Below are 69169 nucleotides of genomic sequence, written 5' to 3'. Positions count from 1 at the left end.
GAGGATCCTGTGATGATGCGAGTGCTGCGGGAGATAGAGAATATGCTGGCGCAGGGCCGATTGGATTTGCCTCTGACTCTATGTTTTGCAGTCACCAGAGGTGATGATCTGCTACTGCATCAGCTCTTGAGACGCGGCTTGGATCCCAATGAATCGGACAGCAATGGACAGACTGCACTGGTGCGGAACTCTTGTGATCTGGCTCTTAATAATCCCTGTTCATTTTCACCTGAAGTTATTAACGCTTGCTCTGACTCCTCTTTATGCTTTCCCCGTCTTGTCAAGTAGCATATAGCAGCATCCAAGGGAAACGAGAACTGTGTTCACCTCTTGCTAGATTATGGGGCGGATCCCAACAGTCAAGGTATGTGTTCGCAAAAGATGAACGCTGTGACTCTCCATACTCGAAGGAAACCGGTTTTGAAGCACAGCAATTTACATGTAGATTCCGAAGGAAGTGTTCCTTTGTGGGAGGCCATGGCGGGGAAGCATGGGAATGTTGTCAAACTGCTGATAGAAAACGGGGCGAATCTCTCATCCGGTGACATGGGCTTATTCGCCTCCACGGCTGCGGAGCAGAACAGCTTAGAGCTGCTCGAGGACATCATCCGTTGCGGGGGCGACGTGACGGTGCCCGAGAGAGACGGGAGTACGGCACTTCATCTTGCCGTCTGCCAAGGGAACGCCGAGGTCGTCAACTTCTTACTCGAACAAGGAGCTGACATGGACAAACCGGATTGCCATGGTTGGACTCCCAGGAATCTCGCCGATCAGAAGGGTCATGCAATGATCAAAGCTCTGTTTGAAGCGAAGAGAGCCCAGAATATCACTTGTATGTCTGTGTCCGATTTGGTTGGCAGATGCAGCGGTGATCCTGCAGTTCCACTTCCACAACTCACTGTGGGGAATTCGACTCGGGAGGGAAGCGATCCGACGCGGAAGACAAACTTCCACAACTCACTGTTCGGAGTCATATCAGCTGCCCGTGCCAACAGGAAAAGCGACAGTGGGTTTCTCTCGTCCGTTGCCTTGCCAAGGTCCGCTGCTGTGCTCGGTGGTTCCAATGGTCACAATGGCCTACTACGAGTAACAATTAGCTGTCCGGAGAAAGCGAACTCTGCTCGTAAACTCATACCATTGCCAGGTTCATTGGCGGAGCTCCTCGATCTTGGTCGCAACAAGTTTGGCTTCTTGCCTACTAAAGTGCTCACTGAAGAAGGAGCGGAGATTGATGACGTGAAGGTAATTAGAGACGGAGATCATCTTGTTCTAGTCAGTGATGCTTGGACCGGAGAAGGAAGCAGCAAACAAGATGGAGCATGAAGCCAACATATTAGCAACTGCTGGTGGGCTCCTCTGCACTTGTATCGTCATGCAATGACATGAATAAGCTTCCAGCTTCCACTCGACATAGATGGTCTGTATGGGGCCTCGATTTCGGCAATGTAGGATTAGATACGCAATGATACGATGCTTTTTTACATGAAATGAATGAAATAAGCTCCTCTGCAGCTTCCACACATGCGCGGTTCACCAGCCTGCGTTGTGCTCCTCGGCCTCCAGCTCCCGAGACCACACCTGCGCGGTTCACCCGCCTGCGTCGTGCTCCTCGGCTTCCTTGCTCACCAAAACCGCGCCTCCGCGACCATCCTGCTCAGAAGCTGAAGCCATGCCTCGGACTCCCGTTACAACGACCGAAGCATAGCTTCTTTCCGAGGGAGAATATGATGAGGGTAATAATGGCGACAAGACTTGAGTGACATCAGCTGCCCTAAATAACGCACCACACCCCAAGGTCAACGCGGATCGGGGCACCAACCAAGGCACATTAACGCCCCGCCTGAACTCAGTCCTTCACGCCGACGCCATCAGCTCTCAGCCAACAACCTCAGCATTGGACTCCGTACACCCGACCGAGGCAAAGGAGCACGTCGGTCGAGGCGTGCCTATACTCTGCGGTAGCCCGGTCGTCCACGCAACCCCAGTGGCCATGTCAGACGCCACGCGAGGTACTATCCTGCTCCTGCAAACAGCCACATTAGGTAACATCAAACTCATCTATAAATACCCAAGTTCTAAATGAACAAAGGGAGGGTGACTCCTTCGACTTCTTTGACTTCTTCACTATGAAAGCTCTCTTCCACATCATCTAACTTGATCGTCGGAGGGGTCGGGCCGAGCTTCCGACCTGACCTTTGTGCAGGTGCAAAGACGACAACTCCCGCCAGGTTCCCGGAGGGATCCGACAACACCGTACGCGCCCACCCAGACGGAGCCAAGCTCGCCTTGGAGAGATCCCCTCGCCAACCAAGCCTGAACCAAGCCGCGTCGACCTCGAGACCACGGCTAAAAAAGTTACTTACCGTAACAGATATTATATTAAAAAATATTATTTAAAATTTATAAAAATCTAGGAAATAACCCCAAAAAAATTTAAATAATTCGCTCATAAATATTTATGAATACCAACAAATACCAGTATTGGAAATGAATCCATGGAATGTAAATAACAAAGTCAGATCCCATCTACTGTTTTGCAATATTTCGATTACATTTCAATAGATATTTCGTTCGGCTCAAGTTAGCCTTTATGCAGACGAAGACGTGAAATAGAGGGTGGGTTCGGAGAGTGCGAGGCGAAAGGTAAAGCGGGATGGGTCCCGCCATTTAAGCTGGCATGGGGCCTCCTGCGCCGGTCCACCTTGACGCGGCTGACACCAATGAACGGTTTTGGCCTTCTCCTCTTTTTCTTTGCCCGCTCGGACGGCATCCTTTGGCGGAAACGAAAGTGAAAGAATAATACAGGAAAAAGCTGATAAGAAAGGACGAAACAGAGAGGACAGTGACGAGCGGCCAGCCTGTGCCACTACTCTCTTGCTCTTCTTTCGCGTCTCCATAATTTTTAGGTGGGATAGCAAGACAAAAAAACCCTCTCACAGAGGAGATTGGTCCGTCGGGCTCCATCCCAAGCCACCATCTCCTGCTGCACGGGTCCCGAACCGCTGTTGCCGTGATACCTGCTGTAAGGCTTCGAGCTTACCGGAGCCGAATTCCTCACGACTAATATTACGATTCCATGTACTGCTTCGAGAGGAACATAAAATACGCCTAGAAAAGCTGCATGTAATTTTGCCTCTCAACGTCGATTGCCACGAGAAACAAGCAGCTTCGATGTATTTGCTATCTACCGGTGAAGCTTGTGCTTATGTAGCGTTTTCTGGGCCAAAGAATGAGCGGAACAGATTCCAATCAGCATGTGAAGGCGGTAGATAGATCAAATGTAAATAATCTGATCCACTTTGATTCCAATCAACATGTGAACGCGGTACCACATGATTAATGTTAATTTGATTTGATTTTAGATTACTATTTGTAAGAGTCCTAAGGTGATCGAGATAATAACTCGGACATCGACATCGTCCCTAGTGTTAACCTACACAAAGATCAAAATCAAATAGGAATCCAATCAGATCAATTCTTAAGATAGAAAGTGATCTCAGAAATGAACAATGATAAATTTTATAATAGTCAATTACGAGTTAAGCCCAAGAAAATATTATATTAGATAGGTGAAATATTCATATTTTGGTCCATCACTGTTGTAATGCCTATGTGGCTGAGGCTACCACACTCTCATGCTGACTGGCTTGACACATGACGAATTAAGTATGATTAATGTGTTGCAATATCAAATAAATATGATCGGGCCAGATGTTGCATCATCCGGACCACATAATTAATGTGCTCTCGTAATAAATTATGTATAAGGCTGTTGTCGATGAGATCTCTGTTACTTTTAATTTGATTTGATTTCAAACTGTGTGTGTGTGTAAGAGTCGTAAGGTGGTCGAGATGGTAACTCCGATGTCCATAATAATATCAGATTAAATCCCTCCAACATCAAATTAAAACTGAGATAGAAAATAGACTCAATAGAAGTGAAATATTCATATTTCGGTCCATCAATTATCCCAGAAAGAAATTATCCTAAAACAAATATAAAAGCACATAGAATAAGAATTATGTCAAACATGAACATCACTTATGACAATTAAACTAATGCGATGGGAACAAAATTAAGAGACTCAGAGAGTGTAAAAGAATTGGAATGATGAACAGTTGACAATGCCATTCATTACAGTTGTTTAGACAAATCCAATTGATTCCCAAGAGAGGCAGGGAATCCACTCCATCAACATCAACATCCACACAAACAGCCCCCAGAACAAATTAATTCTGCGGAAGAAGAGAGGAAAAAACGAAGAAAAGAAAACGAGGACTTGGGGAACGACATAAAAAGAGAGGAAGAAAAGAATACACGATAGCTTTTGTCTATGTGGATCTGTTCCATCGATCCGTCGTCCCAAGAGGCGCGAGCAGCAGTCTTCTATGGCGTGGTGGTTGGGGGCGGGGAGGGCCCACCCGAACCAACAACCCGCCTACCCTCGTCGTTGCTCTCTGTCCGGTTGACGATCTCCTCCATCATGCGAACGACATCCGGGAGGTCGGGTCGTGTGTCCGGCACGATAGCGACGCAGGCCATGGCGACCTGGAGGAGCTGCACCATCTCCTCCTCGATGTTGGGATAGCGCATGAGCTCCACGTCGAACACCTCGGCCGTCCACTCCTCGCGAACCACCGACTGCACCCATCGCGGCAGGTCGATGCCGTCCTCGCCCAGCGACGCCTGGTTCGGCGCCTTCCCTGTCAGCAGCTCCAAGAGGAGCACGCCAAAGCTGTAGACGTCCGACTTGAAGGTGGGCCGCCGTGTCTCGAGCACCTCCGGGGCGCGGTAGCCGGCCACGCGGTTGGGTGGGGCCGTGGTGCCAAAGAGAGTGTGCAGGCCGAAGTCTGAGAGGGCGGCAGAGTCGAGGTCCGTGCGGAGGAGCACGTTGGAAGCTTTGACGTTGCCGTGGACTACTTGCGGCGCCGTGTGCAAGTGGGACAGGCCGCGGCCGGCAGCGAGGGCGATGCGCATCCGGCTGTCCCAATCTAGCGGCGTCCGACCCGATCCCCGACTCCCTGGTATCAGTAACAAGGTAGACAGTTTCAATCAATAATTAACTTCTTGTACACCGGGAATACGACAGACTGAGACACTTAATATTTTCCATGCATTCCAATTAAAAAGGACATGCAGTTCAAGAGTAGCTAAGATTCTGTCCAATAATTCTTAAAATATACTTGCTTAAAGTGAGAGGCTAAATTAGAACGGTGACTTGACTCTTGTGTGAGGACGAGAGAACATTGTTGGTTAGTGCTGGGTCGAATCCAAACACAAAACAAGAATCACCGCCCATGGGAGCGACTGATTGATTGCGACACTGAAGCAACAGTTGAGGAAGAGGTTGTCGACTCGGTTGGGTTTCTTGTGTCAGCGCCGAGCGACCAAACACCGGACATCCTTTCTTGTGGAGACAGGGCACTGTGGTGACCAACGAGAGCGTACCACGTGTTGGTCGACAGGACTGGCAACAGGCTGGATGTAGCATCCGATTCCCAAACACACCCCCCTCTTCCTGTAATGAGCTCCTTAGACCCTTTTTTTTCTTTTAAGCAAATCCCATTCCACCAACAGCGAGGTGAAACAAGGTGCAGAACAGCGCCACGTCAGCGATCCCGATCGATAACCTCATCTCGCGGCATCACGAGTGCCGCGACTTTCTGTATCCACAGAGTAAGCACATGATGGTTCGACCTCTACACATCTGATAAGGAGGAATAGGATCAACATTCCCCGGCCAAACGGCCTGTATCGTCATCATCATCCCCGCCCACCCCCAGCGGCTTTCTACCTATCCATCCCGAAAACCATAGATTGGAACCGAGCGACCAGGAAACCTCATTGGCAACTACCACTACTTTGTTAGTACACCAACCAAAACAAAGGCTGCCACCACTCTCATTACTCTCTTTATTCGAGACAGGAGGGGAATAATAACATTGGTCGGTGCCGGAAAAGAGAAAGGGCTTCATTTCATATATTATAAATCGGAGTTTTCTATATACCAGCGTTTTTGTTGTAATTAATGTGAATTCTTTGGTGTCATTCTCTCAAAAAACGTGCCCTAATTATAATTTGCATAAGAAAACAGCTGAATAGAGAACCAAAAAATGGGGGCGGGGGCGGGCAAGGAGTGGATACTGACCGTGGAGGAGGGAGGAAAGGCTGCCGGCGGGGAGGTAGTCGAAGACGAGGAGCTTCTCGTCCTTTGAGTAGTAGTAGGCGCGCAGCGGCAACAGGTTGTCGTGCTCCACCTTGCCCAGCGACTCTATGTGCACCTCGAACTCCCGCTTTGAGACCGCCACGTCTTTGAGCCGCTTCACCACCACGGTGGTACCCTCCTCCAGCACTGCCTTGTACGACGTCCCCACACTCCCCTTGCCCAGCACCTCCGCCGACGCCCGCAGCAGATCCTCCAGATCGAAGCTGTACCCACCACCTTTCCCAACGAAAACCAGCCGGTTCCGCTCCGCCGCTGCCACCGCCGACGCCGTTCCGCTGCCGCCCACGCCGCCGCTGAGGTCGTCCTTCGACGATGACGTCATCCCCGTCTCACCCGACCTAGCCGCCGCCGCCGTCCCCTTCGCCGCCCTGTTCCTGGCCCTCTGCCGCCTCCGTCGGTAAGCCAAGCAGACTAGGAGTAGCAGCAGGATCAACAGCAGCACCACTCCCGCCGCCACCGCAATCGCAATTTTCGCCGCTTTCGACAACTTCTTCTTCGACGATCCGTTCACCGGGTTCGCCGCAGGCGATGGGGCTGGAGAGGGAAAGAACGGGTTGCAGGGCGGCAGGGGTCCGCCGCACAGATCTAGGTTTCCGACGAAGGATGAAGCGGAGAAGTGCTCCAAGATCTTGGGGATGGATCCATTGAGCCGGTTGTAGGAAACATTGAAGGCGACGAGGGAGCCGATGTTGATGGGGGGGAGATTGCCGGAGAGGCGGTTGTTCTGGAGGAAAAGGCCTGTAAGGTTGGTTAGGTTGTTGATGGCGAAGGGGATCGCACCGGTGAGGTTGTTGCCGGAGAGGTCGAGGCGGACGAGACGAGTCAGCTGGGTCAGCCCGGAGGGGATCGAGCCGGACAGAAGGTTGTTCTGGAGGTAGAGGTTACGGAGGAGTGCTAGGCCCCTGAAATCAGCGGGGATGGGGCCGGAGAGGCGGTTGGAGCGAAGGGAGAGCACGCGGAGGGCGGAGAGGTTGCCGAGGGTGCCGGACCGGATAGTGCCAACGAGGCCAACGCCGGGGAGCCGGAGGACCACCACGGCGGTGCGGTTGGCGTCGCAGGTGACGCCAACCCAGTCGCAGGCGGAGGAGTTGACGTCCCACCGAAGGCGCCGCTCGTGCGGGGTAGCGTTGATGAAGGCCAGCAACGCCGTCCGATCCTGCGTTGGCTCCGCCCGCAGCAGGCGCAGCGTCGAGAGCTTCCCAGTATCCCCGATGACGACGACGAGAAGGACGAGAACGAGCAGTCGAACAGGAAGCGCCATAGAGGGTAAGAGAAGAGGGGAGGCAAGCGGCGGATCGACAGAAGAAGGGAGGAAGGAGGGCAACGACGGCTACCGGACGGATAAAATTGGAGATCTTTTACGGCGATCGGAGGTGGTTGCAAGGAGCGCGAGCGCCATTGAGATTGAGATGAAAGGGAGTGTACTATCGGATGGGGTACTCTGAGAGAGAGAGAGGTATCACGAGAGGACGAGTAGGGGGAAGGAGAGGTGTGAGTTCTTTTTCTGTGGGTGGGATAGCGAGGGGGGAATTGGATTTAACTTTTGGGTTACCGGGATTACTTTTTCTTGGCTGCTTCGGCCACGGTGGACGACGCGACCCCTCTCTGCTCCGCCGTCGGGTGTAATTTAAGCGATCGATTGCATTCGCTTAAGCAGCATTGACGACGGTCCAATAATTAAAGGGTCGAGCCACCTTGTTGGTTCGGATATACCAAGGAAGGTCGACTGGAAATGTTGCGTGTCTTTGCAGTGTGGGGTGGCACAACCTTTCGTTTGTATTTTGGTTACCAGATACGGGTTTTGGAGTCACTGATTCGGGAGACCACATCAACTACAGCTATCAGCGTGGTGTACGCCACTAACGATGGTTGCCGGCGTCCTCCTCGCACTCCTTTTATGGGAACAAAGTTTTATAGCTATGATTCACCGGCACATTTCGTGGGAGAGGTAGATTCTATTTTTCAAGAACATTTCTGTACACCTTGATTCTGATACACAATTAATGAGGGGATAGTTGATGACGTCTCTGATTTGATCTCTTTAATGTTTGCCCGATAATTGACCTATAAAAAGATTAGATTCTAATGAGAGAGCGTTCGATACGATCCATCCGATGTTCGAGGACCTAAGTGAAATGTATATTTACAAATAGACAGTAATTATCATTTGTTATAGTAAATAGATGATCCTTGGCAGAGAGTTAGGCCTGAGGGGTAGGATTACTGTTGTTGTTGATAGGCTTGGGTGATAGCCACATCATTTTGGTCTCTCTCTCTCTCTCTCTCTTCGTGTTAGGTTGATAGCCACATAACAAGCTACAATTGGGGGTGGGTTTTTCTTTATCATTTGTCTCCATCGAAGGTGCACCTCGAGGCCTTTCTCGAATGTTAAGGTGTGTCTCAGTTCCAACTTAGTATATGACGGATTCAAGATTTATTGAACAATCTCGATGTATTGGGCTTCAGGTTTTCCACCCTTTGGTTTTGCCTTCGAGTTTCACACAAGAGGGACATCTTCGACGCATTTCCACGCTTGGTCTGAGAGGAGAATCTCGAGTGCATTTTCATGCTTAACCTGAGAGGAGTCTTAGTTAAACTCTTTATTGTCAAACCCTTGTTAGTGAAAAAAATTTGTAGTGTTGTGTCGAACGAGAAGATTTCTAAATGCTACATTAAGTGGAAACTTGAGCAGGTGCCTTGTGAATCAAGTCAACACTCTAAAATGTTAAGTGATGATTGAGAGGGGCATAAGACGGCCAACGCTACTTGTGGTGGGACTCATTTTCTAATTGACAGACCTCCAAAGCACCCTTTCTCTTTTTACTCACCTTAGCCAACTGATGATCGAGGGGGGGTCAAAGTCCCGCTTCAGGTTAATCTAACGAGGGGAGAAAAAGACCGATCCCTCTCCTCATGTAAAATAGTTCTACTTGATCCGAAGGTCATTAGGGACCTTCATATCAAGAGAGGTTTTTACGACTAAAACTAGATTATGACTCTAGAGCCCCTAGAGTACTTGTACCTCAAGTTCTCCTTTTCGCCCAAGTATCAAATTAAGGTACCTTAAACCGAGCAACGATCATTCGACCTGATGTGTAAATACCTCTACATGTAAATTCTCTCTATATTTCTTCATCATGAAGTACCTTCGTTGGTTAAGAATCCCTCGATGACACCTAACTCAACATACTATCTAATCATCTTCCTCGAGGAGTGCCACTATACCAGCATACCTAAAAATGTTATCTTTGCAGTATGGGGAGGCATGACCTTTCATTTATATTTTAGTTAACAAATACATGGTTTGTAATCATTGATTCGGGAGATTGCATCAACTACAACTATTAACGTGGTGTACGCTCTGAGGAATTTGTATTGCATCTTTCAACGTGAAATCCAAATTTGCTGCGTGAAGGGAAAAACTATAATGTGGAGTGAGGATTAAGGAAAAGGAACACAAAACACTATCATCTGGAGTGAGCCCTCTCGAACAGAAAAAAAAAGAAAGATGCAGGGGAAGGGATTCGGCTGTCCCCTCCGCCATGTGCAGCGGTAGTAGTGCTCTTTGCCTTTCTCTTCCCCACAACAGATCAGTAAAGGCAGAAGATGATTGAGACGCTCCATGCCTGAGCCCACCCTTACCAATCCAATCCCTCGCAAATCCTTGTGAGTGCTACAGTGTATGGATCTCCAGCGAGGGATCTATTTCCAACTTTTCCAGTTTGTCCCAAGCTTTTAATACAATCATCGACATCAGATGAAAAGTGTCCAAAACATCTTCTCCATGGGAGAGGAGATTACCTGCTACACAAGTGGGTGTGTGCGTCTCAAAATCACCTACAAGGTGACAAAGGACCTGCGAGTAAACAGGGGAAGGCTATTCAGTAAAAGAACATACTTTGGTGCTCACCAACTCGGTGGCCATTCACGTATTTGAGAAAGGCGAAGGAAGCGAAGCGATGATGTCTATGCGAGCGAGAAACCGCGAGAACAGAGCTGCTACAAATGCAGCGCCAGCAAACGTTCCCCGGCTGTGCAAGACGATGCGTGTCGCCGACTGATTGAACCATCAAAAGTCGATATCGAATGAGGGAATCGAAGGTCGCCTTTTTTCTCCCTCCCTCTCTCTCTCTCTCTCTCTCTCTCTCTCTCCGCCTGCCACCGGCCATCATGTGTTCAGCAAACCAACATGTGGATGTATAATGCATACTCCAACTACTGCTTCATGATTGAATTTGTTATCGAATCATCTCAGGAGAGTACCAAAAGCAGGGGAGAATCCGACAACCGAATGACAATCGCATCGTTTAGATCTATCTATAACATATATATATATCCATTGGAAGTGCGTCAATAAGGTAATGAGAAAGCAATGTTAGTTCGGAGAGGATAACTAAGTGTATAGCTTTTACAGGGATGAGGATCAAATTAGGTAGAGATATTTGTCATCGGTATTGAAATTTTGATTGAATACCGTAACCAATATATAAAGATTTATATATAATTTATTTTTAAAGACTTATCATGTCATTCTAACCTTGGGTATGATGTCATGTCAAAATTTTAAGTCTAGATATTTTAAATTAAACTAACCCGTGTTAACTTATATGAAATTAGATACTAATATGATTTAATAATGTATAACTAAATTATGGACCATAGAAATGCTAATATAATTTATTGTCAAATCTAATATACACACTTTCAAACTTAATTGATGGGGAAAATATTTATTTCATTACAATCAACAAAAGAAAATTGGACCACGATATTCTACTCGTACTATAGAATATTTTCTCAAGTTAAAGATCATTATAAAAGGTCTACCCGAGTACAATAATTGAGTTTACTCGAAACTCCTATTTTTTATTTGAAGGTTAATTAGAGCAACAGAGAGACCATGTTAAGAAGCTTATATGAACTCGATCTTCATGTAGGTTGACTATCGAGCAAATGTCCGAACATCTCTTAGCATCACTTCAGATCTGAACTTAGTCGATAATCATCACCGACATGCACCATATCACTTAACTACCATATATTCCTCTTTTAATTTATCTGACTCAATGGAACCATGTAGTCAATTTAGGTAAATATATTTCGCAATTAATGTGAGAATCTAAAAGGTGAACAATTAAGCAACATATACCCAAGTTATCAAGTAATTCGAGTGTTTGTACGCCTTGGTATCGTTCCACGAGATAACTTTCATGACATATCTCAGAAGACGCGATGGGATTATTTGCACGCCTTGAAACAGTGCTTCAACTCGATCGTGGTCCGATGCTGCTTCAGCCCAATATAAACCGCAGTTTATATAGCAGTAGAGTACGTAGTAACATTAGCTCCCAACTCAAATCTACTGACACAATGGTTCGTTGCCCGACGTGTCTGCATGAGTTGCGGAACTAACCTAGTTTGGATCTTACCCAGTCGCAAGATCAATATAGGGATTGATAGTAGACTTCTCTTAGAGTTAGATCTCAAAAGCTTGAGTCAAGAAGAACGTAGGACGTCCAGCCATTGTACCTGATGCCCTTCTACACACGGTGTTAGTGACCATCGGCATTAAGTGGGGGTGTTATTTCGCAGGACTATTTCCAACGTTGCCCAAATGTGGTGGTAAGTCTGAATCATTGAACAACATTACATGGAGTCGATGTTTGGGGGGTTGCGATGTAAACTTGGGAGAAGGTTGGTCTGAGACACCATCCGAATCGAACGAATTCAATATTTCTCGACATCAAGTTGAGACAAATATAAATAGGACCTCAATTATCTATCAACTTGTTTACGTGGCAAACCATGTAGGCACGCATGAAGGGAGGAGTGCATGTAACACGTACGTACGAACGTCGATCCACCAACCGTGTGTGATGGAAAACCAGTGGCGGTGGCGGTGATCCGGGAACACCGAGAAGCTGGCCCCGGAAAGAGGTAACGAGGAGGAAGCTGTCGGGAGAAACAAGCAAGCACGTACGTTTACCTCGTGGGGGCCAAACCAGCAAATGGGCGGACTCCCCTTTCCAGTGAGATGGCAGGCACTTGGCAACAAGGAAACAAGAACCACCGTCTCCCACACCCGCAACCATCCCATCGGTCCGAAAGTTTGCGACGCATGATTGAATGACCGATTGGACCGTACGCTTGATAGAGCATGATGCGTGATTCCAGGACTCCCACCGCAGCGATCGCCGAGGTCATAAGAGATCGAACGCGACGGTATGCGTACTAATCGTGCAGAATTACTGAGCGCCAATGTTCCATCGTCGCAACATACAATTCCTCATCGATCTGTTAATTGTGATTAACAACAAATCCCTTCGTCTCCCCTCGAGTCCTCCGCCACCATGATGGACGCCAGCGCCTTGTCGAAGAGCTCGGCCTTGAGGCCCAAGTAATCCGCCCACGACACAGCCCTGTAGGCCAGGCATGGCGCAGGACTTGCCGGCTTCCCGACGGGCGACAGCTTGTGGTGCGGTGGCGGCCCACAGATGTAGGCCACGGACACGCGGTGGTGGTTCCGGTTCACGACGGCTCGGTGGGCGACGCTCTTGTATCGCCCGTTGGTTAGTATCTGGAACAAGTCTCCCGCGAGCACGATGAGCGCACCCGGCCGCGGCGGCACCGTCACCCAGCGCGCCGGGCCGTGCTGGTCCTGGCGCCGGAGGAGCTGGAGGCCGCTGGTGCCGCTCTGGAAGAGCAGGGTGACGAGGCTGGAGTCGGTGTGCGCTGCGAGCCCCATCGCTCGGTTCGGGTCCGGACACGGCGGGTACGAGTTCAACTGCAATACGGCGGACAACTGGTCCACCCTCGTCCCCTCCTCGGCCCGCTTCATCTCCTCCGGCGTGAGGCCCATCGAGAGGAGCATCAGCCGCACCACCCGTCCCGCGACCTGCTTCATCTCGTCGCTATATTCTTGCATCACATCACTGCATTCGGACGGAGAGATGTATACGTACGTCTGTAAGTACGGTTACATGTATGGAGTCGCACTCATCGTTGAATTACAACATGTATTGACGAATGAGTTGCGAATTAGTCGAGTAGAGGCAGAAAGAGAGATAAAACAAACTGGCCAGATTGTTGTATCATCATGCATCATTCCGACCAGATCAGGTGGCCAACACATGAGCCTCATGCAAGTTCGTACGTACGCACCAGAAGCGGGAGGGATCGGCATCCGGCCAGAGCTTGAGGGCGTGATCCAGAGGGGAGCCGGAGATGGTGAAGCCCTCGGACCACATGAGCTTGGAGAAGAAGCAGGAGATGCGAGCGAGACCATAGCCGGAGATGCCGTTGGACGGGCGGGCCGCCTTAAGCTTCTGGTCCATGGGGAGCGCGAAGAGGCGGCGCGTCTCGGACTCGAGCCGCTCCAGCAGGTCCGAGCGGATGCCATGGCCGGTGACCTGGAATGCTCCCCACGACTCGCAGACCCGGGCCAGGTGGGCGACGAAGGCGTCCGGACCCGCGAGGTCGACGACCGGGACCGGCTCGTACACCGTCGGGTGATCGTCGAGGGCGGGCCAAGCGTGGGAGTCCGGCACCTCTCGGACGGACTCCAACTCCAAGTGTTGCTGCGGCTCCGACGGCGAACAAGACATGAAGGTGGTCGTTGGATTGGGATTCATCAAGCAAGCATGGCTTTTAGTTCACAAGAAAAAGGCACCAGCCACAGCACGCACGAGAAAGGTGGAGGAGGAAAAGAAAAGAGGGGGGGAGAGAGCTTACGACACACAAAGGAACAGTTAGTAATACCACCATTCATGTGGGATGGGAGCAGCCATGGCTCCTTCTTGGGGTCCTCGATAGAACCCTTTCAGTTATAATTTGTCCTTCGTCGGGCGCCGACCTTCAACACGCACACGAAGCCTGGCTCTGTTCAAAGCGAATTGGATAACGAGTTGGCGTCCGCAAGCAAAGAACACACTATTCTCATCCCTATCATCTTCCGTGCAAATTAACAAACACGACGCTTCCTCCTTTTTCTTTTTCTTTTTTGTTTTTTTGTGAATTTTAGAGCAAAGGCTTTTTTTAGCCTTTTTCATGAAAAGTGCCCCATTTTTAGAATATTATAATATTATTTGTAGTCACCTATCTTATTTGTAACTAACTAACTACTTTTTATACTATATCATAGGATTTTTTTAGTAGTATAAAAATATTATAATGCAGTGTTGTAGTAATTGTTTTTTATATTATTAAAAATACTATAATATAATAAAGCATTTTTTGTATTACGAAAACATTATTATTTCTTTTTATTTGCTTCATTTATTTGTTTTTGTGTCCTCCGAGCGACACTAGCAGTGTTATCCGGATGTGGCATCTTTAGGGTGAGAAAAACAAGAGTGGGACTGTGCACACGTGAAACAGTGTCTGCGAGCACAACTCAAAGCTTTTTGGTGGTGGACTTTGCAGCGTGCAGCGTACCAGTACGGGACACCAGTCAATTTTTCTCCCTTATTTCTAATTGTGGAATCAAAGCCAGCAACAGTACATCCTCTCTTGTCTGCACGCACCACCTCCTTCGACAAAGGGGTAAGAAAACGCATCGCCGGCAGACGAAGAGTGTGTGTGTGTGTTGACTTAGCAGATCATGGTTTGCACATGTTGATCTCCCTGTATCGCAACGTGGACTCGAGGCCGACGTCATCCCGAGAGAACACAACACTATATCGGTCCTATGCCAATCATGGCCATGTCTGGTTTTCTCGGAGGACAAGTCATTTCCCAGCGCATCACATGAACAGCTTCTGCCGACACCAACGTATATGGAGATCAGCCTCACCTCCGCCATCTTCCTTCCCCCCAAGGATCATGAGACCACCACACGGTAATGTGTCGTCTTAAAGCCCTGAGGTCATTTCCAAAAGATGTTGAACTCGGAGGTCTCACCAGGGAGTACAGTCAAATAAAGTGAAAGAAACAAGGGATGGAAGTAACTTGTAAAAGACATCAATATATGTCTCTCGAGTGCCGGAGAAGAGACAACACACGTACTTCGATTGAGAGAGAGAGAGAGAGAGAGAGAGAGATGACACGATGAAAATTTGGAACTGGTGGTGTGGGCCTCGGAAGGAGCGGCGTCCCGAAGTGGGAGTAGTGTTGGGAGAGTGCCGGGAGAAGTGGACAACGAACGAAGTCCGAGGGTAGAAGAAAGGAGAGAACCCAACTGGTTTTCAGGGTGACGCTCTCCGGCTTTCACCAGCCACTTCTCTCTGCTACGTATGATGGGCAGTCTGGGCTGGATGAGTTGGGTGGGTCGAAGCCTGTAATGGTGTGAATCCAAGACAAACGAGGGTTCTGAGAGAGGAGCTCTGGCCACCGTGTTGCATGTAAAGGACACCGACTTCCGTCAGCGTTGCATGATTGCAAAAGGACATAATTAATTCTTGTCCTGCTCTTTGAACAACATGAGGTCTCCGTTTCTTTCCCTGCGTTGGGATTCAATGATTTCGATCCACAGTTCCTTTGGCTACTTCGTCTCGGTGCCGTAGGTCTACTCCATAGGTCACTGGAGACCCAAAAAAATGGGTCGCCGGCGGGTGAACAGAGAAAGCTAGTCGTGTAGCTCACATTGACAGCAGTAGCCGTACATTTGTTTTCTAATAGGTGATTGTGGGTATCTTTAGCTTCTTTTAGGCACTGCATTTCTCATCTTCTCTGAGGATAGGATCACGATCAAGTCCTTTCATAGCTACTGCAATCCTAAGTCAACCATGGTCCTGTAGTCAGCAAGTGCGCCGCCATCCGGAGAACCCACTGTCGGAAAGGAGAAAACGCTAGCTCATGGCGTCAAAAGAAGGGTGTAAGACATGACATGGTGGCTTATGATCCAAGGCAGCACCATCATCTCCGGCATCGGCAGAAGGTCCCATCGTTCCTGAACGAGAGGACCTGCATCTGTTGAATGGTAGCAAACAAGGAGTGGTTCCCAAAGGTCAGTTCAGATTTGGAGTACAGAGTCTGCTCTGATTAGTGCAAAGCCAACTGTGTGATGTATATGTTACAGTATTTTCTTGTTGCCAATACCCAATCACAACGAGGACAATAGATGTTTATTCCTGCTGCCATAGATACTGCTCGAATATAAACCCAAAACAAAGGACAAGACACTGCCCCTTTACATGATCATACTATCTGAAGTGCTTTGCCTCCGATTCACTACTTGTTGGAGCATTCTTGAGGCATTCTTGTAGCTGCAAATACCAATCTCAACCGGTCAATCAAAAGTTGATTCTGCATGCTCTACATCTTCATGCAGACGAATGTAATCCTCATTCTGATCTAAGAAAAAGAACTCTGAGAATGAGAGCAGAAAGTAAGCATTACCTAAATTGATTGCATCAGAGCTTTTCATCAATCGCAGTCGTTTGCATGAAGCAACAAACATCCTGCGGATTTCAAATGATAGAAAGAAATCAGTCATGAATTTTCAAATCAGAATGGATTTTTCTCAAGTAAACCAATGAATATATATCTCCACATCATGTCAAAACCATATGATCACAAAAAAGAATCTGCAAAACAGTACTGAAAGGCATTTTGGATTTTTGGTATTGATACAAGAACAACAAAAACTGACGGTTCAATGTGGGCTTAGACCAACATACAATTGATGTATGCAGTCTTACTCTTCCAAGCAAAGAAGATGGCACAGTGTCTCAAATCCTGGTCACAAAGGCCAGGGAAGAGCAATTTCACCATGGCACCAGAACTTATTACATAGTAGAATTGAGTCACATAACTCATCTAGAAAATTTAGAACCAAATCTCATACCAGATTTTGCTCTACTTTTACAGATCTTTTTGGTGCAAAACAAACATCACACATGCACCGAAAGTATAAACTACAGCTGAGACCTGAACATCACAAAATCATTTCAAGCGATCAGAAACCAACACTGATCCACGATCTTCTCTATATCATGTTTGTAACATTCCGGTTAGTTCCACATCGAAAGTACACAAGATTAAGATTGATTTATAAGGGTATGATGAGTTTACTATTATCAATTTTAACTTAAGCATTTTGACCAGTGATTTAAGTCAAACTAAGTTGATAGGCTTATCAAAACCAATAATTTTGACTAGTGATTTAGGTCTGATGAGTTACGACAATGTCACGACAAATTCAGACTAACGAGCATTCCATTGTTAACTTGAAGTATTTTATATCAATAGTTCCTGATGAATGAAACATTCACCTATAAATATTTATTGCATACATTCACCTATAAATATTTATTGCATTTTATAGACTTCTTAAGTTACGATGATGATTTCAGTATATTGATAATGCAAGAGGCATTTTAGCCTACATCTATACTATTTTTTTAATTGAAGTAAATATGTATATGATTTGGACTCCAAAATAAACCTCAACCAGTTATCTAATACTCCTTACCACCCAAATTGTCTCCAAATTTTTAATGCAATCATATATCAAAAAGACAAAGTTCATGAAAGCTACTTATCATAAATTCATTGATGGTCCAATTATATCATTTGTGTACAATGTTGAATATGGTTCAGTATCCAACATGCTACCATATCTATGATAGATTATTTGGTGTACTGCGCCATACATATTTAAACAGTCATAGATCTATAACGGAAACAATTGTCCCAGAAAATATTTATTCCTCACAATCAAATTAGCAAATAGTTTCTTGAATGATCTGCTTCTATTTTCTTGCTTTAAGCCCTTGCACAGCATGCTTTGCAACACATTGGTTATTTTGTATCTCATAAAACAAATCAATTAAATTTTGGCACCTTCTGCATAAAGTTCCCCTTTCTTAAGTCCTTGGAACAAAGAATCAAGATAATTTATAGATCATAACACAGTATAAGTTCTAAATCTCTGATATGAAGAGATGCAACTAATAAGCAACCATGGGGAAGGAATTGCGTGCTTTCTGTATGCAGGTAAGGCAGATGCTATAATACACTGAACATGTTAAATCGCACAGCAGCAACAGTAAGAAAGGAAGAAAGAAAGAAACTGACTTCCAAGGGACATCCCCGACGAGCATCCAGTCGCCGTCCTTGTCCTCGTAGGTAGGGACGTACTCCGTCCCGTTCACGGGATCCACCAGCCTCCTCTCGTCCGGATAGTGGCCTGCCACGGTAGGCCAACAAAACCAGACCATTATACGGTCGGAAGAAGCGGGGAAGCCGCTTGGATGAGTCGGGGGAGCAAGAATAAGGAGACGTACGGACGGTGAAGCAAGAGAACATCTCCTCCAGAGCTGCCAGCAGCTGCTCGTAGCCACCGTGCGCCTCCAGGTCGACCTTCCGGAGGTACGGCGCCCCGTCCACCGCCACCTTCACGTAGGTGCAGCTCCTCAGCGCGTTCCGCCGGAACGACCTCACCGGCGGCCACCCCACCACCTGCGCCCTGTTCCAAGGTGAAGAAAGTAAAAACACAGGTTCTTGATCTGTCTAACATGAGACGGTCAACACTGCTCGCCACAACGCGATGATGCAGGTGCTTGTTTCTGTTCCTATGCTCTTGACACCGCGGCGGCAGCGAACAGGATGAGGACTTGTCGGTTCGGTTTTGATGCTTACTTGGCAGCTGAAGGCTTGACGGCGCCGGAGACTGGCCCGTCGGAGGAGTCAGACGACCGGGCGCCACAATCCTCGCCGCGAGACGCGGCCTCGAGGTTGAGGCCGACGGCCTCCGCGAACCCACGCTTCTTGTCCGTCTCGGACAGCCTTGACCCCCCGGCCCCGGGCAGGCCGAGCGTGAGCTCCGTCTCGTCGTAACCCAGACCACCGGTCACCTCCGGCTCCGTCGAGCTACACCCGGTCTCCGTCGTCGACATATCCAATGCCTCAACCTAGCCCTTGTGATCTTTGATGCCTCTGCGCTAAGCTTCGTGTAACGGCTATGTGTCAGCGTTTCCCTCTCCTTTTACGCTTTGCCATTTCCTTCTGCTTCTTCTTATTGTTGCAGAAACTCTCTCTCTCTCTCTCTCTCTCTCTCTCTGTGTGTGTGGATGATTTTGATGGTATAAACAATTCCAAGTGAGCCGACAGGATGAGCGACGAAAGCAGCATCGGCGGGCTTCCGGGTGGCGAGGGCCCTTTCTCAGATTTGCACTGTTCGTATCTCACTCGGCTCGGCTCGGCTCGGCTCGGCCTGGCTCTAGAGGGGGCGAGAAAGGGAATGTGGTTGACACAGCCGATGGTAAGCGAGGCGGAGCCGAGTGAGCACGAACGAGTAGAGAGAGAGGGGGGGGGGGGGGGGGGGAGAGGGACGGAGAGAAAGCGACTGCGGGGCCAACTTTCCGTCAAAAGATTCACCCACCAAAAGAGCTGGGACCCCAGGACAGCGGGTCATTACGGTAAGCCGGCGCGCCCAAACGAGAGGTTGGTAGCTCGGGAAGGAAGACAGTCGTCCCCAGAAGCACAGGCATGTGGACCGAAGCCGGGCTCTGTCGGCGATCCGTCTTCCCCGGGCCTCTCCGTCACGGCCACCTGTCGGCTTCCTAGTGGGCTGCGGCTCCAGCTTTACGTTCTCCTCACCTTTCCCTGGCCTTTTGTCCTCGTCCTCCATCTCATACGTAAGGGCTTTTCTGGAACAACACTTGTTCTTCTATGTAACCTGAGGGCATTCCTGAAACTTCAGCAGCTTCGGACGAATGGGCATCCTCTCCTCAAAACGCGGAACGAAGGAAAAGGAAGCAGCGGATGCCATGATTTAAGCGTGGAGTTGGGTGCAGTGTAGGGTGAAAGCCCAGCTTGCCGTGGCGTTGGAACCAGTACTTCACCACTGCCGAGTGCCAAGAGTACATTGTGTAATGGCCACCAGTTGGTCAAAGCAAGATTTCCATGGCGGCATCCGGCTCGAGACCAGGGATGGATTTACGGGATCCTCTTTGGGGCTTGTTAAAGCCAACGCCATCTCTCCCGTCCGGCGGATCAGGAGTGATTCTTATGATGAGATTTGGGTGCAGTCTAACGCTTATTACATTTATCGATCACTGCAACTAAATGGCGACCAATCGGTCAAACATAGATTTCCACAGTTCCTTTCTGGAATTCGGTAAGTTAAAGCGCGAGAAGACGAACAGATGACGGAGTGATCCGTGCAAAGCTTTATTCCTCTCCCTCCGTCGCTCGTCTTCGTAATTAAGCCGGTCATCGCAGCGAACTATATCCGGTCTAGGCTGGTCGACTCGACTTTCTCGTTCGGAGCTCAAATCTGAACCGAACCGTTAAGGATTAAAGTGACTCGAAAAAATGGTTCGATTTCATTAAAAGTAAGATAGTTTTAATCGGTCTAAAGACGATTAATCTGATTATGTTAATCAACTTATAATTTTAAATAATTTAACAACTATATTTTTAATCAATCCAATCTAATTGAACTATAATGTTGTTCGATTGGATCAACATGATAACACTTATAAAATTAGACCTACTTCATCCATAAACCTCGATATTTAGATTGATTTTATTAATCGATCAATTAAAGATTTAAGATTATATCTAATATGCCTTAAAGGTAAAAATATCATACTCGAAGATGATTTGAGAGTGAGTTTTATCCTTTTTAAAACATTTAAGCTCAAAAAACACTTTTAAGAGCAAAGAAGAGGACTTACGAGCTCTTAGTTTCTGTTAGAGCTAGTCCTAGAAAATTTACCAAAGGATAATTTTGACAACCCGACAAAGATAATAAAGCGGAAAGAATAAAAGCGACAAGAACACCATATTTACGTGGTTCGGTCAATTAACCTTAACCTACATCCACGAACGAAAGAAAAGCAAATCACTACTATAAAAGTGACTATTACAAATGCCTTAGGAAAATGTTCCTAGGCCATAAAACACCCGAAAATACTAAACAAGAAAAACCTCAACTATAAGCCCAAACTATTTAACTGAGTATGAACTTAAACCCAAAGCAAACACTTAGGTTTTTCTTGTGGTGCCACTTGTGGTGCACCTGACTTCAAAGCTCAATCCCTTATTTATAGTTCCAATAGGAGATAATAAGTCTGATTATCCCGATATGGGACTATGGGACTTGTCAAACTAACAAATCTCCACCTTGGCATGTCCCAACAAAACTTGCTCCACCTTCTTCATAAAAGCCCCAATGGGCAATCACCAATAATAAACACCAACCAAGTTCAAGCACTGCTTGAACTTGTAAACCGGAAGAGGCTTCGTAAGCATATCAGTAGGATTGTCCTTCGTATGACTTTTCTGAACAAGGACCTTTCTCTCAGCAATAGTATCCCATTTGCATCCAACAATTTTCTTATAAGAAGGCGGCTTAACAAGATCCCAAGTTCTATTCCGATGGAGAGATTCAATTTCTTCATTCATCGCGATCAACTACTTAATGGAATTATCACAAGAAACTGCATCTGAGTAGAAAGTAGGCTCACCAACTTCACTTGTTTCTTCTGCAACAGACAAAGCATATGCAACCAAATTTGCATATCTTTGTGGTGGTCGAATATCTCTCCGTGGTCTATCATTGGCTATGGAATATTACTCTTCCTCTGTATCATCTACGTCAGTAGACTCGGGACCATTTACTAGCATTCTTTGAGTAGAAGAGTTTGACTGAAAAGAATCAAACCTACCAATCTCAAGCTCCACCTACTTCTGTGCACTATCATTTGTACAACTAGTAGATTCCTCTTTAGAAAATAACATAGATAATTTTATCAAAAGTAACATGTCTACTGATTACAAATTTTGGGGATTTGGGATCAGAACACCATAATCTGTATCCTTTCACCCCAGAAGCATACCCAAGGAAAATATTTTTTTTAGCTCGAGGCTCTAATTTTTCTTTATTTATATGCATGTATGCTGGACACCTGAAAATTTTTAAATCAGAGTAATCAGCAGGAGTACCTGACCAAACTTCCTCCAGAGTTTTAAAGTTAAGTGCTGCAGACGGAGCGTGGTTGATAACGTAACATGCCATATTAATTGCCTCTGCCCAAAAGTCCTTTATCAACCTTGCATTTGAGATCATACACCTTGCTCTCTCCAAGAGTGTTCTGTTCATACGTTCGGCCACACTATTTTACTGAGGCGTAATCCTAACAATACGATGCCGAACGATTCCTTCATTTTTGTAAAATTCATTAAAGTCACCTTCACAAAATTTCATGCCATTATCTGTTCGAAGCCGCTTAATCTGTTTACCTGTTTACTTCTCAATCAAAGCCTTCCATTGTTTAAAGGTTAGAAAAAATCATTTTTATGCTTCAAAAAATAAACCCAAACTTTCCTGGAATAATCATCAATGAAAGTTAATATATACCTGGCACCAACCTTAGACTGAACATGAGCTGGACCCTAAAGGTCTGAATGAATATAGTCAAGAGTACCTTTTGTTTTGTGAACTGTCGGAGAATTGAAGCTGACTCTTTTCTGCTTTCTAAAAATGCAGTGTTCACAAAAATCCAATGGCCCAATACTCTGTCCACAAAGTAGACCTCTTTTGCTCAATATGCTCAAACTTTTTTCACTCATATGACCCAAACGCATATGCCATAATTTGGTGATATCAGAATCAGACAATAATGATGATGAGATTGCAACCGAGCTTGTGACAGTAGTTCCCTGCATAATATATAAGTTACTAGACCTACAAGCTTTCGTAACAACAAGAGCATTTCTAAAAACTTTCATAACTCCACCTTCAGCTGTGTATTTACACCCAAGGGCCTCTAGGGTGTCTAAAGAGATAAGATTCTTTTTTAAATCAGGAACATGTCTAACATTAGTGAGCGTCCTCACAATACCATCATGTATTTTAATTCGGATTGTTCCTCTACCAACAACATCACATGCTGTATTATTGCCCATCAAAACAATTCCACCATTACAAGATTCATATGTGGAAAATAAATCTCTATTAGGACACATGTGATAAAAACAACTAGAATCTAAAATTCATTCATTTTTAGACCTCGTCCTGTCATCAATAGCAGAGAAATTATTTCCAACATTCTCATCAGTTGCTACATTAGCTTCAGCGGATTCAATAGTTTTCTCAACAAATTTTTCCTTTTGCTTTAATTTATTTTTCAATTTAAAGCAATTAGATTTAATGTGCTCTTTTTTTTGACAATATCTGCACTCTAAATTTCTATGTCTGGATTTAGATCTAGATTTAGATCTACTACTGTCAAATTCTCTTTTATCTATTCTCCCCCTAACAACTAGACCATCAGCCTGATTCTCTCTCTCTACTTTCTCCAGTGTCTATCTGCTACTTAGATTTTAGTGCAGATTTAATTTTCTGATACGAAATTGTTTCTTTTCCATAAATCATAGTATCACGGAAATGCTTAAAAGATTGGGAAAGAGAACACAAAAGTAACAGAGCCTTATCCTCATCATTAATTTTTACATCTATATTCTTCGAAGCATATACAAACTCTACTTTAAGTAGAGATGATTCTCTACTATCCTCTTCATATACAAGACTTTAAGCTTGTCCTACATGCTCTTAGTCGTAGTCTCCGTAGCTACCTCCCGTAAAACCTCGTCAGAGAGATTTAGAATAATGCTGGATCGGACCTTCTTATTTACACCAGCAAGATCTTCCTTTAACGTACCATCTGGAATGTTCTCAGCTCCTTGTAATGCCAAATCAACTCCGTCTTGAACTAGAATGATCTCCATCTTAAGTTGCCACATGCCAAAGTTGATATTTCTGTCGAATTTCTCGATAACAATCTTTGTTATTGTCATCGTTTCCAAAAAATCCGAAACTAGGCTCTGATACCAGTTTATTAGAGCTAGCCCCAAAAAATTTACCAAAGGGTAATTTTGACAACCCGACAAAGACAATAAAGCGGAAAGAATAAAAGTGACAAGAACATCAGATTTACGTGATTCGGTCAATTAACCTTGACCTACATCCACGGATGAAAGATGAGCAAATCACTATTATAAAAGAGACTATTACAAATGCCTTAAGAAGTTGTTCATATGCCATAAAACACCCGAAAATACTAAATAAGAAAAATCTCAACTATAAGCCCAAACTATTTAACTGAGTATAAACTTAAACCCAAAGCAAACACTTAGGTTTTTCTTGTGATGCCACTTGTGGTGCATCTGACTTCAAAGTTCAGGCCCTTATTTATAGTTCCAATAGGAGATAATAAGCCTGATTATCTCGACGTGGGATTATAGGACTTACCAAACTAAGGGTAAAAATGATCGAACTTATGAGTTCTTGGTTCCCATACTCTTCAATCAATGTTCTACTTTCTTTCTCCTATGATGAAGGCCACTCCTAACTTGACTATTACATCTGGATAGCATGCGGTCTTCCCTAAATCATCCCCCGGCCATTTTGGGGTCTCATTGAAAACTATGAACATTGTTATCACTGGCCTGACCACAAAAAATTGTAGTCAGACAATAAACTATGATTTATGTATAGCCTAAACGAAGAATTGTTATTGGGTATCGGAACTGAGTTGTCGGGAGGTGCTCTACTCTTTTAACATGGTAAGATCATACGAAATAAAGGTTGATCATCTTTTGCACTATTATAAGCACTGCTCCCCTGCTAGTTGCCTCTTAGGCACCACTTAGTTTGACTATGCCGAACTGGAACTAAGGAGTGGAAAGCATCCCCCATGAAAGCACAATCGATAGAGGTTCCTCTTCTATGAAGTCTCGTTTTCATAGGAGATCAACTGGACAGTGAGAGCACACATACAAAAAGGTCGATAGCATGTGAATCTCTATTTGACTCACTCATCAATAAGACTCATAGGATTTTAGTCTCCTTGATAATATCTTAAGCATTGAAGGTGAATCATCAAAAAAATATCAACATTTTATTTGCTTTGCATGATCAGATGCACTTGAGAACATAACTCTTCTTTGCGACATCGATAGAGTCGGTGAAACACATGTCTATCGATAAGTTTGAAAATTTTTTTTATAAGTTTTGATGGGAGATATCTATTTACAGATTGGTTAGTACATATGAAAAAATATTATTGACATTCGAGTTAGTCCGATATAATTTAAATTTATAAACACAAGATATCTCTAAGATAAAAATACTAAGCTCCTGAAAAGATCATCTAAGATGTTATATACACGATGATCAATATCGAAAAAAATTTTTCGAGTTGATCCCTCCAACACCTAAATTAATAATCCAAGGTTGATGAGTCCAATTACGATAAAAAATATCTCATTGATTAGGTTAAAAATAAGTTTTTATATCCAATAACAAAGGAATAATATATTTTATATAATATTATTTGAGGAGTAATCTTTAATTATTTTTAATAACTTTAATTTAATTTGAGATAAATGTTCACGTACACAAATCGATGTGGATAATTTTTATCTTTTTCATTCTATCTTAATATTATAACATAAGTCGAATAATGATTGTTCGATAATATTTTTTAATTTTTAAAAATATTATAATATTATATAAAATTTAGATTATTATGCACGTGTCGACGTTATGCGCTACGGTTTAACGAAAATCTCTGTCAATTCCTTTTTTAAAATCACTCGTGGATTTTGAGGCAACGGGCCCACCTCTCCATCACTTCACCCGTGCAGACTTCAGCTGGAATTAAAAAAGGAGCCGTGTGAATCACGCACCCATTATTTTACGAGTTCTCTCCCTGCCCTGACGCTGACCACTCCACCGACGCCACGTTGGTGACTGCGTTTCCTGCATTCATTGCCATGAATCCAAAATATGTATGTCCCATTTGCATTTATCCCACCCTTGTTTTTTACGCACGTGGCCGACAATAGCAGTGCATGATTCCCCTATCGCTTATTCTTCTTCCTCGTGAAACATCCTCCTGTTATTTTCACGATAAATTGATCACCGGTGAGTCTTCCTCCACAGCCACTGCATCAAAACTCACCTCAACCTGTGACAGAAGAAACCACAACAACTCTCACACGACTACCCTAAAATGTGGTAGGGAAAAGGCCAGCAGGACGTAATTTGTTCATATATGTTTCCTGCCATGCTCTTGACTCATATGGATATTATAAATTATCATTATCCGCCTCGTTTGGGAGATGGATACATCTGCTTCTATAAATAGCAACCCAAAGTGCTCTTCTTCTCCATCATCACTTGACGATCCATTTAGGGAAATAAAGAAGAGGATATGGCGACTCGCGTTCCTTTAGCGTTCCTCTGCTTCATGCTCTTTGCCTCTCCCTTGCTTGCTGCTAAAACCTTCGATTTCTACTACCTAGTCCTGATGGTATAGTGCATCTCTCCCACATTATTTTCCTGTACCTAAGTACAAATTTCAGCTTGATCGGATGGTCCACCTATGGCTCTAATCCATCTATCAATCTCTAGCTCCCATGAAAACTCTGTCCAAGATGGCTCAGGGAAGCTAATACATAAGCTATGGATGATAACTTGCTTTACCTAATCATAAAAAACCAATCTAGATGGCGATGATGCATCTATATCTACGCTAACGTTCTCCTGTTGCAATTTTCTATCTCACTGGATAATGTTGATTCATCTAACGTTTGCCATCGATTGCCCGATCGCAGTGGCCGGGAGCGTATTGCGTACAGTCTGCTTGCTGTCGTCCAACAACGGGCCTGCCCAAGAACGATTTCTTCGTTAGGGGACTGTGGCCTTTCGACAGCACCACCGGGAAGCCCGTCACCAAGTGCAACAGTGATCCCTTCGACATCGACCAGGTGTATATAACTAGTTAGCTTCTCTCTTCTCCTATGTCCCAATAAGCCAAACAACATCACCAGCAGTTAACTTCGTCTGATACATATATATATGAATTGCAGCTATCGAGCTTGAACGACGACCTGAACTCGTACTGGGCTAACCTGAAGTGTCCGAGCAACAACGGCGTGGTGTACTGGAAGAAGTCGTGGAAGACTTACGGTGTCTGCTCTCCCATGAACGAGACCGAGTACTTCCAAGCGGCACTGGACCTCAGAGCGAAGGTTGATGTGCTCTCGCTCTTAGACAAGAAAGGTAACCTTGAAACACCAGACACATAACAACGGAGAACGACCGACCCAACCTTTCTTTCTTTCTCCTTGCTGATGAAGCAGGTATTAAGCCGTCGTTGTTGTACATACACGGTGCTTCCGACATCGAGAAAGCCATCGCGGAGGGGATTGGAGCAACGCCTGTGATAAGGTGCAGCAAGGGACTGCTGGGACTGTTCCAACTGTACGAGATCTACATATGCGTGGACAAGGATGGGAAGACGATCATCGAGTGCCCGGTGAAGCCGCGGTTCACGTGTTCCGAGGAGATTCTTTTCACCCCTTTCGATACCAACAAACTCCACAACGTGCCGCCGGCGGAACTCCCCGTCTCTGATGAATGATTAGAGCAAACGAGAGGAAGTGTTTGGGCTGGCCGCACTCGGTTCCTCCGAATAAAGGATCTGGCCTTTCCTTTTGCTTATGAGTTATGACCAGTCTCCTTCTACCTGCTTATATTGCTTTGGACGCCATCTTTTCTTTCTCCTCCTTCTCTGCTATGGCAAAGAGAAACTCAAGCAGTATGCATGGTGCTAGTAATTTCCGCTATTAATAATTAGAATGAAAAGATCTTTCTCCCTGCTTAGCTTAATATTTCAGATAAATTGTGATGGTGGTTGTTGGGGAACGAATGTGTCGTGGCTGATGAGTCAGCACGGCTTGGTCCACGAGTCGATGTCGAGAGCCTCCTGTCGGTAGAGCTGGTTGTCCGAGCCGACTAGAACCTCGAGTCAGGGGGTGGGTTGGTTGATGGCTCGCCACGGGACGCCGGTCCACGACTCCCGATGTTGGGTTTCCTTCCTGCAAAAATGGTCTTCGTCGGGTGATCCCCGACTTTGGCACCTCCGATGAGCAAGTCAGTTGTCTCCATTTTTTTCTCCCCTTTTTGGAGACCGTGATAGAGGTCTTTATATTATTGTGAGAAGGTCGGTCATACGTGGATTGACATGGTGGACATAGCACGACATTAGTACGGATTCTGGCTTGGTGTGCGGGCATTGTCGTATCGGGATTACCGGGACCAGGTGTGTCGAATAGTGTCTTGGGGGTACGAGTTCTGACGCAGCATGTGACATCAGCTGTGACGTGTCCATAGGGCAAAACATACCTTATCAGTGGTGATATGGATGATGCATGAATAACTTGATTCTGTTCAGATCCTATATGCATAATAAATCTGATATAGTCAAATGTTCAAACATTCCCTCGGGGTTGAATACAACTCGAACAATATGGGTTTTTTTTATCTTGATCAGAAGTGATCCACTTGTTACGGTAAGTAACTTTTTTAGTCGTGACCTCGGGGTCGACGCAGCTGGTTCAGGGCTCCGAATGGCTGGGATCAGACGCGGCTCCCCTTGGGATCTCGTGGCGGCCGCTGCAGGGGGTCTGGTTGGAAAGTTCCGCAACATCGAGTAGGGTCAGCTTCGGTCGAGTACCTGCACAAAGGTCGGGTCGGCGGTTCGGCCCGACCCCTCCAATGATCAAGTCAGTGATTGGGAGAGGAGTTTTTGGGTGAAGTCGTGCTTCTGTGTGCCTGCCTTGCTCGCTTGAAGCCCGAGGGTATTTATAGATAAGTTCGATGTTACCTGATGTGCCATCCTGCCAGGGCAGGGCCGTACACCCGATTGCGTCTGTCGTCGTCGTGGGTGTTGCGTGGGAGGCCGAGCTGCTGCAGGGTATGGCGAAGCTTGGCCGATGCCTTCCCCTCCCTCGTCCGGTCATGCGGGGTCAGACGAGGAGGTCGTCTAGGTACGGTGAGCGAGGGTGCACATTACGTTGGTGTTAATGCTCGCCCCCTGAGGCAGTGTGCCGTCCAGGGGTGGCTGACGTCGGGGTGTATTACGTCAAATCGGGTGTGTTACGTCCAATTTGTTTTTACCCCTATCATATTCCCCCCCTGAAAGGAGCTATGCGTCGGTTTTTGCATGTAGGGGGTCCGATGCATGGCTGCTGCCATCTGGTGGGTTGGCCACGCGGATCCGAGGGGCTCGACGTCGGTGGGTTGGTCGGGCAGAGTTGAACTCGGGGGTCATGGAGCCGATGGTGTGATCTCGGGCGACGTGTAGCCGAGGGCCGAGGAGCACGACGCAGGCGGGTTACCAGTCTCGGGCGGCATGCGGCCGAGGGCCGAGGAGCACGACACAGGCGGGTTACCGCGTAGGTGTGGTCTCGGGCTGCGTGTAGCCGAGGGCCGAGGAGCACGACGTAGGCGGGTTACCGCGCAAGTGTGGTCTCGGGCGGCGTGCAGTCGAGGGCCGAGAAGCACGACGCAGGCGGGTTACTGGTCTCGGGCGGTATGCAGCCGAGGGCCGAGGAGCACGACGCAGGCGGGTTACCGCGCAGGTGTGGTCTCGGGCGGCGTGTAGCCGAAGGCTTAGGAGCACGACGCAGGCGGGTTACCGCGCAAGTGTGGTCTCGGGCGGCATGCAGCCGAGGGCCGAGGAGCACGACGCAGGCGGGTTACCGCGCAGGTGTGGTCTCGGGCGGCGTGCAGCCGAGGGCCGAGGAGCACGACGCAGGCGGGTAACCGCGCAGGTGTGGTCTCAGGCGACGTGCAGCCGAGGGCCGAGGAGCACGACGCAGGCGGGTTACGCGCACGTGTGGCCTCGGGCGACGTGCAGCTGAGGGCCGAGAAGCACGACGTAGGCAGGTTACCGCGCACGTGTGGCCTCGGGCGGCGTTCCCTTCAGTTCGACGGCGACGGGGATCAAAGAAATAGCGCATTTAATTTCTCTCCTAAGGGGGAGTTGATTGCTTCCGTCGCACGTCTTAGGGCGCCGGACTCGAGGCGTCCGGATGCTGCCATTTTGGCAGGGTCGCCACGTCAGGCCTTCATTAAGGCGGAGCACCTTTGGGTATTTTCCGATACGACGCGACGGTTGCGCGCGCGTGCGAGTGGGCTGCCGCCCACTCTCGGGAGGCGAAGGGGCGCTGGTTCCGGCGGGACGTCCCCTTTAAATAGCGGGCGCCTGGCTTCACCTCCATCTTTCACTGTTGGGTTTTTTTCCTTCCGGTCTCGCCGTCTTTCTTCCAGTCATCCTCCTCGCCTCCAGCGTCACTCTCCTCTCCCGTAGCACCTTCCCCAGTTAAGGTCAGTTAGGATGGTGTCCTCTCCCTCCTCCTCTTCTATCCATTCCCCCAGAGTTAGGGAGGGAAGTCCTGTTCCGCCCCTTGTCGAGTCATCTGACGGGGAGGTGGCGCAGGCTCTTGAGGCCTTGATGTGGCCGCATGATCAGGACTCCTCTGTGAGTGAGTCGTCACTGGTCGGACTCCGGGAGCGCTATGGTATCCCGGGGGACTACGTTCTTGGTGCGCCTGAACCGGGACAACGGGCGTACGACCCGGTCCCGAAAGGCTTCGCCTTAACCCTAGACGCCCTTGAGGCGGGTTTGCGCCTCCCCCTGCACCCCCTCATTGTGTCCTGTTTGTCTTTCTGGCGGATTTCGCCATCCCAAGTGGCGCCGAACTCCTGGCATTACTTGGTGGTATTTTTGGGGGAATGCCACTATGCCAATATCGCCCCCACCCTCCACCTTTTTCTTTCTTGTTATCGCCTCACCAAGGGTTCGGGGGGTTATTTTTTTGTCTGCCCGGAAGGGCTTCCGAGTTGGAGGTGCCCCCTCTAATAATAAAGGGTGGAAGAGGAGGTTCTTTTACGTCAGCCGCGCACAGGACTGGGGTTTTGGAGTTCGTTAGTCTGCGAGGGCGATCGACAATACCACCCCATGTTTGGGCGAAGTAGAGAGCCTCGACCTGGGGAGGCTCAGGGAGATTCTCCCCAGGTCCCAGGCCCTCCGGAACATGACCGAGGAGTGGTTGGTCGAGGCAGAAATGGTGAACCTCCGGTCTCTCCTTAGAAACGACGCGCCGCAAGCTCCTCCTTCAGCACCCCCGGCCGACCCGCAAGCTCCTCCCCTAGCGTTGCTGACCGACCCACAGCCTGGCACGAAGGATGCGCCTCTGGAGGTTGAGGCCGGGCGCCCTCGGAAGAAGGCGAAGGCGACGCCCTCAAAGGGGGCTAAGGAAGGCCCCCGCCGGGGCGAGGCTGGGCCCAGTCGGCGTGCGGCTGGGAAGGATCCACGGCCGACCTCCGTGCATGACTTGTGCCGACTACCAGCCGGGGATGGGGAGCCGTTCCTGACGCGACTGGTAGGGGAGGCTCCACTCGGGAGGCCCAGCAACCCCCTAGTCGCCCGCTGGGGCGGTTTGTCCCGGGGGGACAGAGTGTGGGCCGGAGGGGACCCCACCGCGACGTTCCTTCGAGGCGCGCTTCATCCCAACATGGCTCGGGATTTATATGTCCTGCCCTTTGAGGCGTTGCTTAACAAGTCCACCCAATCTTTGATCTGGGTAAGTACTTTCCTTCTTGCTTTGGCTAGTCTTGTTTGCCTAACGCCACCCCCTTTTTAACCCGTCCTTTCCTACCGCAGATCTTTCATTATGCGACGGCCCTGATGGACAGGGTGCGTGACGCCAGGCGGATCATCGGGGGCCTCATCAACCGCAATGCCGAGCTCCACCGCCAGGTGGAGGAGGTTCGCGCTGGGGCTGGTCCAGAGGCCGTGGCAGCCGCCGAGAGGCGCCCGGCTGAGTCTGAGGCGGAGGCGGCTCGCCTCTTGTCGGAGCTCGAGGCCTCGAAAAATGCGAACGAGGAGCTCCAAAAGACAATAAGGTTGGAGCGGGTCGAGCTCCGACTGTTGAAGTCGGAGGCGAGTGCCCTCAGCAAGAAGCTGGAGGGGGCGAAGGCCGAAGCGAGAGCAGCCTCGGAAGCATTGGCAGAGGAGGCCTGACTTCGACCCGCGAAAAACAAGGAGCTCCTCGAGGCATACAAGAAATCGGAGGGGTTCGAGCTTGGGCTGACGCGGACTGGGCGGGTATCCTTCGAATATGGATACCGAATCGCTACTTCCCGTTTCCGTGCTCGTCACCCTGGTCTCGAGGTGGAGGATAACCCCTTCGCTCCTCACCCCGAGGACCAAGGGGTAGACATGCCCGAGGAGGTCCCCTTCGACGATCGCCTGGAGGAGCCCCAACAATGAAGAAGGGTCCTGTATTTTGTTTTGCTAGTCGGTTTTTGTAAGTCGGGTCCTGTAAGTTGGCTTGCTTTCTTCAATAAAAGGAAAAACTTTTCTCCTTTCGTCTTATTGTCTCCTTCTTCTTTTCCTAGGCAAAAAGCTTCTTCCTTCGGAAAGAAGTTCTTCTTCTCTAAACGAAAAAGGTTTCTTTGTTTCATACGAAAAACTTCTTAAGGTTCCCGACGTTCCAGGTTCTCGGCAAGGGAGAACCGTCCATTGTCGTGAGCCGGTAAGTACCCGGTCGGACTACCTCGACGACCCGATAAGGTCCTTCCCATTTGGGGGCTAGCTTCCCCCTGGCTCCGGTCAGGTCACTGACCTCGGCCTTTCGGAGGACCAGGTCGCCTAACTTAATCGGTCGGGGTCGTACCTTCCTGTATAGACCCTTGCGACGGCTCTCTTATAAGAGAGGGCCTTCAGGTATACGTCAGCGCGCCGCTACTCGAGTATGTCGAGGCTGGCTCGAAGTCCCTCGTTCGAGACTTCCTCATCGTAGCTCCTCGTCCGAAGGGTGGAGATAGCCACCACGGGTGGTAGGACAGCTTCGGTTCCGAACGTCGGGCTGTACAGGGACTCTCTGGTTGCGGTCTTGGGAGTGGTGCGTAGTGATAATAGGACGCTAGGGAGTTCGTCGGTCCAGGCCGATCGGGCTGCGGACACCCTTCTTTTGAGTCCGTCCAAGATGGACCGATTGGTTACCTCTGCCAACCCGTTCATCTGAGGATGGGCCACTGAGCTGAACCTTAGCTGGATGCCATAACTGGCACAGAACTCCCGGAACCTCCTACCGACGAACTGAGGTCCGTTATCCGTAATGATGGTTTTGGGCAACCCGAACCGAGTCACCAGGTTTCTCCACACGAACTTCTCCATTTGTTGCTCTGTGATTGTCGCCAACGGCTCGGCCTCGACCCACTTCGTGAAATAATCCACTCTCACGATGATGTACTTTCGCTGCCCCGAAGCTGGTGGGAAAGGTCCGAGCAGGTCCAACCCCCACTGTGCGAACGGCCATGCGCACGCGATGGGGCTAAGTGGGACCGCGGGCTATCGGGGTGCGCGAGCATGTTCTTGGCACGAACCGCACTGCTGCGCGTAAGCTTTCGCGTCTCGGCACATGGTCGACCAGTAGTAACCTTGGCGAAGTATTTTGTGTGCCAAAGTTCGCCCGCCGCTGTGTTCTCCGCAGACTCCCTCGTGGATCTCGGTCAGGACCGTCTGGGCCTCATCGGGCTTCAAGCATCGTAGGAGGGGGTAGGTGAAGGACCGCCTATAAAGCTGGCCACTCTCTTCAATGTACCACGCGTGTGTACGACGCAGACGCCGAGCCGCAACTTCGTCGTGGGGAAGGGTCACATCCCGCTTGAAGCGTAGCAGCTCCTGCACCCATGTGATCGGCGCACTGCCGGGGGCTGTAGTCGCTACTTCGATGGCGCGGGCAGGAAGCTCCTCGACCTCCGGCCGTGCTTCGTAGGTCGGCTTCGACGCCAGTTTAGCCAACGCATCGGCCCGCTCGTTCTCCTCCCTTGGAACATTGGACAATGTGAAATAAGGGAACTTAGCAGTCAGGTCCCTTACCCGTGCCAGGTATTTCGCCATGGTTGGGTCTCAATCCTCGTATCCACCGCTGAGCTGCTCGGCCACAAGCTGCGAGTCAGTGAGGACGTGTATAGCAGCCACCTGCATCTCGAGGGCCAACCTGAGTCTTGCTAGGAGCGCCACGTATTCCGCTTCGTTGTTAGTGGCTTTAAACCCGAAGCGGAGGGAGCGCTCGAACGAACGGCCGTCGGGGGCAAGCAGAACTAGTCCCGCCCCGGCACCCTTTGAGTTGGCCGAGCCGTCCACGTGTAGGATCCAAGCCTCGGGAGGTTGCTTGAGATCCCCGTCTGCCACCTGAGTTAGCTCCGTGATGAAGTCGGCTACCGCATGGGCCTTGATGGCGGTCCTGGGCACGTATCTTATATCATGTTCACCGAGCTCCACTGCCCATTTGAGGAGCCGTCATGCAACATCAAATTTAGATAAAACCTGCCGAAGGGGTTGGTCGGTGATGACCTCCACCGGGTGGGCCTAGAAGTAGGGGCGCAACTTCCGAGCTGACAGCATCAGGGCGAGCACGAGTTTCTCTATCGGCGGGTAACGCCCCTCGGGTCCGCTCAGGATGTGGCTGACGTAGTAGATCGGATGTTGTTCGCCAAAGCTTTCTTTGATCAAGACGGAACTGACTACATGGGGGGAGGCCGCTAGGTAGAGGCCCAGCTTTTCCTCGGGAGAAACAGAGGCGAGTCGGGGGAGGTTGGCCAGGTGCTATTTCGTTTGTTAGAAAGCTTCCTCGCACTCCGTCGTCCACTGGAAGCTTTTCGGGTTTTTGAGTGCCCTGAAGAAGGGGAGGCAGCGATCGCCTGACCGGGCGAGAAAGCGATAAATGGCAACAAGCCTTCCGTTAATTCGCTGCAGGTCTTTGATCGTCCGGGGTGACTGCATGTCGATGATTGCCTAGACCTTCTCCGGGTTGGCGTCAATCCCTCTTTCGTGTATGATGAACCCGAGGAATTTCCCGGAGGTGACACCGAAGGCGCATTTTATGGGGTTAAGTCGCATACCGAACTTGCGTAGCATGGCGAACGCCTTGGTCAGGTCGGCAATGTGTGCTCTGCCCTCTTGGCTTTTCATGATCATGTCGTCCACGTAAACTTCCATTTTCCTCCCGATCTGATGGGCGAACATCTTGTTCACCGTTCTCTGATATGTGGCCCCGGCGTTCTTCAATCCGAACGGCATGACCTTATAGAAGTACACCCCTTGACCGGTGAGGAAGGTCATATGCTCTCTGTCTTCGTGTGTCATCCTGATCTGGTTGTATCCCGAATAGGCGTCCATGAAAGAGAGGCGTGCGTGTCCGGCCGTCACGTCGACCAGCTGGTTGATCCTCGGGAGGGGGTAGCAGTCTTTCGGGCATGCATTGTTGAGACTAGTGTAGTCAACGCACATCCTCCAACTTCCATTGTGTTTTTTCACAAGGACTACATTGAACAGCCATTGAGGATACCTGGCTTCTTCTATGAAGCCTGCCGCTAAGAGACGGGTCACCTCTTCTCGTATGGCACGTTGCCGGTCAGGAGCTTGCCGCCTGGGTCTTTGTTTCACCGGGCGAGCGTCAGGTGGGATGTTGAGGTGGTGCTGTGCAACTCCTGGATCGACGCCCATCATGTCAGATGGGGACAAGGCGAAGACGTCGGCATTTTCTCGCAGGAGGCCGACGAGCTGCTCTCGTTCCTGTTCGGGTAGTTCCGAACCAACTTTGACCGTCCGGTCAGGCCGGGCTTCTTGTAATGGTATATCCACGGTGGACCCCCTCGGCTCGGGATGAGGGGCCGGCTTTTTTGTTTCCCGCGAATCTTCCAGCGGCGGCTCGATCCTGGTCCTCTTGTGTAGTGAAACGGCGGTCAGGTAGCACCGCCTGGACTCTCGGGGCTTCCCGTAACTTCTCCGACCCCAGCGTGAGTCGGGAACTTGATGGTTTGGTAGTAGGTCGAGACGACGGCTCTGACCTTGTTGAGGGTCGACCGTCCGAGTATGGCATTGTAAGCAGTGGGAAGGTCGACCACCAAAAAGGTGGTCATTACCGTCTTCGACCTCGGCGGGACCCCTAGGGTTAAGGGCAGACTAATAGCCCCCAGAGGTGATATCGAATCTCCTGTGAATCCGATGAGCGCTGAACTCATTGGCCTCATATTCTCCCTGGCCAAGCCGAGCTTCTGGAAGGCGTCGAAGTAGAGTATATCGGCCGAGTTTCCAGTGTCGACCATGATCCTTCTTACCTGCGCGTTGGCCACCCTAGCCGATATCACAAGGCCGTCGTCGTGTTCGGGTTGCTCGGATACCCCGGTCAGGAAGGTGATTTCGGGCTTGGGCCTGTGTCCAGAGGTTACGTCTGGAGCAGCTCGGCCGTACGCCTTTCTTCCCGACATTGAGCCCCCCCCGATGCGGGGCTGCCAGCGATTACGTCGATGTGTCTCTCGACGGGGCCCTCCGGGCGAGGTGATAGCTCTTTGTCCGGCAGAAGGTAGTGGCCGAGATGCCCTCGGCGGATGAGCTCCTCGATTTGCCTTTTTAGCTCACGGCACTGTTTAGTGTCGTGCCCTTGTTGCCGATGGAAGCGGCAGTATTTTGAACGGTCCGCGAGCTCTCGCGGGTTCCTCATTGGGTGGGGCTCCTTGACTAGTCCCTTCCCCTTCTCATGGAAAAATATTTCCGTTCGTGACGAATTCAAGGCGGGGAGAGGAGGCCTTGGGTCGGATCTGTCTAACTTACGATGGGACGTGGTGGGTTGTTGCTGTCGGGGGGGGCTCCGACTTGACTTTTTTGTGCTCCTCCCGCTTCCCAGTCATCCATGTCTCCGCGACGATGAACTGGCCAGCACGCTGAAGCATTTCGGGGACCGCGGCGAGGGGTCGTTCCACGAGAGACAAGAAGAACCTGGAAGGCCGTAGGCCTGTCATAAATACCTGCATCAATAGAGAGGGGTGAGCATCCGACAGCCCGCGAATTTGCGTCGTAAAGCGGTTCACAAAATGGGAGAGGGGCTCGTCCTCCATTTGGTTGAGTCTGAGGAGTAATGCCATGGACGGTTTTGGTCAAGCGTAAGCCAGGAAGTTAAGCTCGAAATCTTTGGCGAGTTGGTCGAAGGAGGCGACGGTTCCAGCCTTCAAACTGCTATACCACGCGCGGGCTGGCCCCCGCAGGGTTGCTGGGAATGCCCTGCACATCAAGGCGTCGGAAGTCCCGTATAGCGCCATCTGGGCACGAAAAGCGGCCACGTGGTCCGCTGGGTCAGCGGCACCGTCATACGCGTCCAGCGAGGGGAGGCGGAAGTGTGACGGGATTGCCTGATCTTGGATCTCGGGGGTGAACAGGGATCTTTGCTGTCCGTCTACCCCGAGCTCTCCTTTCGACTTACGGACTTCCTGTTGTACTTCGTCAAGTCTTTGACTGACGAGGCGCAACTGAGCTCGTAGGGCACTTGTAGAGTCGGCAGACGGAGCCTCGTGCTCGGGGCGGCTCGCCGTATCTTCTGCTTCTCGGCTCCCGGGCCGAGTTATCGGGTTTCGAGGCGAGCCAGGGAGCTCGAGAAGCGGTACGTGAGTCTGGATGAGGGTCTCCTGCTGCTGCGAAGACCGGGTCGCATGCGGAGGAGCTCGTTGGGAGACGATCGGGATGATAGTCTGGACCATGCTCGTCAGAGCCCAGACTTGATGAGCGAGGTCGTGAAAGGCCTCGGGTGACACCGGCGGTGGGCCGGCGGGTGCGCTGTCGGGAGGCGACAAGCCTGGATTATTGAACAGTTGCCAGTAACGTTCCAACGCCGCTGCGGGGTGTTCGTCACGGGATTCCTAATGCGGGGGGTGTCCCCCTGGGGTGGGGAGCCCAGCAGCCGAGGGCTCACCAAAGTGGATTCGCTGATCGCTTGACATTCGGACGACCCTCCTTCTAGCGCCAATCTGTTACGGTAAGTAACTTTTTTAGCCGTGACCTCGGGGTCGACGCGGTTGGTTCAGGGCTCCGAATGGCTAGGATTAGACGTGGCTCCCCTTGGGATCTCGTGGCGGCCGCTGCAGGGGGTCTGGCTGGAAAGTTCCGCGACGCCGAGTAGGGTCAGCTTCAGTCGAGTACCTGCACAAAGGTCGGGTCGGCAGTTCGGCCCGACCCCTCCGATGATTAAGTCAGTGATTGGGAGAGGAGTTTTTGGGTGAAGTCGTGCTTCTGTGTGCCTGCTTGGCTCGCTTGAAGCCCTAGGGTATTTATAGGTAAGTTTGATGTTACCTGATGCGCCATCCTGCCGGGGCAGGGCCGTACACCCGATTACGTCTGTCGTCATCATGGGCGTTGCGTGGGAGGCCGAGCCGCCGCAGGGTATGGCGAACCTTAGCCGACGCCTTCCCCTGCCTCGTCCGGTCATGCGGGGTCAGACGAGGAGGTCGTCTGGGTACGGTGAGCGAGGGTGCACATTACGTTGGTGTTAATGCTCGCCCCCTGGGGCAGTGCGCCGTCCAGGGGTGACTGACGTCGGGGTGTATTACGTCAAATCGGGTGTGTTACGTCCAATTTGTTTTTACCCCTATCACCACTCATGTCTCTAATCTTGATCACTCTCATCCAATACTAAAGATACACTAATCACATTGTATGCTAATTTAAATTTATTTTTTAAAATATATAAAATAAATCAAAATTATATGTCACATAAAAAATAATGTAAAAAAAAGAGAGAGATCAAAATAAATAAAATTTAACGTAAATGAGAATAAATTTCAATCGTAAATAATAAGATAAAAAAGAATAAATCAATTCAAGATAAATTACTCAATACCAACTTTTGAGATTCAAAATCACATCCGATATATTTTAGCTTGATGCTTTAAAATATAGTTAAATTAATTTAGTTCATATCGACTAGCTACATAGGTTGATTAGAATCTTCACTATCGATAGTAAAATTTTTGGATTAAATCTCGTTTTCATCATTTTGACAAAAAGAAAGTTAAATATCATATAATAAATAGTTCATCCAACAGTAACACAACGAGAAAAAAGGACAGCATTGTTAGAGGAATAAAATTGGTTAGCAATATAAGGTCAGAAAAGACTTGAGTAGAGAGAGAGAGAGAGAGAGAGAGAGAGAGAGATAAAAAGGCAGATAGAAGGAAAAAAATACTGAAAAGATAAGCAATTGGACGAGAAATAATAATTCATTCCGGTTTATATTTAGGGGTTTAATATCGTTACAGTAAATGGATTGGAACGGGCAACGATATAGTTCTGTTACATCATTGGCTCCTCGGGCATGCAGAGTCGTACAAGATTGATCTGGGCCGTCCAATTTGGGCCGTGCCCGATTGATCTGGCTGTGGTGTCGTGTTGGATCGCGTCCGAGTGCCACGTTCCGCCAACGACACAATGGCTCGGTCGGGACGAGTGACTCCCTCCCAAGAGACGGACCCAAAACAAACGAAACCATTCCACAGCCGCACGAATCTCAAACATGCTTCCCTCTTCCATCGGACGAAACATGGTGTCGATGGCGGCCCAGTTTGATTGAACCCTCGCTCGCGCCGCCACCCTCCGCACCTGCAGCGGCGGCGGCGGCCCCCACCCCACCATGCCCATCTCCGCCCCCAACACCACTCCACGCCCAACTTCGACCTCCTCCATTGTTTTCATTGTTATGTTCAGGAGATCCTCTTCCATCCTCCTCCTCGTCAACCCCGCCCATCACCTCCGATCTGCCACTCCAACCTCTTCCCTCTATCCCACCCACTCCTCTAAGCCCATTTGCAGCAGCGCTGGTCGCATAGCCGACTTGTTAGAGATACTGGCTCCTCTCGATCACGTCTTCCGCGGCGACTTCCATGTCAAAGGCTACGTCAATTCGCTCAGGAAATGCCTGCGATCCGGGGATCATCGCATGGTGAGCTCGCTTCATGCTCGTTTGATTACACGCGGATTCGACTCGGATCTTCTCTTGTGCAATGTCTTGATGGATATGTACGCAAAAGTTGGGCTGATGGGCTGTTCCGCCAAACTGTTTGATGGAATGACCGAAAGAGATTTGATCTCTTGGTGCACCCTCATCTCTGGCTTCGTGCGTTGTGGCTGCATTTTAGAGGCCTACGGTGCGTTCCGGCTGATGCAGAGGGCCGGTTGGTGTCCCAACCATTTCGTGATATCTTCGGTTCTGAATGCATGCTCGGCATCTGGAATTCTCGAAATGGGCGTCCTCGTCCATGGAGTGGTCATCAAGAGGGGATTAGGGCTTGATAGGTTTGTGGAGGTCGGGCTTGTTGGTGTGTATGCTAAATGTGGGGATTTGGATGATGCATTGAAGGTGTTCTATGAAATTCCGGTGAAGACCCCAGTTGCTTGGAATGCTATGATTTCGGGCTATTTTTTGAATGGATTCCTTATTCATGCACTGGAGCTCTGCAGGGACATGTGTCGTGTTGGGTTTGTTATGGACTTAGTGACCTTGAGAGTTGTGACAGCTGCCGCATCAGCTCTGCAAATTTTGGAGCTTTGCCGGAACCTTCATGTTTACTCCATAAAAGTTGGTAAGGATGCTGACAGCTTTGTGGTAGCTGAGCTTGTCAAGTTGCTCACGGTGCTCGGGGAAGTGGATTACATTCACAAGCTTCGTAGAAAGATTAGAAAGCCAGATGCAACTTTGTATTCCTTACTAATTTCGGGATACCATTTACATGGTTACAGAGAAGAGGCCGTGAAGCTAGCAGAGGAACTTCTTAACTTGAACTTGAGTCTTAATGAAGGAGCCTTGGTTGCTATTCTTAACCTGTGCTCTTGCAAGGAGGATGGCACCCAGATCCATGCAAATTTCTTGAAATCCGGACACCTGTCTTGTCTTCCAGTGGGCAATTCTTTAATTTCAATGTACGTCAAGTTTGGCGACATGGTGAATGCGCATATAACGTTCAATAGCATGCGAATACATGATGTTGTCTCATGGACTGCAATTATCGCAGGCCTCATTCAGAACTTGCAGTTTGCAGAAGCTATTGAGGTTTTCTGTGCTTTTAGGACAAGCGGAATTCTTTTGGACCAGCATTCTGTGGTAACAGTTGTTAATGCCTGCACTGGCCTTCGAGATGTAGACAAGGGCAAGCAGATTCATTGTCTGGCTCTAAAGCTTGGATTTGAACTTTCCGTTTTTACAAGTGCATCTATGATCAACATGTATGCTAAATGTGGCAACATCAACAGTGCTGTTAGGCTTTTCTCCTGCATATCCTTGCCACAAAGTCTAATTCTGATAAATGTCATGCTTGCTGGGTACTGCTGGAACTTTCAACCAGAAAAAGCTATTGACCTTTTTGTAAGGGAGCATCGCTTGGGGTTTGTTCCTGATCAGTTCAGCTATTCTACTATTCTTAGTGCTTGTGCAGATATGCAGTTGAGGAGGGTGGGTGAGCAAATTCATTGTTGTATAGCCAAGAGCGGATTTTTCTCAGATGTTGTCACTGGAAATGCTCTTATAAACCTTTATGTCAAATGTGGGTGCATGGCCAGTGCTTGCAAATTCTTTTACAATATGAAAAGTTGGAATGCTTATTCATATGCGATTTTAGTGCTTGGTTATGTAGAAAATAGAGGAAGCACTGCAGCACACCAAGTGTTATTTCAGATGCAGCAAAGTGGTTTGCATGTGAAGCCAGTGTCCTTTGGCAAAATTCTAAGGAGCTGTACTGATTCTGCAGCAATTGATCTTGGAAGACAAATACATGCCTCCATAGTGAAGATGGGTCTGGATTCAGATGTTGACATGGGAAATGCATTAGTTGGAGCGTATGCAGAATCTGAAAAGACCCATAATTTCAGGGAGGTTACTGATGGTATGTCAGTAAGAGAAGAGGGGATGCCAGATTATGTGTTCACTGGGTGTCTGGAGGATGCCATTGTTAGAGGAAAGAATCTTAAAGCTTTTGGACTGTATAAACTGGAAAAGGTAAAGAAAGGTACCTATTCTTACGAATGTTTGGTAAATCCCTACCTGAGTGCATTTGCTACATGTGAAATGTATCAAAATTCTGCCCTTCCACATTTGGACAATGAACATACAAAGTACAGGATACACGATAATTCTTCAGATATGATTGAAGATATCTTAGAAAGCAGAGTGTTACTACCAAACTCCACTGATAATGCATATGCCAAAAAAGTACATCGACCAAGCGAGCTGGATGAAAGAATGGATTATTTCAAGCCAGTCAACCGATCATCGGATGGTGCAAGTGGAAATATACTATGCATTCCAGTTTGAATAAGAGAGCCATATTAGGCAGATGCAACAGGATAATTCAGTGATCGCATATGTACCAGAGTCACTGATTCTGCTTGGGTTCAGAATTATTTTGGCTTTATGCTACAGCGATGGGAATATGGAGCTGTAACAAGAAGCATGGCAAGGTAACTATATGCGATGGAAACTGAGTCATCCAGTCTTAGTCCCTAATATTCCAACTTTGTGAAGTAGATGATTCAAACTGGAGGTGAAGGGTCAGCAGTGCAAGGATACAGAGGATCTCATTTATAATTGTGTATGGAGAAAATGAGATGACGATTTTGTTGCACAGAAAGAGGAAAGTGTAGAAGCTATCTATCTTTTCAGAAAGGCAGAAAATAAGTTTCTGCTTGCATTTATTGTTCATCCAAGTGAATTTGGAAGAAATTGGTTGTTTTCCCAAGTTCAGCTGGTGCCAGTCACTCCGTTGCTTTAACCTTTTTTGTGATGCAGCATGTGGGCTAATTCACTGCTTCATGAAGGAGATACATTTGATAAACTATACAAACTCTCAGCTTCTATTGATTAAACTATACATTTGTGCCCAAAGAAGTCTCCGTAGAGAGACCCAAAAGTAATCATGAAAAAGGTCAGTAATGTTCTTAAGAAATGAGAGTATAGATTTTTTTTTTTAATACTTTTGGGCATGATATTTTTAATCAAATGGAGTATGTTATAAGTTGTAGTTCACTGCAGCACAGGTGCAGCATATGTGGATTTTAACAATCAGCCATTGCATGCCTAATCATGTGAAAATCTCTGAAGGTACAGTTAAAAAATTCTGATGGTAGAAGCTCTTCCTTTCTTTTTTTGTCTGTTGGAGGTCATTATGAACTTTAAACTCTCATTGGATAAGAAATATTTGGATAAGACACATTTGGTCTTGTACAATTGTTGTCAACATAAAGATATATATCTGGATGATAGGGACTGAAGAGGCAGATCAGTTCAAGATTCTCCAGTATTTGTCCTTATAAAATCACAAAAAAATAGAAAGATTGGGTCTCAGAAAAACAACAACAACTATGGATCAAAAGCAGCTCAATTGGAGGTATGCCCTGTAATTCTCAGTTACTTCTTGTGATCTGCAGTGTGTTCTGTAATATTAGTTAGATGCCCAATATCTTACTGCATTCCCTGTTATTATGACTGATGGTTGTGCTAGCTTTTTCCAAGTTAGACCATGCATATACCTGTAGCATGTACAAAAAAGTTAAAACTTGCATAGTTTTATTCCATGGTTTTATATTTGTGCTCTGCTCTTGTTATTTCTGGTACTTCATGGTTACCTAGTAAAGTTAAAACTTGCATAGTTTTCTTTCCTTGAGTGAGGATTCTGATGGTGGTTCAATTATATATGATCTATTGTAAACTTGGTTAGAAAGTAACATAGATCTTCTACTTGGTGATATGAATAGGCTTTTCAGGTTGAAGAGTCATGTTGCGGTGATGAAAAAGTGAGGTGCAAGTTGTTAATCCAGGCATATAAGCTATCTTGTAATTGTTAAGGACGACAAATTTAGTAGTTCATAGGCTGCATGCAAATCGTTTTTGAGTGTCTAATTCCATTTTGTGCCAACTATTCTCTATCATTTCTTTCATTTATTTATCATATTCTTTTCTAATTCATATAGAAACCTGTCTTGGTTAGGTTGTTGCTACTCACTACCATATAGACCAAGGGCTAGAAAAAAATGCATGTGATTTCCTACTCTCTTGGAAATCATGATGAACATATTGTGCTTGACAGAGCCAAGTCTCTCTACTTAAACTCATCTTGGTTGGATTCAATTTATTTTTCTTTATGGTCAAAATCACAAACAACTGAAGAAATGGAAAATAGAGCTGCATCAGTTAAAATCTATATCTATACATTTTTATTTTTTTACGGATTAGGTGACCTAAACAGAAATTTAAATTGATGTGGTGGTGTTAGGGTTTCTGCAACTTTTCTATAGGTCGAGAAAGGTGCTCAGAGAGTTTGTGTCCAGGAGTTCATGTGAACACGGAAATATCCAACCTTATTTACTTTATTTCCCTTACTCTGTTAGGAACAGCCTTAGTGCCTAAATAGTTCATCTATCACTGGCATTAGACGTATTGCTGGTTCTCCCAAGTGCCTGAAAATTCTCCCTCCCTCTCCAATGTCCTTCACACTCCTTTGGTTTTACGGTAGAGAGTCTATTTGTTTGACAAATTCTCAGGAATTCAGTCGATGCAACTGAAAGCATCAAGTCTACCGCTATCCAATCGACCATTATAGTTAGATGTGGCATATATTTTACAAATTAATTTCGCTGTTTGCATTAAAAATCAGCCTGAGTTTACGTTATACTGTGTTAGTTATTGGTACTGTTTTAAGTTGGAGGAGACGAGAGTGGAGGCCACGCAACGAAAGAAGTGCTACCGAATGGATTGGATTTGATCCGACATTCCTTTAGATAAAACTGGAGTGGATTAAGTGTAAGATGATGTAAAGAACCTAAATCGAAATCTGACTGGATGATAAAAATTATCATAATCAACCTTTTTTTTTTCATAACATAAATGAATATCAATACAAACCCGTGTATTCTGGATGATAAAATTACGTGAACGAACAAAATAGACATGGTGGAAACCAGCCCTGTCAGTATTAGAATCGGATATGAATTCAGTCGATGATTGATTCAATTGCAATCTATTTAGTCATAATCTAAAGTAGTGCCCTAGACTTGGCTAGCTAATGTTATCTCCTGCTTTAATCTTCTTGTTGATTTGCGCATGACACGGCCGAAAAGGCGGAGGAGCCCCCACGTTCTCCCGCATCAACCAATCCCTAATCTCCTGCCTTTCGTTCCTAAATAATGTCATACGTGATGGGAGAGGCAGCCAGCCGTGGGGACCCCCCGTGTGACGTCGGCCATCATTACAATGTAAGCGTGGGGGAGGGAGCGCCCACACGGGACTCTCCCCTCTCCTCCCCTTTTGTCTGCGTCTGCTTCCACCCACCACCCCCACCAATAATTGCGTCCTATCCACAACCCTCGCGTCCGCACGTGTGCCAGTCTCCGCCCCCGAGAGGAGGCAACGGCGGGACGATGATGATGATGATGATGGTGGTGGTGGTGGTGGAATCAGGTCGCCCCTCCTTGTCTTTAGTCACGCCCGACCTCTTCCCTGACTGCATCCCACGGCTGTGGACATCCGATCCGTTCCGGTTGAGAGGAAAAACGAGAACGCAGGTCCTCCCCATGTCGCGGTACGGTCACGCTACGCGGACATCCGCACGTACCACCCACATGTTGGACCACCCACGCCCGTCCTTGTTTTCGACCCGACCCAACTCAACTCAACTCAACCCAACCCAGGCGAGAATAAAAATAAGAGAAATGAAGATAAATAGTAGTAAATATTTAACGCATTGTTCCTCTCCCGTTTGACCGCGCCCTCCACCCTTTCTTTTCATTCTTATATTTTTGTTCGTTATTATTGGTGGGTGACCCGTCCAGATTTATTAGGGCTGCGAGTTGGTTTCCTTCTTTCTTAGTCGCTGCCGCCCACGACGTTCCTTTCCACATGTGCGTGTCCGTCGTCACGTAGCCTTTCCCACTCCGATATTGCCTTTCACATCGGTAATCATGTAATTGTTATCCCACCCCCAGATGTTGCCTTTCTCAAAATTACCAATCTGCCCCCCCCCCCACCACTTCACCCGGGCCCCTGGGGTAGTATCGTCCGACGGAACAGGAAACACATGACCCCTCCTTCCCTCTCTCCTGCGCCTGGTCTCAAGACCAGGGGTGATTCGGTAATTGCACTGCACAACCCACTCGTCATCAAACATTTAAACATGTGTTCGTGATAAGCAGATGCAATCACTTACTTCTACGATACATTTAGAAACACTTGTATGATTTAAAGTTAATCATCCTAATCGAAATATTCCATTCGAAATTTACCACATCCTGATAGATTAAGTAATGTCGCGTTAATTAAATTCAGTTTGAGCTATTTTAAAGAAGAAAAAAAATTGAGTGGGTATTTTTTTGGCCTGCCACAGTAGAAGTCAACTGGGGGATCACCGTGGCCCCCATAGCCAGCATCCCTTTGCATCGACCCTTGGTGAGTGTTTTGCCAATCAGGCTTCGATAATTAGATAAGTCGTACATCATATTTTTTGGAGGAAGTACACCCATGACGTACGTGAACGTGGAATCAATACGTAGAAATAAGAAGAGAATAAAAGGAAAAAAAAATACAACAAACCTAAAACGGCAGAAGAACAGAAGACTTGTTTCTTCTTCATACTACATGGAGCTTTTTAGCGTAAGCCATTCCTGGAGGGCTGACCTTCCCCACGTACATGGCGGGGATTCATTGCAACGCTTACAAGACGCAAGCGATTAATTAAGGAGATGATGAGACGATAAATTAATAGGAAACTAGCTGTAGGTAAAGATGGGGAGGGGCACACGCCATGTGACCCCCAGCTGTTGGGCTGAACCCTCTACCCTCTCCTCCCTCCCTCCCTCTCCGCAGTCTCTCCCCACCCCACCCTTCTCCCTAATTGTGTCATTGTTAAATGAGTCGCTCTCTTCCTCACTCCCATCCTTTTCCACTCGCCTCCCTTTGCTTCCTTTCTCTCTCTGCGGTTCCCTAACCCTCTCCTCCGCTCGCTTCATCCCATGAAGAAGAAGAAGAAGCAGCAGCAGCAAGTCCTAGCAACCGCCATGACAACAAAGCTCCCCCGATGCGTCTTCGCCTCCTCCTCCACCCTCCTCCTGTTCCTCCTCTCGTTCTTGTCCGCCTCCGGATCCAGCGAAGCTGGCGACTTGGACCTCCTGATCGCCTTCAAGGCCTCCATCTCCAACCCCCAGATCCTCCCCAGCTGGAGCCGCGGCGACCTATCCCCATGCTCGTTCGCCGGCGTCAGCTGCGACGCCGGCGGTCACGTCGTCGCCGTCGCGCTCCGGGGAATACCCCTCAACACCGACTTCCACTCCGTCTCTTCTTCGCTTCTGGCCTTAGGGAGCCTGCAGAGCCTCACCCTCCACGCCGTTAACCTCACGGGAACCCTCGCCGCTGCCGGCGAAGCTCGCTGCGGGGGACTGCTCTCCGAGCTCGACCTTTCCGGAAACATGCTCCTTGGTTCCCTTGCCGACGTCCACGCCCTTGCCGAGGTTTGCTCAGGGTTGAAGTCGCTCAATCTCTCCGGCAACTCCGTCGGGAATCATCCTGCCGGTGGAGCTGCCGCTGTGGGGTTCAAGCTTGAAACCCTTGACCTCTCCTTCAACAAGATCTCCCGGCAGGACGAACTTCGGTGGCTGTTCTCTAGCCTCGGCGGTCTCCGCCATATCGACTTGATCGGCAACCGAATCAACGGCGGGAGGTTCCCGGAGATCACCAACTGCTCTGCTCTTCAACATCTGGACCTCTCGGCTACCGGCCTCTCCGGCGAGCTCGGCGTCGGGGCCCTTGGCCGCTGCCCGAGCTTGCTCTACCTAAACCTCTCCTCCAACCACCTCGCCGGTAGCCTCCCCTCCGACCTCTCTTCTTGCACTTCGCTGACCTCCATTAGCCTCTCCAATAACAACTTCTCCGGCGACCTCCCGACGGGCGCCCTCGCCTCCATGCCTAACCTTAGGTTCCTTGAGCTCGCCTTCAACAACTTCAGCGGGAGCCTCGGGGACTCCATCTCCAAGTTGCCGCTCCTCGAGGTGCTGGACCTCAGCTCGAACCACCTGACCGGGCCCATTCCATCGGGGCTTTGCCCGAGCCCTGACTTCGGCTTGAAGGAGCTCTACTTGCAGAACAATCAACTCACCGGCGTCATTCCGGAATCGCTGAGCAATTGCACCGAGCTGGTCTCCCTCGATCTCAGCCTCAATTACATCGGCGGAATCATTCCTCCCAGTCTGGGCTCGCTTTCCTCCCTTCGCGATCTAATCATGTGGCAGAATTCGCTGGAGGGCGAGATCCCCGCCGAGCTATCCAACATCAGGACCCTGGAGAACCTCATTCTGGACAACAATGGCCTCACCGGAGCGATCCCTCCCGAGCTCGTCAACTGCACCAATCTGAACTGGATCTCCTTGTCGAGCAACCAGCTGAGCGGCCCCCTCCCCTCTTGGATCGGCCAGCTCCGCAACCTGGCCATTCTTAAGCTCGGCAACAACTCTTTCTCTGGCCCCATCCCGCCGGAGCTCGGTGACTGCAAGAGCTTGATCTGGCTCGACCTTAACAGCAATCAGCTCAACGGGTCCATCCCGCCGACCCTGGCCAAGCAGTCCGGAAACATTGCAGTCGGCCTGGTCACCGGCAAGCGGTATGTGTACCTGCGGAACGACGGGATCAGCAGCCACTGCCGTGGCACGGGTAACCTCCTGGAGTTTGCTGGGATTCGGCCGGAGGACCTCAACCGATTGCCCAGCCACCGAATCTGCAACTTCACCAGGGTTTACATGGGGAGCACCCAATACACTTTCAACAACAATGGCTCCATGATCTTCCTCGACCTCTCCTACAACCAGTTGAGCGGCCAGATCGCAAAGGAGATTGGGAACATGTACTACCTCATGATCCTCAATCTTGGCCACAATTTGTTATCCGGTCTGATCCCCACGGAGCTAGGGAGCCTGCGGTTTGTGGCGGTGCTGGATCTTTCTCATAATGCTCTGGAGGGTCCAATCCCTTCCTCCTTCTCTGGCCTCGCCATGCTGTCGGAGATCGACCTCTCCAATAACAAGCTGAACGGGTCGATACCGGAATTGGGTCAGCTGGCGACTTTCCCACGTTACCGGTACGAGAACAATTCAGGCCTCTGTGGCTTCCCTCTCCCCTCCTGCGAAGGCAACACCGGTGCTGACTCCGGCAACCAACATCAGAAAACCCATCGTCGACAAGCCTATCTTACCGGAAGCATCGCGATGGGAGTTTTCGTCTTCGTGTTTTGCATTTTTGGCCTGGTCATAGTTGCAGTGGAGAAGAGAAAGAAGCAGAGGAACGGCAAAGGTAACAGCAACAACTCCAGGGATTTCTACATCGACAGCCGTTCTTACTCCGGTGCCGGCATCTCTAATTGGAAGCTGACCGTCACCAAGGAGACCTTAGTAATCAATCTCGCCACATTCGAGAAGCCGCTCATGAAGCTTACTTTAGCAGACCTCATCGAAGCCACAAACGGGTTCCACGATGACAGCAAGATCGGTTCGGGTGGATTCGGTGATGTCTACAAAGCGCAGCTGAGGGACGGAAGCGTCGTCGCCATAAAGAAATTGATTCATGTCAGCGGACAGGGTGATCGTGAGTTCACCGCCGAGATGGAAACCATAGGAAAGGTCAAGCACCGCAACCTGGTTCCTCTGTTGGGCTACTGCAAGGTTGGGGAGGAACGGCTTTTGGTATACGAGTACATGAAGTACGGCAGTCTGGAAGACGTGTTGCACGAGAGGAGGAAGGCGGGACTAAGATTGAATTGGGCAGCGCGGAGGAAGATTGCGGTGGGAGCAGCCAGGGGTTTGGCGTTCCTGCATCACAACTGCATCCCGCACATCATCCACAGGGATATGAAGTCCAGCAATGTGCTTCTGGACGAGGACTTGGAGGCAAGGGTCTCGGATTTCGGGATGGCCCGGCTCATGAGTACGGTGGACACACATTTGAGCGTGTCGACACTGGCGGGCACGCCGGGCTACGTGCCGCCGGAGTACTACCAGAGCTTCAGGTGCACCACCAAAGGCGACGTGTACAGCTACGGTGTGGTCTTGCTGGAGCTTCTCACCGGGAGGTCGCCGACGGATTCGTCGGACTTTGGGGACAATAACCTGGTGGGGTGGGTGAAGCAGCACTCCAAGGTGAGGATAAGCGACGTCTTCGACCCGGAGCTATTGAAGGAGGGTGCGGCCGTCGAGCTGGAGCTGTTGGAGCACCTCAAGATTGCATGTGCCTGCCTCGACGAGAGGCCTTTGCGGCGACCGACGATGCTGAAGGTGATGGCCATGTTCAAGGAGATACAAGCGGGGTCGATGGTGGACTCGAACGCCTCCGCCGCCGCCGCCGCCGCCGCCGCTTCCGTGGATGACGCCTTCGCCGAGGTGGACATGAGCTTGAAGGAGGAAAGCAAAGAAGAAAAATGTTAAGAGCATTTCAGTTCTGGCCTTCGCACCACTGCGGTGCGGTGCAGTGCAGTGCAGTGCAGTGATGGTTGGACACAAATTTTCCGTGTGGTTTCGTCATGGAATGTACCATATAAGTTTGTTATGCTTCTTTTCGGTCTCATACGCATTAGGCCAATGTTCTTTGTACATACAAAGTGAAATTTTCTTCTCTACTACACTCAGCAATGGTGGTGGAACCACTGCTCTCTGCATTCCCTTTCTCGCATCGACCTGCTTCCAACCCCCATTAACCTTCCCGTTCGTTGCATCTCTTGGTTCACGTACGTTTTTGCCTAAAAGGCGATGGCCACAATCACCTGTATGCTGATGTAGCATCCATCGCCAAGGAGTCGTCCAATTTTTCTTCCTCGAATGGGCGATGCTGACCATCCACCCTCGTGGTGTTGCGTGCTTTCGAGTCAGTGCTGCTTCCCCTCTCCCATGTGGCCCTTCCATTAGAAAACAAGCATGCCAGCTTTTGCTCCCGAGTCCTAAATTGAGCCCTGGTCTGCTGTAGGGCGACCAACAGCAAAACCAAGTTTGGCCAACCGGAGCCCAGCACAGATTCTCATGCTAGCGGGGGTCCCGCAGAGATCGGGGGTACGTGTGGGGTTGCATCAACGACTCGTGATGCCCGGGTTTCAGATCATCGACCCTTTCTCCTGCCTTAATCTGGTCAAAGGTTCTTCAAGCTTTTGTCATCTTTTATGTATCTCCAACGTGATTCGGATGCTCGTGCGTTAGTATCGATGCCAGTACAAGCCGTGCTCACTTGTATTAAAAATAGCTGTGGTGCCAGACTGCCCATTCATCATGTTTTTGCACGCATCTCAGGAGAGACGCTTTATGGATGAAGACAAGCAAAAGCACAGCCCCTCCCCCTCTTCTTGTGTCATCCCGTCTCCTCTCTCACGTGCCTCTACCACGTGATACGACCTACTAAACTGTTGATGCAGTCGCCTGCTTGCTTGCTTGCTTGCTTGCGTTCCGGAACGTACAGATCACGGAGGAAGAAGAGGGGTGCGTGTGAGAGAGAGAGAGAGAGAGAGAGAGGAACAGAACGCATCTCTCCAGGCGCTTTGGGTACCAAATTGAATCCCCATCTGCACATCCAATATTTTTTGTTTTCGCTCTTTTACCCGTTCGTCGAGATTCGGATTCGACAAACTCAGTGCACTGCGTGCTGCATTTTTCTTGTGTCCACTGAATCTGTGCCTTCGCATCGAATCGGTCACTAAATTCCTGCATTAATTAGAAAGGATAAACTTATTTATCTGTTCTAAAGGATAAACTAATAATTTTAATTTGATTTATTTTTTTTCCTCTTTGATAATATTTAAGATTGATACGCTTCTATCCTTGTAAGAATCTATTTTCACATTATCTTCCATCCAAACCACCTCAAGATCATATTTGATTCCTTCCATTTTTACTTGAGTAGACGTTATAACTTATTACATATGCCTTCATATATATATATATATATATATATATATATATATATATATATCCGGCTGGTGGGACATTTAGATCGGATGAATGGACAGGACAGCTAAGTTTAGCCAGCTATCATCAAGTTGGGCATTCCATCTGATGCATGTCATGCCATTTTATTGGGCCATCATGGCTTGTGATGCCGGTTAATTGCAGTGGTGGAATCGGATAGGAGGTTGTGAAAGAGGTAGCGCTTCTCGAGGGAAGAAGGATGTGGCCTCGATTAAAAGGGGAAGGGGGTATATGAATGCCCAGAGCAGGACGGTACCTGACGCAGGTTACCGACACCTTGGCGTCGTTGTCAAAGTCGTGAATTGAGTCGGCACACGAAGCGTCCCTTCGACAACCCATCCGCTGCCCCCCCTGCCTTCACGTATCGTACGCACGTGTGATGCTTGCATCTCTGTTTGTGCGTATCTCACGTACAACCCAACCCACGTGTGGACGTGTGCGGAGCGGACACGGCTCCCATCAAATCCATGCATCAAGTGGTGCCCCCACGTGCACGCGTGGGTAGCACGCCGGACATCCTTGTACAGCGACAGGGGACCGAACCACAAGCCACCCCGCCCCGCACGAGGATAGCGCTCGGAATCGAGGAAAAAGAAGCGTACCAGCTTTGGGGTGTGGGAGACTTTTCAGAGATGACCAGCTCTCTGCTCCCATTAAACTCCAGATGCGATGGTAATCGTGACATGTGTCGTTAGCTTATGCTTCTTCCCAGCCAGCCTTTGTTTTATTTCTGTGCGCCTCGTCGACTGATTTGTGTGGGTTTTTACGGAGGTTGGCACCAATTCATCGAGTGTTACCATTACATGCAATAATGCCACCACCACCACCACCTTATTTTGAACACAGTGATTCCGCCCTCTCTTTGACACGAGCCCTCCTCCGTCCTCGCAAACCTATTAATTGCGACGGGTCACGTTATGTCATATGCGCTCAATTAATTAGGTGTCGAATCCAATTCCGCAACGTCATTTAAAACAACTCCTATTTAGTATTCGATCGAACGCATTTTGATCCCCAGCTAACGTAATAGAAAAAGCAGATACAAATGCTGTTCGCGTTGACCAAATAACCCTAGAAATTAATGTGGTCTTTCACGAACCATAGCCCACGTATCGACGTGAAGGACTCGTCGTGCATTCGGTCGGATCCCACGCCTCGGGTTTCGAGAGGAGATAGGACACCACCACATGTCCGATGGAATTGCCAACTGGATTCGACTCTTGATGAGCAGCTCAGTATCTCGCGATCACAGACATGGAGCACGGTGACTTCAGCTGGAGACCATGGAACAGCGACGGCATACCATGCAACTCAACCGGGGAACGGTGACGAGATATCATCCCCGTGAACGAGCCTGCAGAATGACGATGATACGAGTGCATCGCTAAATTCAACAGTCAGCATGCGTTTAGAGTGTTCCGCGAGAAAAAGTTGCGGCGTGCACTCCACGTATGGATAAACGCGATCCATCCATGTGAGTTCATGAATGTATCTATGACTGAGATTATTATAATACGAGCGAGACAAGGAAACATGGTGGAGACATGGCGGGGTTTGATTATTCAGCAAGAGCAGCGGAGGACAAGGAGGCCAATACATGTTTGTGCAAATGTCTTGTAATATGAGTGCGTCGATCCGCTCCTTAAGGAAGGGCGCCTTTCGCCTTCCTCCGTGTGCATAAAGGCTTGTCACGTTGAGAGGGAGGAGAGGGCGGGAGGGAGGGAACGTCCGGTAAGGCACCTCACCACTCTTTCTCTTTTCTTGATACCAAGAGACAAGCAGCCACATAAGTCAAGACCTCGACGTAAGGAGCCATTATTGTTTGAGGGCGACCCCAATGTGTTAATCTTCTATTTCTCGGCGCTGTTGCGTGTCGTTTCAGATGGGTAATGTCCAGTTGGGCATCCAACCCTCCCTCCCTTGGTATCTAAACCATGTATTGCTTTCTCCTACACCATCGCTACTGGTGATGACAGTGTCCGGGAACCAATGGGCGACGAGCCTTGTGGGTTTGGTAGTATGGTTGGTTGAGACGCAAGAACATCACATTTGTGATTTGATATCCCTTTTCGACGCAGAGTAATAGAGTATGAATAGATAACAGTTGGCAGAGATGCCTTTCCTCGAGTTTATTTAATTGCATGCCCCACGTTACTTATTACTGATGACAACAGTATGTAAATAGTACTACTCTATTGCATGCACTATTATAATTTGGAACAGTAATCTTCAAAGAAGCTAACTGCACCAAGTACTGCCTGGACATGCGTTGGAACTCTGCACACTCTTGTCTCTTTCTCTTGCCCTTCCCCCCCTCCTTTTTCTTTCTCCTCAACTTGTGAAGATTCTTAAAAGAGTAACCACAAAGAGCTAATTTTTGTTATCACAATTGTCACATCACGATGTAAACATAAATGTTTCCAAGATTCAATAATTTTCTTACCAGTATGAGGAGCATCTCTCACTCTTATAGATAAAGAGTGTGTGTAACGAATAGAAGGGAAACAATGGATGCATAATAATACGACTATGGACTAGTGGAAGAAGCAAGTCATGTGTGGTGCCAACCGAGAAGCAAGTTCATAGCATCTTCCTCAAGTGTGTTTACATATATCATGTTGTCCACACAAACAATATGTAGTCAATGGCATCAACCACCGAGGAAGAGGACAAGCCATTAATTACTTGAGGATATGGCCATGTACCAACTTGATCAATAAAAGCAGGATATTTTGGAATGGTACATACAGTTGAAATCCTCCTGTCTCCCCCTAACTATTCGAAGCAGCCTCCTTCCTTCCTTCCAACCATCGTTACAGCCATGCATGACTCTGACAGGCCATCTGATGATAATTAAACGTCCTCCAGTTTTTCTTTTCCTCTCGAAACAGCTCAGCTCGACATTTTCGCGAGGTCGAATTCATCTGCGTCTTCTGACAATGGATGCGAGTCAGAGCAAGCAAATGTGTTTTTTAGTGTAACTCACAGCATAGATCACCGACAGCTTCATCCATGTACCTAATGCAAATTCGTCCATTAAAATGCTCATCCGTAGACGTAGGTAGATGTCGAACCTCATAATTGTACTTGCGACTAGATCAATTATCGATCGATTTATTAATTAGTCCTGCGTGGATTTGAATTCTGCTACTATGTTCACATTTTCTGGGATCAAGCACCGTAAGATATAGATGCTTGCATGCGACACCATACTGTCTTTGGCATCATGCAAGGACTGTGTCACTGGACAGTATCTACTGACCCCTTGATTAGATGCGAGTGGATTATTGATGTGGAACGGCAAATATATATGTATATATATACCTGTATTGGACTTCCTTCTCTTCGTCTTCTTCTTTCATTCTAATTATTATATTTTATTTTATTTCGAAGAGAGAGAGAGAGAGAGAGAGACTTTTTAATTGATCCGTGAAAAAGAAGCAAAAAGGCTGCGATAGCTGCACCGTAGACATTAGAACATCTAGCGTGGACTCATGGTTTGATATGTTCATGTTAATTAGACTTCAAGAAAAAAGATATGCATAATCTCAGCCTGTGTTTGTGCTTGGGTCCATCTATGTTAATTTTTGTATCATTTCATTGTCTGCTTTTAGCCCTGTATGCTTTCCTAGACTTCCATTCCCCATTTCATGCGAGAGAGAGAGAGAGAGAGAGAGAGAGAGAGAGAGAGATAAATTCTGGATGCTTTTCCAGAGGAGGAGTTTATCATGTTTTGCAGAACTCGTATAGAACTAAGCTAAAATGGTTAAGCTGAAATATAGCAGTCATCAAATGTCAAAGGGGTTCACGTTGAAGTAACCCATTTCCTGCCGGCCAAATGATGACTCAAAGTGTGAGGTGTAGAAAGATACAGAAGGCTCGATATAACCTGACGACGACTCGTAAAAGCTGCAGGCGGAGTTGCACAAAGATGCTGTGGTCGGTGGCGTAGTTGCTGCATGTTCGCATCTAATAGAGTACGAGATCCAAGAACAAGTTGGGTTGTTCACCGGCCCACCGGGCTCAAAACCCCACAGATGGGTTAGGCCTGTGGACATCTGCCGCCCAAACCTTGATCTACGATTGAGAGAGAAAAGTCCCCATTTTATATACACAATGTAAATGACAACAGGTTCGATTCACAACTTAGCATGACAGCCAAGTGGATGTGGTTTTCCTTTTACTCCAACTAATTCCACCACAACTCGGAGTCCATTTGAGTTTATCAAAAGTCTAGTGATGGATAAGTAGAGGATTTAATAGATGATCTTGAAAGAATTATGTGAAAAGCATACCCAACAAAGGTCCATTTAATACTCAGGTCGGAAGAGATTCAAGGAATTTGAGGTTAGGAAAGAGTAGGGTTATGATTATAGCATGTTGACTTATGCTGATACTTGGTAGACAATATAATCATATTATTTATTATGAATTTACTTTGGGGTTGTGTTGTTGAATTTGACTATGTTATTGTTGGGGATGCATTGGATTTGATCTTGTTATTGTCGAATGAATGATGATTTATAATCAAATTCCATCATATTATTATCCATGGATGTTTTATAGCTAAACTCGATTATAGCTGACTGAACTTAGCAGCATCAATGCTTGAGATACTTAATGGTTAGATTGGATCGCATCATGATACTTTATGGTTGGATTCAACTATATCATTGGGGTTGTGTTATGGCCAGATTTGATCGTGTTATTGTTAGATGATGCTACACGATCCAATTTGATCATATCATTATTGGAGAATGCTTCATAGCTGGATTTGGTCATGTTATCATCAGATGGTTGAATTATGCTAAATGATACTTTCAGGTCAAATTCGACTATATTATTATTGGATGATGTTCCATGACTAGATTTGATCCACCATTGTCGAAAGAACATTTCTTGTGCATTTCTTGTTATTATATGAGTTATATGTTGAACTCGTCTCATCAAGTATTAACTTATGGATATGGTTCAAGTTTGATAATGTATTCTACCATTTATATTTTAGTTCATAACAAGCACAACCATTAATGGTTCGCTTGGTTATTACACTTGATCCACTTCAATGGATGATTCATAATCTCTCTAATGATTGATCTTTCCTATGACTAGTTGGAATGCTCTAAATCAATATTTAATCAAACTATCGAGGAACTGAGAAGATCATGATCCAAGTGTTTAATGGCCAATCTATAGCCACTATCCTAATTGTATACAAAGTAACCAATGATAAAACTTAAGGTCGCTCGACTCTTATAAAAGGAGGACGTACAATCTTTTTTCTTCATGTTTACTATGTAATTGACACTCAAGACTTTCAAGTTTTAGAACTTTTGAACCCTGTCATAGAATACTTTCGTCATGCTTGCTACGCAATTGACTCTTGATATATGATGAAATTTCTATTTGACTATCAACCATGACAAGGACGATTCAACCATCCAAAAAAAGGGAGCCTTTGAGGCTAGTTCGATTGTATTATCATTGAAAAGAGTGCTTTGAACCAATCCATTTGTCCTATCGTCAAAAGGAACGTTTTGGATCATTTTGACTGTTATCATGAAAGGAGCATCTTGGGTCATTGCAACCCTGCTATTATAAAAAAGAGTACCTTAGATCGATTCAATCATGTTGACGTCGAAAAGAATACTTTAGGCCGATTCAACCATGTTGATATTAAAAAGTGTACTTTGGGCCATTTCAGTCATGCTATCGTTAAGAGTACTTTAGGTCATTTCAATTGTGTAATTGTCCAAACAAGCATTTTTAGTTAATTAAATTGCTTTGTATTAAAAGGAATGCTTTAGCCTATTTTAACTACGTTTATCAGTACAAGTGTTTTTGGGTCGGTTATGTCATACTATATTCGAAAAGAACTCTTTCGATTATGTTATCATTAAAAATAGTACTTTCAATCAATTTGATTATACTATTATTAAAAGAAGTGCTTTGGTCATTTTAACCATTCTATCATCTAAAGGGATGTTTTGGATCATTTTGTCATCAAAAATAGTTTTGGTCATTTAATTGAGTTGTGATGGAAAGGAGCATTTAGAGTCATTTTGATTGAGTTATTGTTAAAATGAGCACTTTGGGCTGTTTTAATCTTATTATCATCTAAAGGAGTACTTTTGATCATTTCATCCATATCGTCATCAAATGGAGTGCTTTGGATAGTTTCGACTATGTTAATATCAAAAGAGATGTTTTGGGCTATTTTAACAATAAAGTCGTGGAAGTATCTTGGATGGTTCTGACTGCACTATCATTACAAAAAAAAAAAGTGCTTTTGGTTATTTCAATTGTATTATCATCAAAAGGAGCACTTTAGCCCGTTTCAATCACATTATGTTTGAAATGAGCATTTTGGACCGATTCAATCATATTTTAGGATTCGAAATGTCAATTAGTTTGTTACGATTGTACCACTTGGGACTCTTTTAGGAGTTAGGTCACATGACGGATTTACTATTGTATATGCTCTCATGTGTGAGGCATCATTTGCCTTCCTACAAGTGTATCATTTTGATGGTTGCATTGAATTTGATCAGATTTAATTCAACATGGTGATGACGACCTAACATCCTTCGCAATGGTGCTATTAGAGAGCGGTGATCCACCAAACCATCATGCTTCATATTATTCTCACCCAACTAGTTGTTGCCCTCTTATCCATCTAGGTGGACTATCAAATAAATGAACAAACCATCGAGAGCAGCCCAAGGGTCATTCAATCCATATAAATACCAACTTCTCTCAATCAATTAGTGAATTTATTCTCCAATGAGCACTTGTACCATATCCTTAGTGTTTTCACACGAGTAGCTATGAGACCAGTTGCCTCCATCATATGAATGAGTATACAACATACTAGTATGTCTGGTTATCTTGATGTTCTTCTCGAGTAACCTATGACTAGGATTATTTAGGGTCTATATTTAAAGGTGAATCGATTTCATTATCATGATGTCATCACGATCCAATTCTTATTACACAGATCTATGAACATCACTATATATATATATATATATATATATATATATATATATATATATATATATATATATATATATATATATATATATATATATATATATATATATATATATATATATATATATATAGTATTGATTGATGGAGCATATATTCCCGAGCGAGTAAAATATTATAAAATCTTATTTTAATCATAGTTTCACTCTTCTCCTATTGAGTATAGTTATAATTCTAAGTTATAGAATGTGAGAGATTTTTTTAAAAAATAAAGCGTTGGAAAGAAGATCAATAATAAAAATGGATAGTTTCAGGGAAAAAAAAATTTTGGAATAGACATAGGTTGGATAGACCAAATCATTCTAAATTGATTTATCTTTTTTTTTTGTTTGTCCTTTACTTTTTACTTAGCTTTATTCTCCTATTACTTTAACTTGATTAATCAAAATTTTAAAATGGATTGATGTCAATCAAGTTTTAAAATCGATTAAAAATATTTTTATATTAATTTACTCCACTCTTAATGCCGTCAAGTTAAGATCATAACAACAGGTCTCAACGTGGGGAATAATAATATTAACAACAAATGGAGGTGCCAAGACCTTTCTATCTTCGATGGCTTGGTCGAGTGATTAGTTGCCTGCAAGCACGTACGGAGTCTGTTTGAGTGAGTAGACTTCAATTCTGTTGTGAGTCGACGATGAGTTGGCCTAAAGGGGGGGGGGGTGAAGGTCCCTTTCCGTTCAACTCGGAGATAACTAGAGCCAACCGGCCTTTGGAGGTTTCACGAGAGGTAACTCGACATAATTGAGGAGTGCTTCTCTTGGGTCTGGCCAAGAAAGGGCTTGTAACATCGTCATAGTAAGAAACTACAAACTGAACTCCTTTCATGTAGAAGATGCCTTTTAGGATTAATTCTGACTTTTCTTCCTCAACATAACACCACACATTGCTTATTAATTGAGTACAAGGCATCTCAATCAATAGTCATGTTTGCCCTAATGAGGGAGAATAAGAAGACTACCGAGTGGGACTTTTACCATGAGTAAGCAGCTCAAGTCCAACTTCGAGTACAGGAGTAGTAGGAGAGTGAAGCCGACGTGCAAATGGTGTTGGAGCTCCGGAATGGAGAAGCTAGATCAGGTAGTGTCAAATTAGAAGGATACAATATAGTGGTGAATGCTAACATCCAAAGAATAAAATATCATCGATCACGCAATGATGACATTGAGGTATCAACAATCCTCTCTATGTCATCAAAGCCACAAGGTGACTTCCATCCGTCACTCCCCCAGTCGTGCGTAAGATGGATCATGAACATCTTGGAAATTCCAAATGCAAGTTTCCTAAAGATTGCTATTCGATAGCAGGTAGACGTGATGATACTAAGGACAGTCATAGTTACTCTTGCAGCAATAGCTCGTTGCTGCCAAAACACTGTCCAGCAATCCAAAACAAGCCCCCATTGGGCCACGCACAGTATTATTGCACCTAATGATCCCCTCTCGCTTCTCCAAGCACCAAGCCACGGTAATGTGCAAATCCATGACTGCGGTTTAAGTAGCAGGAAATGATGAAATGTTGATGCACAGCATATGCTCAAGTAACTCCGCGGGAAGGACATCTAGAGATCGTAAAAGAAGGTATGACATGAAATTTTTACCTCCTCTCAGTTTCACTCATTGCAGATGGATTTACAGTGACAGTTTATGTACTCTGAATGCCCTGAATCTACAAGAAAAAACCCTAAAAAGATAAACAACAGCCAAGTTGAATACGTACCCACCCTATCGAGAACCAGCCTGCATCTTTCCATCGAGTTATTCTGTTATTTCCTGCATGACGGGAAGGTAACTTATTCACCTCAAGAAAAAGGTAAAAAGAAAACAATGACAAGAAAAGGAAATCAAGAAAAAGGTGATGTTCTGATTACAAGTCTATTGTAATCACTAGCCACCATCCTTCACACACCATACACAAAGCTAGATAAACAAATTTATCCCTTTTTTTTTTTTACTTTCTTTTTCTTGTACTTCAAATTTTTTCGATGGAAGTTTGGGATTTTCCCTATTTCTTTTTGAAAGAACATAAAAGTCATTTTTAGTTGTAAAATCAAGTGTCTCAGCCACTTGATAATGCAACCTAAGCCTTGTGAAACTGATATGATTTAGTTATCTGGTGATTATGGAGATTCCTTCCATGATAATATCGACACTCAAGTGAAAATATGTTAGTGCCAAAAAATTGGCTACGCATGCTTTTGTTTGTTCCAAGAACTGACCTGTCCTAGCCGCAAGCAGTTCGCAACTCCATTATCAGCATCTGAAACTAGTTGTTCTTCAACCTCTGCATCTGTGAAGGTGAGAGCTCGCTGAAGCTTTCTATGGCTGAAAACCTCAACCTCAGCCATGAATATTGCTGCAACAGGACGGTGATCTGAAAATTTTAGCTCGACTCTTCTGTAATCTAATAGCCTCATGCCCTTACCATATGAAAGAATGCGGTCACACCTGACAAAAACAGAATTAAATATCAAGATACTCCATATCTCAACTGGTAGAAATTGTTCAACATAAGAACGAGAGTTCATGATGCTTTATAAAGTATCTTTCTAAGGTTGTGTCACACCAAATATCTATAGAAAAATTAAACACCTGAGAAATGTGCAAATCTTGATATTTTTATCAAGAATACATACTCCATCTAGATAAAAGAATATAGTCACTTCTTATGAAATCAAACAGGAAAAGAAAAACAATTTAGCTGTGGTCTTTCAAACTTCGACTCCAACATATTAGGTGTTTTACGCTATAGAAGAAGACTGGAAAAGCAATAGATTTATTGATCAGGCCGAAATTAACTTTAGAAGCAGAAGAACACATAAACACTATTTTCAGCTTACATACCATGCAGGAGTTCTTCTTCCACCTTTTGGATCATCCCCAACGTACTTCTCTGAGTTCAACTCATATTTGTAGGTAGGAGGGAAATTTATAACACCCTCTGACCATCCATCAAATACATGCCCTTTCTTAAGTTCGAGTCTCAACTGCAATGGTATCAAGTGGAACTACAAGTTAATTAAACCAGTCCATGAAGCTCATTAGCCAACAAAATAATACTTTGACAAATTTAGTACTCATTCTATGATAGCCTCACCAGTATCTCAAAGCATGCATTGGATAAGGGGTGGTATTACTGCTGTTGAAGGAACACCGGCTATCACATCGTGAAGTTGAGGTATTTTTTTACAAAATAATAATTCTAAGTTTCTAACATTATATATCATGTTTTGATTGAGAACCATCCAACTCTGTCAATGCAGAAATGTGCGCTTAATAATAATACTAGTATTTCCTAGGAAATACATCAATTGGTATATCACCACAAAAAGGACTATCCCCGAGAAAGTTTATTTGGTTGTTTCAGCAAAGTACTATGGTGACTAACCTAAACATTTAAAACTGTGTCAGCAAATTCCACCTAATTTCTACGTTTGTTTTTTATATAATAGCTGTCTTTTAATGCATAACACATTCTAGATCATATCAGAAAGGAACATAGAATTTAGATGAACAGCTTTGTATTTCATTTCTACATTTCTATGTCATGTTTCTGATACAATTAGCTGTTAGACTAGGAATACACAGAATAAAGTGCTAAGGCTATTAGATATATGAGACAGATTTTCAACTTGCTATTGTGATTTACAGTATTCCTGCAGTATGTCATCATTTGAACAAGGGAAAATCAGGCTTCATAAATATAAATTCCGGTTCACCATGGGATGCATGCTAAAAGGAAGCATCATAACCATCCTTCTAGATGAACTAAGTTCAACTTATCCAACAGTGCAAGGTGCAAATACCTTTTCGATCCACACAAATATTGGCAAAAATCAACCAACATAGTCGACTTAAAATACACAAGGAAAAAGAAGGATTACTAGCAACATAAGATCACTGACCTGGTCTTTCTCAAATAATTTAGACCATTCCTTTCTGTAAATCAGTTCGTGAGCTCTATCATATGACATATTGATGCGGTAATTTAGATCACCTAACCAGATAATTCTTCTGAAAATGTTTGCAAATAAATAAAGATCAGAAACTTCTGAAGTTTCAGAAGCAGGTGAATGAAATGATTCAAACTTCAAAGGCATTAAAAGAACACTTTGGTAGAGAACTACAAGTGAAATTTTGTGTCAAGCCTCTAAAACTCATGCAATTACCACCAGTAAGCCCAGCAAAACCCCAAAATTTTGCTTATATCATAGCATCACACTATAAGCACATAGCGCACTATCCTTAGTTATCATCATACTGATCCCTGAATGGTTTCATGTTATCTAATTTTGATGGAAGTCACTAGTGCTCTTCTTAACAGCCTAGGCCGTAGTTCAGACTTAAATTTCAGTCATGTAGTTGCTAAAACATACAGTCTAGGTCGTGGTTCAGAGTTTCAGTCAAGATATCACTAAATGATACATCTTTAGTATCTTCATGGTTCATTTTGTCATGTCGAGTTACAAGACATTATAAACTTGACACTAATGCTTCTTTCTTAATTTCAGAAAGAGATTTTTTCACCAAACTGAGAGTTATAATAGCACTAAATGCATTCTTTAATCATGAATTCTGATAATAAATTCTAGGATAAACTCTTTGAACATTAATACTGAATTTGAGAATCTCTATTCATCCTACAGTTGTAAAAGAAGCTATACTCCTTTTCAGGTGCATGCTTTCAAAGACTTACTTTTACTACATTCATCAAGGTTTGTGGTATCTCTCCTAATCCTGTACATCCAGATTGGAATATTAGAACCAACTTAAACAGCATCTGCATTATTTTCTGTGGCTAAGATGTCTGAGATAGAAATCCTAAAGTAATGAACAAAAAGAAATAATTGCACCTTCATATGATCAGCTTTTCACTAACAGATTAAATAAGTACTAGAGAGTTGAGAGTACCTCATTTCCATCTAACCGCAACTTTAAGAGTATCATGATAGCTCTATATTAAAAAAACATTGTCAATGTATGAAGTTGCAAGAAAATTTATATCATTTAACATCAAAGTAAAATGGCAGGAGGCAAACTAACGTCGCATATAATTGTTATATTGCACTTGGTTAGATCAAACATGAAAAACCATGCATTGATTATGTGAATATGACAATATGTATCTTAAGACAAGGTGGATGTTTTATTTACTTACTCATGATCAAAGATTGTTTTTGCCACTCCAACACCAGGAGCTGAACTAAATAATGTTTTTCTGTGAATTTCTCGCACATCAGCATTCCTTCGAAGCTCATCACCATCTTTTTCTCCAGAAGTCAGGTGACTACATATAAAGCAAAAGAGTGTCTGATATATAGACAAGCTGACTGATATTGATCCCTGGTGAATAATCAAAAGATTATTATCTCCATGACATATAAAATATCCAACAAACAATGCACTATACATGACAAGAAAAAATTTGTTGAACATCAATGCATGATTAAAAATTGAAGAGCATTGATGGACATCATAAGGAAAAATAATTCAATTATATGAGAGTATCCTTCGACACCGGGAGGCAACCTAATTAGAAGTCATATTATCACCATAACCATTTGAAGAAGTTAAAATTATGACAGTCAGACCATCAATCCAATTAAAACAATGAGAACTTATCATATATTGAAAAGAGGAAGACGTTTGGAGGAACCAAACCTTGTTGCCTATGTAGCCCATGACACCTACTCCAGCAGTTGATACCTTCAAGTTCTGTATGTGCTTCCGCAGGCTTCTGCGGACCCAGACTGAAAGAAAAATACCAACCATTTGCTTGCTTATGATCCGTACAAAAGATGATCTTTTCTTTCTATTCACGACAGTTCCCAGATCTAGTTCAGGAGTCGGAAATGAATCATTATGGTCTCCATGTAGAGAATTGAATGAATTGCATGCTTTAAAAGATTTTACTGGGTTTAATGATTTTGGTTTTGATGTATCCCTATTGTGTTGGGATAACAGATCCAATGGCTGCTCTGGCCAAATTAGACCAATCATTTCTGAACTGCTTAATGTTTTGGTAAACTTCTTTTGCTGACTTATGAAGGCTTCTGAACTTGCTCCATGATTCTTAAAGCTCGAACTATGGTATCTATCAAATACATACAGGGAAGATTGATTGTCAATATTTTCTCGTTGTGCACATTGATCTGCAGCGAAAAGGGACTGGGATGCTAAATTACATTTTGGATCATCTTCACTTGCATCAATCTGATTTTCATTATACTGAAAATTCGGCTGTTCATCAAGTCGAACTTCCTCATCACTTTCACTATCAGACTCAAGCAATAGTTCATCATCTATGACATCATCTGATTGCTTGAATCTTGATGGTGAAGAGGGATCACTGTAACATTTATATTTCTCTTTAACTGGCTGAATCATGTTTAGTGTCTCACGAATTATATGTTCCCATCTCTGAACGGGGCGGCTGTCCTCCGCACCCAGGACATTTCCAGCATTTAGTGGAACAATTTCCTGAAAGCTGCAAGAAAAGTAGGCCTTGTAGAGTTAACTAAAATAAAAAACCCTTAGATATTATTGATTACACATATATGAAAGAATATCAGGAGATAAACATTAATATCAACATTTAACTTAAGAAATCACAATCTAAAAGAGAGAATGTCGTATTGTTCCATGTAAATTTCACTCCACTTAATAGACTTATGACATAGCAGAAATATCAAACCATCCAGCCAAGATCATCAAATGATAGATAACCATCAAAACTTATCTAGTGCACATTTAACCTTAGCTCTTGTCTGTGAGTTTTTCTGTCACATCACCTAAGTGTGGCTTTTGCCGAAATCACAATTTTTGAACAGAATAATGATTTTACCTTTCAAATAAAAACATAAAACAAAAGCGTCACTTGTGACTTTCAACTTTGTAATAATTTTTAATTCCAGTTCCGCTGACCTGTCCCAGTTTACAGGTGCAGCATTTATATATTTGTTTCCTTACTGAATGTCAGGGCAAAATCTTGTGTGTTGTGTACTGAAGCATGCTAAGGTTGGTTTGTTGAATGTTCATTCTTAAGAATACATTCATAAAGAGGGAACTTTTGGTGCAAATACAAAGACTACAAGCACTACAGATGTGCATATGGCATTGTTAGTCTGAAATTTGGATGTCACTCTGCATTACGGAGACAATCCAACTTGATCCCATTTCCGAACCTTGACACAAAAGAACAACCATCCAATAGCATCCCTCTCGAGGAGAGAAAAAACGAGATCAACGATGAAATCCTTAGGGCTGAGACGGATCTCAATGACTCCACTTGCAAAAGAAGACTGCCACCACCGAATACAGTCACAATGTGGTTCCTCCAATGCTCAAGTCAGCTGAATGGATTGCCTAAGATGAATTAGAGAGAGGAGAAAGGAAGAAAAACAGAGAAGATGCATTGTGGTTGGAAGGATCCTTATTTATAGCTAGGAGTCCTTAATTGCTACTGGAGGAAATATTCTCTCGATAAATTCCTCATACAGAGAAAATTTTTCGTTATTATTTGTGATGATATGGCAGATTTGACCAATCCGTTTTGTCTTTTCTGCACTGGCATCCATGTGTCAAGTCTCCATAGGATAGCGAATATTGCTCGCATCATCTCCAAATCATGTTTTGCAATTCTTTCTACAAGGCTTACATGTGTAGGCATAGTCACGTATCTCATGTTTCTAGAGGATTAACTATATATTTACAATTGAGGATGGTAGCATGATTCATCATTCTATTCACTTTGGTTCAATAATATGTTGAAGTGGTGATGTAACAAAATAGCTATAAATGTGCTTGCCATTTCCTAGGACACATCTACCATATACTGCTTATTCCAGTTAATGCAACTCCAAAGCAAAAAAAAAAAAAAAAAGCCCCTAAACAATTATTTGACAGTTCAATATAATTTCAGGATCAAAGGTTTGTGACAATTAAAAGTTACCCAAGCACATATATATCAGCCGGTTCCCCCATATCTAGCCAATCTTTGATATTTAAGTCAGCAGGTGGATGTCTCCCTGCAACATTCCATGTCCCCACATAGATCCTACATGGACCAAAAAGTAGCAGATCAGGTGAAAGTGCCTTTAATTACAGATGCTAAATGCAAAGGCACCCACGAAGTAAAAATAGACTGCAAAAAGAGGAAGAGAATTAGGAGCACCTGGGTTTTCCAACAATTACAAAAATTTGCTATTATCAAGCATGTAAAGTATCTATGTATTAAAATGACATGGAGAACAGAAATATACCTGAGTTCTTTGGTATTAATATATTGTGCACGAAGAGTCTCAGATTTTCGCCTTCGTAATCTGTAAGGAATGCCTTCCACGTTGTTACCTGCATGTATATGGCCACAAAGTTATCCATCGGGTTTGCACGAATTAACACATAACTTGAAAAGCAAATCAAATTTGCTGAAGCCTCGTCAAATTATTTTATGGATTATGGCCAAAAAATACATGATATCAGAATGAAATTAATGGCCAATAAAGTGAAAATAATCTAATGAAAAATTAAATAAAATACATAGAGCATGAGAAAGATAAGTACTTGAAGACACACAAGCATGAACTCCTTGCAGCAAACAAACCATAGAAGGCTTGTATTAAGCAGAAAAAGCCGATCTTAGGCCTTAGAGGTATCTTGAGTACTTTGACCAAAATGAATTTTAGGCCTTAAGAGTATTTTGAGTACTTTGTTGGCTCTTAATTTGACTACTGACAATGCTCTTAAGCTTAATAGTGGCCCCAAATAGCTAGAACTTTATAGTTTTGTTGTTGGTGTTGTTTATAATGTATGATCACTCAAATCCCAAGAGAACTAAAACCACTGGCAGGAATATATTGCAATCTAAGCTAATCAGATTGTTGGAAACTGATGACTACAAATAAGTTTCAAGAACTCATTACGTACCCACAAACTTTACAGAGATGCGTGTACTTCTTATGAGGTGGTCGGTAAAAACTACACTGTTCTGGTATCTACACGGGAGCTGCTTTGGTTTCAGTATTGTATGACCCTCCTATAAACTCTACTTTATCAGTTCAAATATTGCGACACGCAAATTTATCTTGATGCTCTTTACTTGAGTCGTCATATCTGAGTATATTTCATACACACAATGCATCCCTATTTTTTCTTGGATACATAACGTGGACCACCGGAAATGATGTCCCAATCTGAAAAGAATTAATGGCGAAATATGGAATGTACCGTTTTTCTCGGCTCCAAATCCGCCCAATCTTGCCTCCTCATCTCGCAGTCGACGCTCCGAACCGCACATCTCTGCGATATGCCATTTTAAGTCCAGGGATTAAACGTAGCAAAATCAGCAACACAGATGAAACAAGAGGGCAAGATCAAGCTAAATTCATTTTGGATGGAGAAAAGGGGGCAACAAAATAACGCATTTTTAAATTAAATCAGCAAAAAAGAAGAGATCTTTCACTGAGGAGAGACAATCGAACAAAAAAGAAGCAAAATTCATTCCCTAATTTCCGCAAGTCAGAGGAAGAACAGAATCGCATTTCACCGCAGACCTTCATACTCGAACTCACTCTCCGTGGTGTCCCCTTCGTCGGCGCTAAAATCGGATTCTCTGGAGCTGATGTTGAGCCATTTCCTTAGGACGATCTTGGGCCAGAGCTGCAGGCAGGTGCAACCGAAACAACAGAGTTCAACCCAACTCCGCTGCAATTCCCCCAACTCCGTATGAACCAAAGCAAGAAAGAAAGAAAGCATGGAACTCCCTGGCGACCAGAGCTTCTTCACGCCATTACCAGGGAGCGTCCGAGGGATAAGCTAGACAGACTCCTTACCTCCCTTTGCTTCTTTCTCGTCTGCCTCATTTTCGGCGGGGGCCGACAGCGAGGGCGGCGGATTTGGTCGGATAGCTTCTCTAATCTCGCTTCCCCTGTTTCAGACCGGCATCTATGTGCACACGGGGCCTCCCTCATCAATGCAGTATATGAAACAAATAACTAAATAAATAAATAAATAAAACATAGCAAGTAAGAAACTGACACGTCAATGGATGATTCAGGATAACGCCATGTGTGCCTCAGATTGGGATAAATGCGCTTAATTATTTCTCAGTAATTAAATTGTTATGTCTTCGTGAAAGCTACGGTAAGCAATAAAGTATGTGTAGATTGTAAATGGCCGATCAAAATGGATGTCAAATTGGGCAACTTGCTTGTGATTATTGTGACGTGGTTATCACGAATCGTACGTGCCAACCGACTTGTCTGATTGAGATCTCCTGTCGACG

At 46.0% G+C, this 69169-nt stretch overlaps 8 protein-coding genes across 15 annotated transcripts in view; 4 read left to right on the top strand and 4 right to left on the bottom strand.

Moving 5' to 3' along the window:
* Nucleotides 1-1520, top strand: part of LOC103981625 (potassium channel AKT1-like) — a 4358-nt gene extending 2838 nt beyond the window's left edge. The window contains exons 9-11 of the mRNA XM_009398372.3: nt 1-180; nt 289-364; nt 446-1520. The exon at nt 1-180 is cut by the window's left edge and continues 15 nt beyond it. Coding sequence (XP_009396647.2) covers nt 1-180; nt 289-364; nt 446-1323 — 1134 coding nt within the window. The 3' untranslated portion in view covers nt 1324-1520. The remainder of the gene's footprint in view (nt 181-288; nt 365-445) is intronic.
* Nucleotides 1521-4095: 2575 nt separating this feature from the next.
* On the bottom strand, nt 4096-7917 carry LOC135644522 (probable inactive receptor kinase At2g26730). The gene is made up of 2 exons (XM_065162172.1): nt 6150-7917; nt 4096-5022 (listed from the first exon to the last, which is right to left on the bottom strand). Exons 1-2 carry the CDS (start codon nt 7486-7488, stop codon nt 4388-4390), a joined length of 1974 nt encoding a protein of 657 aa, XP_065018244.1. The 5' UTR covers nt 7489-7917; the 3' UTR covers nt 4096-4387.
* A 4582-nt stretch (nt 7918-12499) lies between these two features.
* On the bottom strand, nt 12500-14037 carry LOC135644529 (gibberellin 3-beta-dioxygenase 1-like). The gene is made up of 2 exons (XM_065162182.1): nt 13389-14037; nt 12500-13159 (listed from the first exon to the last, which is right to left on the bottom strand). The coding sequence occupies exons 1-2, from the start codon at nt 13856-13858 to the stop codon at nt 12535-12537; spliced, it is 1095 nt and encodes a 364-aa protein (XP_065018254.1). The 5' UTR covers nt 13859-14037; the 3' UTR covers nt 12500-12534.
* Nucleotides 14038-15271: 1234 nt separating this feature from the next.
* LOC135644532 (auxin-responsive protein IAA1-like) lies at nt 15272-19222 on the bottom strand. The gene is made up of 5 exons (XM_065162192.1): nt 18807-19222; nt 18452-18633; nt 18243-18354; nt 16563-16624; nt 15272-16429 (listed from the first exon to the last, which is right to left on the bottom strand). Exons 1-5 carry the CDS (start codon nt 19061-19063, stop codon nt 16395-16397), a joined length of 648 nt encoding a protein of 215 aa, XP_065018264.1. The 5' UTR covers nt 19064-19222; the 3' UTR covers nt 15272-16394.
* Nucleotides 19223-26332: 7110 nt separating this feature from the next.
* LOC135644518 (ribonuclease 3-like) lies at nt 26333-27846 on the top strand. Its single transcript, XM_065162160.1, has 4 exons — nt 26333-26491; nt 26796-26948; nt 27051-27243; nt 27324-27846. Exons 1-4 carry the CDS (start codon nt 26393-26395, stop codon nt 27602-27604), a joined length of 726 nt encoding a protein of 241 aa, XP_065018232.1. The 5' UTR covers nt 26333-26392; the 3' UTR covers nt 27605-27846.
* Nucleotides 27847-39309: 11463 nt separating this feature from the next.
* On the top strand, nt 39310-43447 carry LOC135644510 (pentatricopeptide repeat-containing protein At4g18520, chloroplastic-like). Its single transcript, XM_065162149.1, has 3 exons — nt 39310-42780; nt 42888-42956; nt 43119-43447. The coding sequence occupies exon 1, from the start codon at nt 39498-39500 to the stop codon at nt 42168-42170; it is 2673 nt and encodes an 890-aa protein (XP_065018221.1). The 5' UTR covers nt 39310-39497; the 3' UTR covers nt 42171-42780; nt 42888-42956; nt 43119-43447.
* Nucleotides 43448-46732: 3285 nt separating this feature from the next.
* Nucleotides 46733-50505, top strand: LOC135644505 (brassinosteroid LRR receptor kinase BRI1-like). Its single transcript, XM_065162139.1, has one exon. The coding sequence runs from the start codon at nt 46859-46861 to the stop codon at nt 50309-50311; it is 3453 nt and encodes a 1150-aa protein (XP_065018211.1). The 5' UTR covers nt 46733-46858; the 3' UTR covers nt 50312-50505.
* Nucleotides 50506-59972: 9467 nt separating this feature from the next.
* On the bottom strand, nt 59973-68875 carry LOC103980972 (type IV inositol polyphosphate 5-phosphatase 3). 8 transcript variants are annotated; one of them, XR_010498491.1, is made up of 12 exons: nt 68718-68874; nt 68439-68589; nt 68113-68184; nt 67149-67236; nt 66839-66943; nt 64549-65374; nt 64046-64230; nt 62793-62901; nt 61732-61874; nt 61107-61335; nt 60489-60660; nt 59973-60374 (listed from the first exon to the last, which is right to left on the bottom strand). XR_010498491.1 is itself a non-coding variant. In XM_018825408.2 (12 exons), exons 1-11 carry the CDS (start codon nt 68853-68855, stop codon nt 60646-60648), a joined length of 2061 nt encoding a protein of 686 aa, XP_018680953.2. In that variant the 5' UTR covers nt 68856-68874; the 3' UTR covers nt 59973-60374; nt 60608-60645. The 8 variants fall into 8 exon arrangements, 6 of the variants coding, with proteins under 6 accessions (XP_018680953.2, XP_065018188.1, XP_009395800.2 ...); XM_018825408.2 differs by having other exon boundaries at nt 60608-60660; XM_065162116.1 differs by lacking the exon at nt 59973-60374 and adding an exon at nt 60397-60449 and having other exon boundaries at nt 60608-60660.
* Nucleotides 68876-69169: the final 294 nt, after the last annotated feature.

The sequence above is a fragment of the Musa acuminata genome, chromosome BXJ1-4 (assembly GCF_036884655.1).
Source record: "Musa acuminata AAA Group cultivar baxijiao chromosome BXJ1-4, Cavendish_Baxijiao_AAA, whole genome shotgun sequence".
In the NCBI taxonomy this organism is placed as follows: domain Eukaryota; kingdom Viridiplantae; phylum Streptophyta; class Magnoliopsida; order Zingiberales; family Musaceae; genus Musa; species Musa acuminata.
The sequence above is the reverse complement of the archived record's forward strand: the minus strand, read 5'-3'. Positions and strand labels throughout refer to the sequence as shown.

Coding starts and splice junctions, on each gene's coding strand:
- LOC135644518 (XM_065162160.1), top strand. CDS start 26,393: ATGGCGACTCGCGTTCCTTTAGCGTTCCTCTGCTTCATGCTCTTTGCC. Junction 26,492..26,795: donor TCTACTACCTAGTCCTGATG/GTATAGTGCATC, acceptor GCCCGATCGCAG/TGGCCGGGAGCGTATTGCGT. Junction 27,244..27,323: donor CTCGCTCTTAGACAAGAAAG/GTAACCTTGAAA, acceptor CTGATGAAGCAG/GTATTAAGCCGTCGTTGTTG.
- LOC135644505 (XM_065162139.1), top strand. CDS start 46,859: ATGAAGAAGAAGAAGAAGCAGCAGCAGCAAGTCCTAGCAACCGCCATG.
- LOC135644532 (XM_065162192.1), bottom strand. CDS start 19,063: ATGTCGACGACGGAGACCGGGTGTAGCTCGACGGAGCCGGAGGTGACC. Junction 18,355..18,451: donor GTTCTCTTGCTTCACCGTCC/GTACGTCTCCTT, acceptor CTACCGTGGCAG/GCCACTATCCGGACGAGAGG. Junction 16,430..16,562: donor CTCTGATGCAATCAATTTAG/GTAATGCTTACT, acceptor TGGTATTTGCAG/CTACAAGAATGCCTCAAGAA.
- LOC135644529 (XM_065162182.1), bottom strand. CDS start 13,858: ATGAATCCCAATCCAACGACCACCTTCATGTCTTGTTCGCCGTCGGAG. Junction 13,160..13,388: donor GCCGATCCCTCCCGCTTCTG/GTGCGTACGTAC, acceptor GTCCGAATGCAG/TGATGTGATGCAAGAATATA.
- LOC135644510 (XM_065162149.1), top strand. CDS start 39,498: ATGCCCATCTCCGCCCCCAACACCACTCCACGCCCAACTTCGACCTCC.
- LOC135644522 (XM_065162172.1), bottom strand. CDS start 7,488: ATGGCGCTTCCTGTTCGACTGCTCGTTCTCGTCCTTCTCGTCGTCGTC. Junction 5,023..6,149: donor CCTTTCCTCCCTCCTCCACG/GTCAGTATCCAC, acceptor TACTGATACCAG/GGAGTCGGGGATCGGGTCGG.
- LOC103980972 (XM_018825408.2), bottom strand. CDS start 68,855: ATGAGGGAGGCCCCGTGTGCACATAGATGCCGGTCTGAAACAGGGGAA. Junction 68,590..68,717: donor CGAGAAAGAAGCAAAGGGAG/GTAAGGAGTCTG, acceptor GGGGAATTGCAG/CGGAGTTGGGTTGAACTCTG. Junction 61,875..62,792: donor AATTATTTGAGAAAGACCAG/GTCAGTGATCTT, acceptor ATACCATTGCAG/TTGAGACTCGAACTTAAGAA.